General features: G+C 38.9%; 1 protein-coding gene across 1 annotated transcript; it reads left to right on the forward strand.

Annotated features, from left to right (window-relative positions):
- Positions 1–19,163: 19,163 nt before the first annotated feature.
- On the forward strand, positions 19,164–48,664 carry LOC119527240 (cytochrome P450 2J2-like). Its single transcript, XM_037827075.1, has 9 exons — positions 19,164–19,537; positions 26,242–26,404; positions 28,943–29,092; positions 29,488–29,648; positions 34,517–34,693; positions 36,413–36,551; positions 38,472–38,659; positions 41,575–41,713; positions 48,122–48,664. Exons 1-9 carry the CDS (start codon positions 19,169–19,171, stop codon positions 48,301–48,303), a joined length of 1,668 nt encoding a protein of 555 aa, XP_037683003.1. The 5' UTR covers positions 19,164–19,168; the 3' UTR covers positions 48,304–48,664.
- Positions 48,665–71,899: the final 23,235 nt, after the last annotated feature.

Raw genomic sequence — 71,899 nt, forward strand, 5'->3', positions numbered from 1 at the left:
CTGGAGGTATGAGAATATACATTTAACAGACAGACGACACAAATAGAAAGTTAGTGACAAGAAACAAAAACACAGAATACTTTTGAGAAGGACAAATAAAGGACTGAATATGCATTATCTTATCCCATTTCTGGTCTTTTGCAGAACAATTATAGAGCCAGTCTCAGACCATTTCTCCCCTAATCTTAAATCATATTGAGGCCAGATTGTTTTACAGAAATAAACCTTTTTCTCACAGGCTCATAACTAGAATCTTTCTAATTTTTCAAAATACCACCCAAAGGACAGTATTCAGGAATGCTATTGGAATTAGAATTTCCCATCGTAAAAGATTCTTTTGGAATCCGTAACCAATTAGGAACACTTGACAAATACAAATGCATCAAGACACCAACTAACAAATTTAAAAACTTAACAGGTACAATATATTTAAGTAACACACAATTAATAACTAGACCAAACACACCAATTAACAATTAAACAGGCATTATTATATCTAAGTAACACATCGATTAACAATTTTAACAAGCATTAAACACTTACTATACCTAAGTAACATACCGGTTAACAATTAAACAGGCCTACTTAATTTCATTAAATACCAATTAATTGCTGGATGACTTATTTTTCAAGAGTATACTCAAAAGATAAATTTGAGGCAGGTTCCCCAAACCCTGTTCAGAATGGTACCCAGAAAACAGAAAGTGTAGAGGTCAGAGCAGGGGGAATGTTCTGGAAGGGAGACCCAGGTCTGTATGTCAAGATCTAGGAAACTAACTTTTATAACTCCCTGATCCATTTTTACCTTGCTGACTCACTCACCCAGTCAGCTGTCTGGACGTGAAACTTTTTCTCTTTGAAGCTTTTCAAAGTGACCAGGCTCTGGAATGCCGGCAGGACAGAGAAAAACCCGGCTGCTTAACCTTTGGGCTAAATAACAGTCCAGCGGCAGCAAAAGGCTCCGTTGTCTTGCCTTCCTGTCCTGCTGGGACTCAAAAGACTCAGACATCGTCCCTTCATGGGGTCGCCAAATTGTTACTGGACAAGGTGGTGGATTCTTTTGCCTGATTCGCTCAAATGACCAATTCCTAAGACAACAGGGTTCCAAAGGGAAAGTTTTATTGCTAGGCACAAAGCAGGAGAACAGATGTCCTGTCAGTCCAAACTCTGTCTCCATTTCACATTCTTTTTAAGGGCCTAATACAGAAATAGGCCCAGTTTATAATAAGGAGATGGGGAGGGAGCCAGGGAAAGGAGCTACTTACTGTTAAAGACCTCAGGCAGACTGAGTAAATGTCATAGGCTTCACTAGGTCAGGTTCTACTCTGTAAATACTCCCTGAAAAGGCCCTTTTGCCTTTTTAAAATTTTAATTACCTTTCAAGTTTTAATTACTGTATTTAAAGGGTACACAAATTGAAAGGTACAAACAGCGATGCAATGAAAGCTGTTACCTGTCAAACATTTAGCCCTGAGACTATGACAGTGAATAAAATAGAAAAGAATAAATCTGTCGTCATGGAGTTTATGTCCTAGTGTTACTTTACAAGATTCAAATATCCCCACTTTAGAGATAATGAAATTGAGGCTTAGAAGGTTAAACTATGGAAACTAAAGTCATAAAACTTATACATAGCGGAGATAGGACTCAGTGCCAATCAACTGTCAAAAATTAAAGTCTGTGCTCTTTTCTAGCCCTATCTCCTAAAAATAACTAAATGCTACACAGAGCCCACAGTGTGGAATGCATGCCCCATGATTTTGTTCATTAATGATGCTTATCATTAACTTAAAATAAAATATATATCATATTATGAAACAGTTTTATTTTGCTGATGATGACTTGAAGGCTCAGAGAAAAAGAAAGGAACTGGAATTTGAACCCAAGTCAGTGTGAATCCAAAGACCATGCTTTCCCACTGTACCGCACTGCCCTAAGGGTATCTGGACTGATTCTGATTACATCCTATCCATCTTTCTTCATCCGGTAATGGGTCACTTTTGCTCATGTTTGACAAATCATTTCTTAATAGGAAAGCTGATGTGAGACTTAGGAATATCTTCCAGTCTTCCTGTCTGCAATAACTTAAAGTTTTGCATTGCAGTACAGAGTTTCAGCTGCACATATCAATTACGTAATTATTATTCTTCTTGGCCCTTGTACCAAATCCATGTAATTCTGAAATACTAAAAATATGAACCTTCATGCATTCCACAAAAATCTCCTGACTTAATGATTGTTACAACTGTGATGAGAGATATTTTGATAGATGGTCATGGCTTTAAGAAGAATGATCCTTCTAGTCTGAGTGATACCTGGAAAACTCTCCTTCATATTGCAGAAGCCTTTCCTTGTAGTTGCTTCATGTCTCCCCCATTAAAAAAAAATCTCTCATCTGCATTAGCTGGAGTATAAAATCTTTACAAACATTTCCTCACTGGAGCTTTGTTATTGAGAATTGTATCACTCCCTCTTAATTACAGATTTCATTGGAAAGCAAATAATCGCATTTAATCCTATAGCAACCAGTAATTAATAGTTAGGAAATGGATTGGTATTTCTTTTCTTAATATAAGAAAATTAAGGAAAAGAAATGTCAACACAACTGGCTGGTTTCATCCATCACATTTCCAGGTTTGCACACAGGTACTTTTCCTCACTCTTAGTCCAACACTTTCTAAAGACAGCCTCCCTGAGGAAATGAGGGGTGGACAGCTCTTTCCCTTCTCTTCTCTTGGAAAAGATGACCAGGTGTGAAATTACTACATATGCATTATTAGGGCAGATTGTTAAGCTATTATTGAAAATTCATATTTTCTTTTCCTCATTGAAGTCCTTCCTGTTTGATTCAACAAAGTAGCAGGCAGCTTCATGACATCCAAGAGTCTAGTGCCTGATTTTTCAAATAAAATCATTGGACCATAGGAGAATACAGTTGGAAATAACTTTGTCAAAAACCTAAGTCACCTCTCTCATTTTACTAATGAGGTAATTAATCTGGTTGGTTGTTGATAGCCAGTTAGTGGAAGCACCAGGAAGAAGGTTGTGACGGTTAGGTTCATGTGCCAACCTGGCCAGGTGATGGTGTCCAGGTGTCTGGTCACTGGCCTAACCATTACTGCATGGACATCTGTAGCTGGTTAATAAACCAGAAGGCTGGTTTATTAAATCATCAGTCAATTGGCTGCAGCTGTGACTGACTACATCAATGAAGGGCATATCTTCTCAAGAGAATTCAATCAGCTGGACTTAATCCAATCAGTTGAAGACTTTGAAGTCAGACAGACAGAGGACCCTCACTTCTTTGGCTAGCCAGCGAAGCATTTCCTGAGGAGTTCATCCAACACCTGCATCAGAGTTGCCAGTTTGCTGTCTGAACTATGGAATTTGAATTTCTGCATACCCACAATTGTGTGAGACACTTTTATAAAATCTTATATACATAGATATCTCTTGTTGATTCTGTTGCCCTAGAGAACCCTAACTAATACAAAGGTCCAAGTTACTTTTAATGTGGGCCAAAGGCTTGAAAATCAAACAGTGCTAGTTTTCATGCCTTTAAAAGGAAACGCATACCTGATTTCTCGCGGGGATCCTGGCCCAGCCATGTAAGATAATTAGGGGAGAGATTATTTCATTTATCTAACAAGTGCAAAGAGTTTAGGTCTGTGAGAATGCATGGTTTACTCATAGCCACACAGCTGGTTACCGATGGAGCCAGTACTCTAACCCAGTTCCTGACTCTCCAGGTCCAGTTTTGTCATAATTTATGGATTCTTCTAGGAGAACCTCGGCTATTAACATTATAGCTGGTTTGGTTCCATTTAAACGAATCATTATTTGTGATGGATAAAGAGAAAAAAATGTGGAGAACCCAGCTGAATTAGACACACCCTGGTGGGAAACAGGAATAAAATAATATAATAATGATGTAATTGTGAAGCACGCTTACATTTACTAAACACTTTTGCATGTATTATCTAATTTTATTCGTTGACGTCTCTTTATAGGTAAAAGACAAAATGGAGGCATTTTCCAAAAATACTTAATTACACAGGAAAATATAAAGTTGCAAAAGTAGAATATAGAATTCACTAAAGAGAATAATGCCAATTTTTAAGCATGGTGTATAGGGAAATGCCTGCAAAGACTGTGAGGAAATATGTTATGGGATTATAAATGTCTTTTAAATCTTTTATTTTCTTCTTCATACATTTTTTACAGTGAATATGTATTATGTAAGGGTAAAATAAGCTACTAAAAGGACATCCTAGAATTAGAATAAGCAAACTCTTAGAGTCAGAATCTAGAATTAGGTTACCAGGGGATTGGGGCATGGAGGTAGGGAATGGGAAATTAAGGCTTAAAATGTATAGGGTTCCTATTTGGAATGATGGAAATGTTTTGGTAATAGATAGTGGTGATGGTAGCACAGTGTTGTGAATGCAGTTATCAGCCCTGAAGTATATATCTGAATGTGATTAAAAGGGGAACTATTAGCCTCTATACATGGTAACCGAATAAAATTGTTTTTAAAAATCCATGGATCTACACTGCATAGTGAGCCCTAAGTTGAACCATGTATTTTTATTAATAGTAGAATTATAAATATGTGCTATCATCAATTGTAGCAGATATTTTGAATGAATGAAGGCGTTGGTGATGGGGTGGTATATGGGAATTCTGTATTCTATCCATGATTGTAAACCCACAGCTTCTCTAATAAAAGAAGAAAAATCATGAAAGCAAAAGCACACACTTGAGAGGTGGTGGTAGTAAGTGGTATGGGTGTTGTAGACTAAATAAGGGAGGGAACATTCACTTGCAGAGGAGGGTGCCACAGAGGCCTAGATCTGGCCGCAGAGCCCATCAAAATGAGAAGTTAGCATGGGGTAGCTGTGGCAGTGATGGGAGCTTCATTATCTACAGGGGAGATTGATCCAATAGCAAATACCTTGGGAGTGATGGTAGGAAGTTACAAATATGGAAAGGAAGGAAATTGGAATGAATGCTGTAGTGTTGGATTAGAATTGGAAGTTACTGATGTGAAGTCAGATTTTTCAATAGGTAGATATAGACATAAATATGGTGTGCCAGTTTGAATGTATTGTGTCCCCCAAATGCCATTATCTTTGTGCTCTTGTGGGACAGACGTTTTGGTGCTGGTTAGATTTGCTTGGAATGTGCCCCACCCAGCTGTGGGTGGTGACTTTGGTGGGATACTCCCATGAAGGTGTGACCCCACCCATTCAGGGTGGGCCTTGATCAGTGGAGCCACATAAATGAGCTGGCTCAAGGAGAGGAAACAGAGTGCAGCTGGGAGTGATGTTTTGAAGAGGAGCAAGCTTGCTAGAGAGGAACGTCCTGGGAGAAAGCCGTTTTGAGGCTGGAGCTTTGGAGCAGATGCCGGCTGCCTTCCCAGCTAACAGAGGTTTTCCGGACGCCATTGGCCATCCTCCAGTGAAGGTACCCGATTACTGATGTGTTATCTTGGACACTTTATGGCCTTAAGACTGTAACTGTGTAACCAAATAAACCCCCTTTTTTATAAAAGCCAATCCATCTCTGGTGTTTTGCATTCCGCAGCATTAGCAAACTAGAACATATGGTATGTATGTGCATGTATATGTATATGTGTGTGTGTGTATGTGTGTTAGTGCATTGCAATGCATGTGTTGAGTGTGTGTACTTTTTTACCAGTTAGCATCCATTCTCATACATTAACAGAACAATCAGTTCTCCTTTGGGAAGTTACAGCTCCTCCACTGTGTGACCTCTTGATGGATTTGTAAATTGGGGCACCTGAATCCTATTGCAGAGGAGCAAGCACTTAACCCAAGCCAGGCCTGCAGGATTCTTTCTCCTGGAAATTTCCTGTGGTAAAAGTTGGGAAAAAGAGTTCATTCTTTCCAGGTCAGACTGTGGTATGATTCCTCTGGTCTAGACACCTTAATCCAGTCCTGGAACTTCTTTTCTTTCTAAACCTGCTTTCGGAATTTCCAGGTTGTCATGCAACAATTTCTCTTTTTAAATTATCTAGAGAGAGATGTGGCCTCTCTCTTTCTGAGCCAACTCTGAAAATAAACTTGCTACCCTCCCCATTACGTGGGACATGATTCCCAGGGGTATAAGTTTCCCTGGCAATGTGGGGCATGACTCCCTGAGATGAGCCTGGCCCTGGCATCTGGGATTGAGAATGCATTCTTGACAAAAAGGAGGAAAAGAAATGGAACAAAATGAAGTTTTAGCGGCTGAGAGATCTCAAATAGAGTCAAGAAGTCAATCTGAAGGTTATTCTTATGCATTATATAAATAGTCCTTTAATTCCAAGTATGTATTAGAATAGATAGAAGGAAGTACCTGAATCTGTTGAACAGGAATCCAGTAGACTTGATTCTTGATGATAATCTTATAACTATATAGCCTTTATCGTGTGACTGTTTGATAATGAAAACTTGATGACCGTCACTCCCTTTAACCAGTGTGTGGGCAAATGAGTAATAAAATAATGTTAAAAATATACAAATAATGGAGGGGGGAGATAAAGGGGTATGAGATGCTTTGGGTGTTGTTTTCGTTTCTTTTTTATTTTTAAAAAATTTTTATATCTTTTTCTTTACTTAGGTGTAATGAAAATGCTCGAAAATTGATTCTGGCAATGAATGTACAACTATTTAATCATACTGTCTGCCACTCTTTTTATACTTTGGATGGTGTATGTGCCCGTTTGGATGTATTATGTCCCCCAAAATGCCATGTTATTTGATGCAATCTTATGGGGGAAGATTTATAGTGTTGATTAGGTTGGAATCCTTTGATTGAATGTTTCCATGGAGATGTGACTCAGTTAACTGCAGGTGAGATCTTTGGGTCTTAATTGAATCACTGGAGTCCTATAAAAAAAGTTGATAGGCAGAAGGAGGTGCTGCAGCCAAGAGAGACACTTTGAAGAATGCACAAGAGCTGAAAGTGGAGCTGGAGCACAACCTGGGATCAGACGACAGCCACATACCTTCCCAGCTAACAGAGGTTTTCCAGATGCCATTGGCCTTCCTTCTGTGAAGGTATACTTGTGTTGGTGCCTTCATTTGGACATATTCATGGCCTTTAGACTGCAACTTTGTAACCAAATAAACCCCTTGTGTGCCAGTTTGGATATATTATGTCCCCCAGAAAAAGCCATGTTTTTAATGTAATCTTGTGGGGCAGACATATTAGTGTTGATTAGGTTGGAACCTTTTGTTTGTTTCCATGGAGATGTGACTAGTAACACCTTTGATTAGGGTGTGACCTGTTGATGGGATTGTTTCCATGGAGGTGTGGCTCCACCCGTTCAGCTTGTGTCTTGATTTATTTACTGGAGCCCTATAAAAGCTTGGAAACAGAAGGACTTCAGAGAAGCTGCAGCTGAGGGACACATTTTGAAGACGGCCATTGGAGGCTGACACTGACATACTGGAGAACACCATTCTGAAACACAACCTGGAAGCAAGCAATGGCTAGCCATGTGCCTTCGCAGCTAACAGGTTTTCAGAATGCCAATGGCCTTTCTCCAGTGAAGGTACCCTATTGTTGATGCCTTACCTTGGACACTTTATGGACTTAAGACTGTAACTTTGTAACCAAATAAACCTCTTTTGTAAAAGCCAATCTATTTCTGGTGTTTTGCAAAATGACAGCATTAGCAAACCGTAACAACCTCTTTATAAAAGCCAACCCATTTCTGGTATTTTGCATAATGGCAGTGTTAGCAAACCAGAACAGGGTATTAGTCTGTGTTCTCTAGTGATACAGATATTTGGGGGATTATTAGACACTGGCTCAGAAGTGACATTAATTCTAGGAGACCCAAAATGTCACTTTGGTCCACCATTCAGAGTGGAGGCTTATGGAGGTCAGGTGATCAATGGAGTTTTAGCTCAGGTCCATCTCATAGTGGATTCAGTGGATCCCCAGACACATTCTGTGGGTATTTTCCCAGTTCCAGAATGCATAATTGGAATAGACATACTCAGCAACTGGCAGAATCCCCACATTGGTTCCCTGAGTCATGGAGTGAGGGCTATTATTGTAGGAGAAGCCAAATGGAAGCCACTAGAACTGCCCCTGCCTAACAAAATAGTAAATCAGAAGCAATACAGGATTCCTGGAGGGATTACAGAGATTAATACCACTCTTAAGGACTTGAAAGATGCAGGGGTTGTGAGGCCCACCATGTCCAAATTCAATTCTCCTATGTGGTTCATGCAAGAAAGAGATGGGTCTTAGAGGATGACAATGAATTATCATAAATTTAACCAGGTGGTGACTCCATTACAGCTACTGTTCCAGATGTGGTATGTGATGGTTAGGTTCCCATGCCAACTTGGACAGGTGATGGTGCCCAGTTATCTGGTCAAACAAGCACTGGCCTAACTGTTATTGCAAGGACATTTCATGGCTAGTTAGTAAACCAGAAGGCTGGTTTATTAAATCATCAGTCAATTGATTGCATCTGTGGCTGATTACATCTACAATCAACTAAGGGAGTGTATTCCACAATGAAAGAATACAATCGGGTTTAATCCAATCAATTGAAGACTTTTAAGGGAGAAGAGAGAACTTTCATTTCTTCTTCAGCCCATAAGCCTCTCCTGAGTAGTTCATCAACGACCTTCATTGGAGTTCCTATCTTGTGGCTTGCCCTACAGAATTTGGACTTGTGCATCCCCACAATTGTATGAAACTCTTTTATATATTACAGATATCTCCTATTGGTTTTGTATCCCTAAAGAACCCTGATTAACATGGATGGATTAAATATTGTGCGAGTATATCTCAATAAAATTGTATTAAAAATTATCTAAAGATGATATTTTTGCTTATGTGATTAAATCTTTATTCTTAGTAATCAAATATGTCATTCTATCTGTAGGTTTAACAATAATAATTTCTTATCACTTTTTAATTTATTATCTCTAAAAGCCACTGAAATAATGCCTTCACTTACTAGCACTTCCATCATTTTCACTGATTTTTCTATTCTTATAGCTATTTTCTGTTCTTATCAGATATGTTAGAAAAATAGTATTTTTAAATCATCCCAAAACTCTACAGAATGAAGCAAAAGAACTCTAAAATAATAAAAGCAAGGTAGGCAGGAATTTTAATGTGTATATAATGAATAATACCATATTATGTATGTGTATGGAAAGAGATGATACACTTGTTCTGAAGCATAGCAGTTTTTAATTTATTTAAGTTAAAAGTTTACAAATGGGGTAATTTTAGTATTATAGAATGTCAAATGAGTTAATGCTAAAAAGAGAGGGTCTTCATTAAAATATGTGATGTAATAAGAAAAGCACTTTCCAAATTATTTTCACATTCATTAGCCTATGGAAATTGCACTACAGTTTTGAAGGAGATAAATAAGAATTGTTGAACTCTATTTTATTGTGTCAACATCCATTGTTTGAACCTTCCCAGGAGGAGGTGGTGGAGACTTAAAGACACAGCGCTTCCTCAGGACTGTGGTCAACAGTTAGCTGAAGGGCTGCATTTGCTGGGCAGGCTAGGAAAGCTCAGCTTTAGGAATCCATAGGAGAAGCTCTTAGTGCCATTCCTGATACCCTCCCCAGGACAGTGTGGGGCCAGTCTGCACCAATTACATTGGTTCCTCTCCACGTTTTGGCTGGGAAAGACTGACTTGGGAAAGTCCTCTCTGGGGTGCCTCTCCTCGAAGAATTTGCCCTCCAGGCTAAAGCAGCTAGAGACAATAAAAGGGGCGTAAAAACTATAGAGGCAGAAAATCAGAGGTTAAGGACTACAGCTTCAAATACCCAGGAGACGGAGGTCCATCTCCTGGGATCCAGAGGGGACAACTAAACTCCAATAAAGAGAGAAGCTCAGAAACAACTAACAAGCAAAATCCAGGACAAGACATGGGCGCAGAAAGAAAGGGAAAAACATATACACTGCATTCACCTTGGGCAGACCTTCCTAATAGGAGGACTGAAGTTCAAAAACATCTCTGTCTTATCACCAGCTGGTTACAAAATCAAGAAAAAGACATCTTAAGAATAAACCTAAGTTAACATTTTAAAATATTATGTACAGTTTGACACAAAAGAGTACAAGACAAAAGGAAAAAAGAAACAGGAAATGATGGTCCATTCAAGGAGGAGGATAAAAACACAGAGAACACTAATGTAGAAGATGAGAATGTGGACATATCAAAAAAGGCTTTTAAAAAACATCTTTAAAATGTTCAAGGAGATGAAGGAAAATACAAAGAAAGAACTAAAGGATATCAGGAAAACAGTAATACGAGAATCTTAGTAATGAGCTAGAAATTTTAAAAAGGACCAAACAGAACTACTGGAGTTGAAGACCACAATAAATAAAATGAAAAATGTCCAGGATGATTTCAAGAGCAGTTAGAGCTGACAAAATAAAGAATCGGTAATTTTGAAGACAAGACACTTTAAATGAGTCAGGCTGAGGAGCAGAAAGATAAAAGAAATATTAAAAATGGAAATAGCCTAAGAAATCTCTGACACCGTCAAGTGAATAATATGTACATTATGGGAGTCCCAGAAGTAGAAGAAAGAGATAAAGGGGCAAAATGAATAGTCAAAGGAAAAATGACAGAGAACTTCCCAACCATAGCAAAAGACATGAATGTGCACAACCAAGAAGCTCAGAGAACACAAAAAAGGATAAACACGAAGAAAAATACACTCCATGCTATATTGATCACACTACTGAGTGAAAGGAAAAGGAGAGGTTTCTGAAAGCTTTGAGAGAAAAGCAATGTGTTACATACAAGGAATTCCCAATTAGATTGAGTGTCAGTTTCTCATTAGAATCCATAGAGGCAAGAAGGCAGTGGGTTGAAATTCTTAAAGTACTGAAAGAAAACAATTGCCAGACAAGAATTTTATATCTGGCAAGAATCTCTTTTAAAAATGAGGGGGAGATTAAGGCATTGCCAGATAAACAAAAGCTGAGGGTGTTCATCACCATTAACTTGCCCTATAAGCAATACTAAAAGAAGTTCTCCTCACTGGGTATCTGTGTTACACCTGAAACTCAGAGCTAGAGCTCGGCAGATATGAATATCAGTTTAAACGCATACAGCAACTGTTAGGAAAAAAAAAAAAAAAAAGCTGAAATAGAGCCCGGATGTCAATTAGAGATATGAATAAAGCAGATCTGGTTAAGATTAGAGCAAATCAGGCCAAAGGGTAAAGGTTGAAACTGATTGTGTTCAAACTTCAAATCCCATGTGAGACCGAGGGAAGAGATGTTTATTTAGTGTAGGATCTATCTTTTCTAAACAATGTAACTTCTATAGTCAGTTTGTTCAAACACTACAATTACATGGAACTTTGAATAGGAAGTAAGCTATGGTAGGTTTGTATAGATTAGAATGAAATAACAACCATCCTAAAGTAATTTGGGTGGAGAACAAAAATATGTATTTGGGGGCCCCCTGAAGAGCTGGGGGAGAATGCAGAGATGTTGGACTTCCTCACCTGGATTGTTGCTGATGTTCTCACAAACATTGGGGACTGACGGCTTGATGTGCTGAGCCCTCTGTCTTGGGGCTGGCCCCTGTGAAACTTGTTGCTGCAAGGAGAGGCTAAACCTGCTTACAATTGTGCCTAAGAGTCTCCCCCTGAATGCCTCTTTGTTGCTCAGATGTGGCCCTCTCTATATAACTAAGCCACCTTGGTGGGTGATCTTGCTGCCGTCCCCCCTACGTGGGACCTGACTCCCAGGGGTGTAAATCTCCCTGGCAAGGCATGATATGACTCCTGGGGATGAATCTGGACCCAGCATCGTGGGATTGAGAACATCTTCTCGACCAAAAGGCGGACGCGAAATGAAACGAAATAAATATTCGGTGGCAGAGAGATTTCAAATAGAGTCAAAAGATCAATCTGGTGAACATTCTTAAGCACTATATAGATAACACTTTTTAAGTTTTAATATATTGGAATAGCTAGAGGTAAATACCTAAAACTACCAAACTCCAACCCAGTAGCCTTGACTCTTGAAGACGACTGTATAACAATGTAGCTTACAAGGGGTGACAGTGTGATTGTGAAAACCCTATGGATCACACTCCCTTTATCCAGTGTATGGGTGGATGAGTAGAAAAATGGGGACAAAACCTGAATGAAACATAGGGTGGTCTGGGTGGGGGTGATTTACGTGTTCTTTTCTTGTTTTTATTTTTTATTCTGATTCTAATTCTTTCTGGTGTAAGGAAAATGTTCAAAAATAGATTGGGGTGATGAATGCAGAACTGTAAGATGGTACTGTGAACAGTTGATTGTACACCATGTATGACTGCATGGTATGTGAATATATCTCAATAAAACTTAACTAAAAAAAAAAGTTCTCCTAACTAAAATGAAAGAAAAAGAAATAAAAACCATTGGTAAATGTAACCATTTGGAAAGTATAAATGCCAGTGTTACTGTATTGTATTGTTTTATATGTAACTCCACTTCTTACTTCCTACAAGTGCTAAAATGCAAATATATAAAAAGTAATGATAAATCTAGGTTTTTGGACATACTGTGTACAAAGATGTGAGTTGTAACAAGTACAAAAAAAGTTAGAGGGACAGAAGGCTATAGGAAAAGTACATCAGTATGCTATTGAACTTAGGCTGGTATAACCAAATATGATTTTGATATATTTAGGATGTTAAATTTTAACCCCATGGTAACTACAAGTAAAACAGATAAAAATATATTTAGATAGAAAGGAGAAGGCATTCAGTATGATACAACACAAAAAAGGAAATAAATACAAAAGTGGGCAATAAGAGAAGTGAGGGACAAAAGGTGTATAAGACTTACAAAGGCAAAATAGCAAAATGGAAGAAGAAAGTCCCATATTATAAGTAGTGACTTTAAATGCAAATGGATTAAGCTCTTCAGTCAACAGGCAGAGACTGGCAGAATGGATAAAAAAGCATCACCCAACATATGTTGTCTGTAAGAGACACGTAAACTCAAAGATACATGTAGGTTGAAAGTGAAAGGATGGAAAAGAATATACCTTGCAAGTAGTAACCAAAGAGAGCTGGAGTAGCATACTAATATGAGATAAAATAGACTTTAAGTCAAAAACACTTTTGAGGGACAAAGATGGTCTTATATACTGATAATGGGGGCCATTCAACAGGAAGATGCAACAATTATAAACATATATACACCCAACAGCAGAGTAAGAAATTTATAGCACTAAATGCCTACATTAAAAAGGAAGAAAGAGGTAAAATCAAAGAACTAATGGAGCAACTGAAGAAGGTAGAAATTGAACAGCAAACTAATCCTAGACCAAGTAGAAGAAAAGAAATAAGGATTAAAGCAGAAATAAATGACATAGAGAACAAAAAAACAATAGAATAAATAACACCAAAAGTTGGTTCTTTGAGAAGATCAACAAGATTGATAAGCCCCTAGCTAGACTGACAAAATCAAAGAGAGAGAAGATCCAAATAAACAAAATAATGAATGAGAAAGGTCGAAAGCAACATTACTGCAGATCCCAAAGAAATTTTAAAAATTATAAGAGGATATCATGAACAACAAACTGGATAAGGTAGAGGAAATGGACAATTTCCTGGAAACATATAAACAATGTAGAATAACCAGAGAAGAAAGAGAAGACCTCAACCAACCAATCACAAGCAAAGAGATCCAATCAGTCATCAAAAAACTTCCCACAAATAAATGCCCAGGGCCAGATGGCTTCACAGGGGAATTCTACCAAACCTTCTAAAAAGAACTGACACCAATCTTACTGAAACTCAAAATATCGAAGAAAATGGAACACTACCTAACACATTTTATGAAGCTAACGTCAATCTAATACCAAAACCAGGCAAAGATGCTACAAAAAAAGGTAAACTACAGGCCAATCTCCCCAATGAATATAGATGCAAAAATTCTCAACAAAATACTTGCAAATCGAATCCAAAGACACATGAAAAACCCATACACCAAGACCAAGTGGGGTTCATTCCAGGCATGCAAGGATGGTTCAACATAAAAAACTCAATCAGTATATTATAACACATTAACAAATCAAAAAAGAAAAATCAAACGATCATCTCAATAGATGCTGAAAAAGCATTCGACAAAATCCAACATCCCTTTTTGATAAAAACACTTCAAAAAGTAGGAATTGAAGGAAACTTCCTCAATATGATAAAGAGCATGTATGAAAAACCCACAGCCAGCATGTACTCAATGGCGAGGGACTGTAAGCCTTCGCTCTAAGATCAGGAATGAGACAAGGATGCCCACTGTCACCACTGTTATTCAACGTTGTGCTAGACTTGCTAACCAGGGCAGTCTGGCAAGACAAAGAAATAAAAGGCATCCAAATTGGAAAGGAAGAAGTAAAACTGTCATTGTTTGCAGATGATATGATCTTATATCTGGAAAACCCTGAGAAATCGATGACACAGCCGCTCAAGCTAATAAATTTAGCAAAGTAGCGGAATTCGAGATTAATGTACATAAGTCAGAATGTTCCTATACACTACAAATCACCTAACTCAAGAAAAAGATTACATTTTCAATAGCAACTAAAAAAATCAAGTACCTAGGAATAAACGTAACCAAAAATGTAAAAAACCTATACAAAGAAAACTACATAACTCTACTAAAAGAAATAGAAAGAGACCTTAAAAGATGGAAAAATATTCCATGTTCATGGCTAGCAAGGCTAAATGTCATTAAGATGTCAATTCTACCCAAATTGATCTACAGATTCAACACAATCCCAATCAAATTCCAACAACCTACTTTGCAGACTTGGAAAAGCTAGTTATCAAATTTATTTGGAAAGGGAAGATGCCTCGAATTGCTAAAAACACTCTAAAAAAGAAAAACGAAGTGGGAGGACTTATTCTCCCTGACTTTGAAGCTTATTATAAAGCCACAGTTGTCAAAACAGCATGGTACTAGCACAAAGATAGACATATTGATCAATGGAATCTAACTGAGAATTCAGAGATTGACCCCCAGATCTATGGCCAACTGATCTTTGATAAGGCCCCCAAAGCCACTGAACTGGGACATAATGGTCTTTTCAAAAAATGGGGCTGGGAAAGTTGGATATCCATATCCAAAAGAATGAAGGAGGACCCCTATCTCACACCCTACACAAAAATTAACTCAAAGTGGATCAAAGACCTCAATATAAAAGAAAGTACCATAAAACTTCTAGAAGATAATGTAGGGAAACATCTTCAAGACCTTATATTAGGCGGCCACTTCCTAGACCTTACACCCAAAGCACAAGCAACAAAAGAGAAAATAGATAAATGGGAACTCTTCAAGCTTAGAAGTTTCTGCACCTCAAAGGAATTTCTCAAAAAGGTAAAGAGGCAGCCAACTCAACGGGAAAAAATTTTTAGAAACCATGTATCTGACAAAAGACTGATATCTTGCATATATAAAGAAATCCTACAACTCAATGACAATAGTACAGACAGCCCAATTATAAAATGGGCAAAAGATATGAAAAGACAGTTCTCTGAAGAGGAAATACAAATGGCCAAAAAAAACACCTGAAAAAATGTTCAGCTTCACTAGCTATTAGAGAGATGCAAATTAAGACAACAAGATAACATCTCACGCCAATTAGAATGACTGCCATTAAACAAACAGGAAACTACAAATGCTGGAGAGAATGTGGAAAAATTGGAACTGCTATTCATTGTTGGTGGGACTGCCACTCTGGTAGACAGTCCGGCAGTTCCTTAGAAAACTAGATACAGAGTTACCCTTCGATCCAGCGATTGCGCTTCTCGGTATATATCCGGATGATCTGAAAGCAGTGACATGAACAATGTTCATAGCAGGATTATTCACAATTGCCAAGAGATGGAAACAACCCAAATGTCCTTCAGCAGATGAGTGGATAAATACAATGTGGTATACACGCAGGATAGAATACTATGCAGCAGTAAGAAGGAATGATGTGGTGAAACATATGACAACATGGATGAACCTTGAAGGCATAATGCTGAGCAAAATAAGCCAGGCACAAAAAGAGAAGTATTATATGCTACCACTAATGTGAACACTGAAAAATGTAAAATAAATAGTTTATAATGTAAAAAAAAAAAGAAAAAAAAAATCAACCTGGCAGTTTTACTTTTAGGTATATACAAAGAATGTGAAAACTAGTCTCATATAGATTCTTATACACCAATGTTTATAACAGCATTATTCACAATAGCCAAAAGGTGGAAATAATCCTAGCAGTCATCAAAAAATGAATGGATAAACAAAATGTACTATGTATACACAAACACAATGAAATCCTATTCGGCCATAAGATAGAATGAAGTTCTGAGACATGCTACAACATGGAAGAATCTTAAAACATTATGTTCAGTGAAACAAACAAAGCACATGAGGACAACTACTGTACATGTCATTTATAAGAGATATCTCGAAATAGCAAATTCATAGTGATAGAAAATAGATTTGAAGTTACTAGTGAATGGTGGAGATGGGAGTGAGAATGTTGGCTTGGTAGGTGCAGAGTATTTTTAAATAAAAATGAATTTTTAGAAAATATAAAAAATTGGAGTGGGGCATATGGGCAGATCATGTGAGGGGTGAACATTGAACCTCTAAATTCTGCTGAGTTTTCTTTGCCAGGTAAACCTGTAGTGGCCTCCCCTGAGGAAGCAGCCTTTCCATTACTATCTGAGACAATTAACCCTGTTTTCACAGACAAACCAGTAATGGAATCCCCTAAGATAGTTGACTTGCAAGGTAGTACTACTAATTCCTCTCAGTACCCACCCCCACCACTCCTCTTTGCATCCAGACCATAACTAGACCGAAATCTCAGCAGGCCCCAAAAGGTGACATATACAGTGTAACACATGAAGAGATAGGCTACACTCAAAAGAACTTCATGAATTTCTTCCAATTTATAGAGACAGAAATCAGGGGAGTATGTGTGGGAATGGATATTTAAGGATGGAAGAAACATCAAGTTACACCTTGGAACCTTACGGCATTTACCCTGCTGGGCCTTGGACTTGCCCTCTTTTCCTTCCAATTTCTCCCTTCTGGAATGAGAATGTCTATCCTATCCCTGTCCCACCATTGTATAGACTTGGAGGCCAGTTCCAAAGCCAAGAGGGCTCTTCTTAGCTGTCTCTGGTGAACTTCTAACTAGTCTGTGCTACAGCTTATTGCTCTTGCGGAGGTACCAGTTTTCTTTTAATTGCTTACGACCCAAATCTCCACTGTTGTCAATATCTCCGTCAAGCTTAAACTTCCCCGTACTCTGTTGTGACTAAAGTTAGTTCCCTTGGTAAGAGCTTCAGTTTTCTCTTTTCTTATGGACTGCCTCTCCTCCTGGGAAAACCTCTGTGCCACTACTCCAGAGGTGAGGGTGGGGACAATGGTCCACTTCTCTTGGATCAGCATTCCTGCTTTATGAGCAGGGCACTGGGTAGAGACAATACTCTCTGGTCTTCATGGCTTTTTTCTCCTGGTGTAGGAATTCTGTCTTAAGAGTGCATGAAAGGGGAGGTTATCGGCAGCCACAAGCTGCCGGCCTGAGGTAACACACTTCCAACCTACAAGGGGGGCTTGTGTGGAGAAAGAGATCCCTGAACCTCTCAGCTTCTCCTGCATAGACTAGAGCTACTGCAGCATGGAGCTGGGGGCAGGGTGGGTAAGAAATGCTGGCAGCCTTTCACTTTCTTGGTAAGGACAATCTGTAGCCCTCAACAGGGAGTTGTGGGTACAGGGATCTCCATGTTCCTGGCTATGCTCCCAGAACATGTTCCTTCCATCACATGGAGCTGGGGGTTGGGAGAATAAGGGAATTTGTTATTGCTCAAATGCCACATATTTTACTGTTATTACTGAGATTCAGTAGATTTTCTTGAATAAAAGATTCTTCATTTATTGTATGCTTTAGGATAATTAGCAGATAATTCAAATGGTTGGATTTTTTAAAATAATTATCACTATTTATGGTTGTTTTGCTGGGAAGGAGGTCCACACAGCTCCTTATGCTGCCACTCCAGAAGCTGTCCCCATGCAACACTGTTTTAATGCAAAAATATTGAAAATGTAAGGAGAGAGATAACAAATATAAATGTCCATTAATATGCATATGGGTAAATAGTGCTGAGGTGAGAATTACACGGCTGTTAAAATGAATGAACTAGCCACCTGTATCAATCTGGAGAGATCTCAAATACGTAACACACAGTGAAAAAAAAAAAAAAGAAACGTAATAATTCAATGAAAATATTTATTTTTTAATAAAAGATTTTAAGCATAATATGTGTCTAGACCTTGAGTACATGAGTGTATGCTATAATATTCCAGAAATATTCTGGATGTTTTGAGTATTTCAAAATGGTAAGACACAGGTGGGCACAGGATGGCAGGAAAGGTTGGACACTGATGGACTAGCACTGTCTTGGGATTTCAAAGAAAGAGCCTCAAAAGGCAAACCAAAAAAGTAAGACACAACAACCTTCTGGATTAAGCTCATTCCTAGGAGTTTTGCTTTTTTAATCCTCAAAACACTTCTCAAGTAGAAGACCTGGCAACAACCACTGTGAGGTTTACCAGTCTGGGAGATTCGTTTTTTCACCCCTTACTTAGTCCTAAACTTCCTGTGTCTCAGTTTCCTCAACTGCAATGCCGACCAACAAGGGCATCTCCCGCACAATTTTGTAAGGATGAAATACTTTATGTAAAGAGACCAACTCGCTGGCTAGCTATATTAAGAGGCCAAGAAATGTTAGTTGCTGCTGTTATCGCACTGTTTACCAGGCACAGTTCCAATAACTGTGTGAGGAGATGACTGAGAAATAAGGAACCCAAGTGCTCTCTCTGAGATGCATTCAAACCGCAAACCCAGAAGCCCGAATAGTTTCAGAGAAAGACGAGCCTTCAAAATAGAAAAGAAAAACACTCCAAGCCTGGCAGTTTTCCAAGACCATGTCCCGGGATTCGATGCGGGTTCTCTTGGTAATCAGGCGCCTGGCGTCTGACCTGCTGCAACCAGTGCCTTGCATTTGGCAGGCGGCACAGCAGGGATGGGCGAAGCGTGGCAGGAGGCCGGACGCGGCGGGAGCGGGATTTGGTGGGACGCGAGGGACGAGATGTTATTGGAAGCGGGGCGCGGCAGTGGGCGGGGTACGACGAAATGGAAGTGCGCAGCCACGGCGGGGCTAGGCTGGGAAGCGAGCAGATCCGCGGGGATTTGCCTTGACAGTCTTGCTCCGACCGCGGATGAACAGGCTGGCATCCCAGGCATGCTCTCGGCCTTAGGCTCCCTGGCGGCCGCCCTCTGGGCAGGGTTCCATCTGCTTTCTCTCCTGCTGGGTGCCGTCGCCTTTCTGTTCATTGCTGATTTCCTCAAGAGGAACTTGAGGCGCCCAAGGAACTACCCGCCTGGGCCTCCGCGCCTGCCCTTCTTTGGCAACTTTTTCCAGTTGGGCTTTAAGCAGCCGCATGTGCAGCTTCAACAGGTAGGAGCGGGCAGAGGAGCCCAGACGTGCCTTGGCCTGAACCTGCAGGGCGAGGGGCATTCCAAGGGCGGGAGGGGAAGGATGTGGGTGGCTCTGCCGCTAAAGCTGGTAACCTGGGTAAACCCAGCTTTAAGTCACCACTTCCTCATCCAAAGGCATTATTCGACCCGTCCTTTACATGGATGAAATGCTATTACATGGTTACTACTTAAGTGTGCAAGGCGTATTACCCTCCTTAATTCATTTAATTATGTTATCTTGTTAAATATTATTGCATGTATCATTTATAATATGGTTGCTTTGTTACCTGTAACATTACTATACTGTAAAGCATCTTGAAAGATGCTGTATTTTCCTTCTTGGATGTTCCATTTCCCATGTACGAAATGGTGATATGCCTGAATCCTCACCACTTTTCAAGTGGAGTACTGCCCCCACAACACTACCTGAGCTTCTTGCCTTCAGCCTGTTCCCCCTTCAGTGCACTCTTACTAAAGTAATAATCTAAATCTGTCACTCCCTGCTTAACTATTCTCAGTGCCTCCCATTGTCTCGTTATCAAGGCACTTGAGACCCTTCTTGACCGATTTCTTTCCACTTTTTTATTCTCCTGTCCCACGAAGGCTCCCCAACTCTAACCACTTTGAATTCCTTAAAGTTCCCTCCAACATTCAACACTTTCTCAAGAATCCTCAGCTGATATCCCTGTCATTCAGCACAGGTACCAGCTGAGAGTCAACATTGTGGTACGTGATTAGGAGGATTAAATAAGACAGTTAATGAGCAACATCAATGTAGCTTATGAAAAGGGCTCAAAAAAATATTGGTTCCACTTTCCCTACAAATACCCAGCATAGTTGAAACATTAAATGTATTACTCAAGTTCAAACGGACAAGATTTATCAATTTCAGGGAAAAGTAACAATTGGCAACTTTGGGTGACAGAATTAGTCATAGAATTTTAAGGTTGGCCTCTAAACTCATGCCCTTGTTTTATTTATTTATTTAATTTATTCCTATTTTTTTTGCAGTTGTTTATTTTTTAATTCAATTTTATTGACACATATTCACAGACCATACAGTCATCCACAAAGTATAATCAGTTGTTCACACTACCGTTATATAATTATGCATTCATCACCAGATCAATTTTTGAACATTTTCATTACTACACCCAAAAAAGAATAAGAATAAAAGTTAAAGTAAAAAAGAACACCCAAAACATCCAGTATCCCCCAGCTTTCCCTATTATTTATTTACTTTTTGTCCTCATTTTTCTATTCATCTGTCCATACACTGTATAAAGGGAATGGGAGCCACAAAGTTTTCACAATCACACAGTCACACAATGTAAGCTATATCGTTATACGGTCATCTGCAAGAATAAAGGCTACTGGGTTATAGTTCAACAGTTTCAGGTATTTCCTTCTAGTTATTCCAATACACTAAAAACTAAAAAGGGATATCTATATAATGCATAAGAATAACCTCCAAAATGACCTCTGGACTCTATTTGAGATTTCTCAGCCACTGAAACTTTCTTTTGTTTCATTTCTCTTCCCCCTTTTGGTCCAAGAAGGCTTTCTCAATCCTGTGATGCCAGGGCTAACCTCATGGCGCATGTCATGTCCCATGTTGCTGGGGAGATTTAGACCCCTGGGAGCCATGTCCCACGTAGAGGGGAGGGCAGTGAGTTTATCTGCAGATTTGGCTTAGAGAGAGAGGTCACATGTGAACAACAAAAAAGGTTCTCTGGGGTGACTCAGGCACAATTTTAAGTAGACTTCGTCCCTCCTTTGCAGTAACAAACTTCATAAGGGGAAGCCCTGAGATTGAGTTCTTGTCCTAAATTGGTAGTCCCCAATGCTTGTGAGAATATCATTAATTCCCCAGGTGGAGAAATTTAATATTTCTGCCTTTTCACCCATGTCCCTCAAGGGGGCTTTTCAAATACATCTTTATTCTCTTTCCAGATTCCTCTGGGATGTATTGGGGCTTCACACTACCCTTTAGAAACCAACCAGATTTCACACCCTATTCAGCGTCCCATGTAATTCATGTTGTTTGAACACTGACCATAGAAGTTAAATTATATACTGTGTTACTAAAAATATTTATTTTCACCTAATAAACATCTCTTCTTTGGTCTTACACAGAAGTTGAAGTTTTAAAAACACTGTCAGTATCATTAAAATAAAATACAATAAAAAAGTCAGACGCCACCACCAATGCCAGGAATCCTATACCCCTCTCCTGCATCCCCATATTATAGACATTTAGCTTTGGTATATTGCCTTTGATACAATTAATGGAAGCATACTGCAGTGTTACTGTTAACTGTAGACTCTAGTTTGCATTGATTGTGTTGTTCAATTCTTCTGTATCCTTTGCTAATTTTTTGCCTATTGGTTCTATCAATTATTTAGTAAGAGGTGTTGAAGTCTCCGACCATAATTGTAGATTTATCTGTTTCTCCATGTACTATCAGGTTTTCCTTCATATATTTGGCAGCTCTGTTGTTTAGTTTTTGCACATTAAAGATTGTTATGCCTTTTTGGTTAATTGACCCTTTTATCATTATGTAATGTCTCCCTGACCCTTGTGATTTTCTTGGCTCTGAACTCTACATTGTGTGATATTTATATAACCCCTCAGGCTTTCTTTTGGTAAGTATTTGCATGGTATATTTTACCCATTCTTTTACTTTTAACTTATTTGTATCATTATATTTGAAATGGATTTCTTATAGACAATGTGTATTTCAGTCATTTTTGAAATTCATTCTGCCAATATGTCTTTTAACTGGTGTATTTAAACCATTGATATTTAATGTAATCACTGATACATTAGAATTTAAGCCTGCCATTATATTATTATATTATTTTTTCTCTTTGTTTTATTATTGTTCCTTTGTTTTTCATTCCTCTGTCTCTCTTTCCTGTCTTCCTGTGGGTTACTTGAACATTCATTTTAGAATTCCATTTTGTTTTATCTGTAGTGTCTTGGAATATATCACTTTGAACAGTTTTCTTTAGTGGTCACTAAAGATATTATAATATACATATTTACTTTATTTCAATCTACTAGTAAAAACATTTTACCACTGAAAGTTCAATATAGATACTCTACCACCAGGTAGGTTCCTTTACAATTATTCCTTTATGATATAATTGTCTTAAATATTGTCTCTAAATATATCAAGGATCACATCAGAATCATTATAATTTTTGTTTTTAACAGTCAAACATGACTTTCAGAAGTTAAGAGAAGAATAGTCTATTGCATTTACCAATTTATTTACCCTTTCTGTTCTTTCTTCATTCTTGAGACTCCAAGTTTCCTACCAGTATCATTTACTTCTTGTATGAAGAACACTCTTTGCTATTCTTTTAGTACAGGTCTTCTAGTGACAAGTTCTCTTAGCTTTCCTGCTCCCATTTGATTGTTGTTCACCATAGGTAAAGGTGACTGAGTTCAGGATTTTTTTCTGACTGCTTTCAAGATCTTCTTTCTCTAGTTTTCAGAACTTTGATTGGGAGGTATCCTGGTCAGGAATTCTTTGTGTTTATCCTGTTTTGGGTGGATTTCTTTGGGTTTATTTTCCTTGGTTTTACTCAGTTTCTTGAATCTCTAGGTTGATTTCTTTTGCCAAATTTGGGAAAATTTCAGTCATTATTTCTTCACATACTTTCCACCCCACATTATTTTCCCTCTCCTGGGAATTTTGGACTCGGATGGCATTAGTGCAATCTTCTGTTTTTGTGCCACAGTTCAATCCGTTTTCTCTGTTTTTCAGATTGGAAACTTTCTGTTGATTGACCTCAAGTTCACTGCTTCCCCTATCATTACCACTCTGCTATTGCACTTATCCCCTGAGTTTTTAATTTCAATTATTATCTTTTCTCAATACTAAAATTTCTACTTTTATTTATGTTCTGTATTTCTTTGCTGAGATTTTCTGTTTTTTCCTTTTGTCTCAAGAGTATCCATTATTGCATGATGGAACATGTTTATGATAGCTGCCTTATAATATTTATCCAGTAAAACCAACATCGTGCCATTTCAGTGGTATCTGTTGGTTGTGTTTTCTTATTGGAGTTGAGATTTTCTTGGGTTTTACTAAGATGAATAATTTTGAACTGCATCCTGGATATTTTGTATATTATGTTATAAGACTCTGGATACTATATTAATTTTCTGGTTTTTTTCAGGTAGTCAACCTGTTTAGATTCAAAATGCTCACTTCTTAGGCTGTGATTCAAATGTGATTGTAGGTTTAAAGCTTATACAATACTATCATAGAATACCTCACCTGCATGTTACCCAGATGATAGGGCTCTATCCCATAGTCTCTCCAGTGCAGGCCAGGGAGAAGGATGGTTGGGACAGAAGGCAGCGTACTGTCACTGACTTCTCCAGGTAGCGGAGCCTCCCCTTACTGCAGGAGGGATGGAAGTCAGAGTTGTGTTCACTGGCTTAATGGGGAAGAGGCACTTCTTTTTTACTTAGACGTCCTAAGTCTGCCCACTGACTCTTCCAGGTGTTGTCGTTACTGCAGTGCATGGGTGGAAGTCAGAGTTCACCAGACAGTGGTTCCTCCTCAATACTGCAGTGGTGTGTGAGAAGTCCGAGTCCACCCACAGACTCTTCAGTAGAGTACAGGAACTTGTGGCTGCAGCTCTGTGGTGGAAGATAACATTCCATCCATGGAAACCATTTTTTGTAGCACCCTTATGGTGAGGTAGCACCACATCTTTTTCATGGTTTTTGCTTCAAGAACAGGCAGATGAAAAGATTAAAAGCTTTCTGTCCTATTGTGCCACTGTTTTCCTGATCCTTCGCTAGAAAGAGAGAACAGGCTTTTCTTAGAGCTATTTTGGTCTGTCCCCATTGATGTTGTAATTAGTAGTAAGAGTAAAATTGAAGGCTTTTATTCAACCTTGTCCAGAATAAGAAGTTAAAAACTTGTAGTGCCCCCAGCATCTGCCCTTAACTTACCACAGGGGCTCCTTTAACTAATGAACCTTACATTCAACTCACACGGGGTAGCTCCTTTGTCCCAAATCCCTGATTTTCCTGCCTTTGCATGTGCATATGCTGTGCCACAACATTGTCAGTTGAGTCATTTAACTTAGCCTGAAGTTTTCAGCTGTTCAATGAACATCCTTATTGAATAGTCAAGATTAATCAAGAACATTAAGGCACCCAGGCATCAAGAAAGATTGAGAAAAGTCTGCCTGATTTCTGTGTACCCATTACTGCCATTTCCGAGAAGCAAAGACATGTACTTTGGAGGCAGGCCAACTTGAGATTGAATCTGGATCAAAGGAACAATAAAAGGATTAAATTGGAGCTAGGTCTTTAATGTTGGAGTAGGGTAGCGTGATGATACTGAATCCATTGTCGTTGTGCTGATGGGGGTTACATAGGTCAAGGGTTCTAAATGTGCCCTGGTGGAGTAAGGGCATGGGGATCAGGGAGGAGGAGCCACACCACCTGGAGAAAATGGAACCTTCTTTTTGATACCACTGCCTGTAGCTAGATACAGCCCAGGCAGATAAGAGGCAGAGGCAGTGTTGACTTAGAGACTTTGATTAATGAACAATCATTGCCATCCAAGCCACATTTATACACACCTACGCACATTTACACACACTCATGAACACCCACTCAGGTTTCCATCCACCGGCTCACTCTCTCAATCTCTCTGAATTCAAAGATGCGGGAGCCATCTCAGTTTCAGTGTTTGCTCTCAGATCTGAACCTGGTGCCTATTGAGTGTGGCTGTCTTTGACTCTAAGTGTTTTCTCCCACATATACTTGTGCTGTCATCCTCTCTGTTCCATGATTGTGCACCCACATCCCTTTCCACACAGAGCCCATTCATTCCTCAGAGACTCCGGAGCAGCAGTGCACCCAGCACCAGAAAACAAAGTGCCTTTCACACCTTGCTCTCAATCTTCCTCATACAGCCCTCTGAGGAAGGAATAATTCTCTCTCTTTTATAGCTGGGGTGCTGAGGGTCAGAAAAGTGAAACAATTTTCCCAAGAGCCCACAGCTAGTGAACTCTAGAGCCAAGGTTCACATGTAACTCCAGAGCTAGAGTGCTCTTCTCAGTACCTGGGCCCAGCCCTCTAATGAACTTTCTGTTTTCTGGCATGTGCTGGGGAATGGAGCATTCTCTTCTAATTAAACAGACATTATGATTTACTAAGAATTTTGTGTTTGCTACACCAGACTCACACTAACATAACTAAGCCTGTTTTGGTTGTTCAGATGTCCTGAATTCTCTCCCTTCACTAAAGTCTAGAATGCTTGAGATTAGAAACCTTTTTTATTTTATTTGCAGTTGTATCCTCAGTGTCCTGTTGTAGACAAAGATAGTGTGCACTGTACACTCACTCAATTTTTGGGTTTTGAATATATGAATAAATGTTTAGAATGTTTTAGAAAGAACTTCCAAATCCTGTGGTGAATTGAATTTGATTCTAGTTGAGAGGAAGAGAAAAGGAAACAGAGAGAAACATTCCCACTATACACAAGGTGTGTGTTCATGCACATACATATACACATGCACAGATTACCCTCAATCCAAGCCCCTCCACCTACACACACACACACACACACACACACACACACACACACTTTCCATTCCTAGACACACAGTCATGTTCATATTCAACTGTGACTATTTATTTTTCAGCTTGTAAAGAAATATGGGAACCTTGTGAGCCTGGAGATAGGTGATCAACCTTTAGTAATTGTAACAGGATTGCCCTTAATCAAAGAAGTCCTTGTCCACCAGGAGCAAAACTTCATGAACCGTCCCATGACTCCTATCCGAGAATATACCTTTAAGAAAGATGGTAAGTTTCTTGGCTGATGTTAGATTTATGTGTTCAATATTCTTATGTTCTGTGAAAGTGCCTCTATGATTATAATTCTTCAAATACAAGACAAGGCCCATTATAAAATTCCTTCCATTAATGGAGGCTGGTTGCCCACATTTCCCAAGGGAACCACCTCAAAGGAGTCTTCTTTTCTGCGGGAACTCACCCTGCATGCTTTGATAATCAAGGAACCTCATCATTCAGTGATAGGAGAGGAAGAGACAATGCATGCTTCCTTTCTGCATTCACAAAAATGGACAGAGATCTGCTTCCTTTTGCTGCTCATCTAATTTCTTCTTCTTGTCTCTAGTTCATTATGGTTGGTCATTAAGATCATGCCACAAAGGGCTTTGTAGGTGCTTACAGCCTATAACAGCTGGCATGAATATTCAAAACTTTTATTAAATAAGCATAATCACTGAAAAACTGAAATGAAAAACTCAAATCTATTAGTCTGAGTACCATTTTTCCAGATGTTTTGCAATTCCTCTTTGAAGTATTTCATCCATTCACTGTATATCCATTTCTCATAATTTTAAATTATCTGCCATGTAAAGCACACTGCTAGGCACAGTGAGTAGAGTAGATGAAATCCATGTCCTTAAATAACTTACATTCTATTCAGGGAGAGAGACAGTGTCGGTTAATTCTATTATATTTTAAAGTCTATGATACTATAGAGATAAGTGCAGGGTGCACTTATTAAGGGAAATTAATCTAGCCAGGAATTTAGAAAAAGTTAACTTAAGAAAATGGCAATTAATTTAATATAGTGAAGAGAAAGGAGGAGTAATCAGGCAGAAGGAATAACATATGAAAATCACTAAGATGGAACAAAGGGCAGTGAACATAATTAATGGAAAGGTGGCCAGTGAAGCAAGAGCACAGGAATTAAATGGAGATAATGGCAAGAGATAAAGCTGCTGATCTTGACCAGGAAGAGTTCATGCAAGTTCTTGTTAAGGATATTGGTTTTTATCCTAATAACAGTGGAACCTATTGAATAGTTTAAGCAGAGTAGGGAATCGTATTTACACTGAACATTTTAAAAACTCATTTAGGCTACAGAATAGAGAATGGAATAAAGGGAACAAGAGTAGATGCAAAGAAGTTCATTTAAGAGCCTAGAGAAGATGATGGCTTGAAATAGGGAGGTAGCAAGAAATGGGAGTAGGTTAGATCCAGCATGGAGGCAGTGAAGATACATGGATTCAAGATAATCAGGTAGTAAGTCCAATAAGACACAATGAGCTAGATGGAGAGAGGATGGAGGGAGAATGAGGTGTTGAAGTAGATGCCCAATTGGGTAGATGATTGAAAGAGGGAACACCAGGAGGAAGATAAGCTGTTTGGTTTAGTTTGCTTTGGTTGGGGAGTTGTATGGAGAAAACCCTTAATTCAGTCTTGGATGTGCTGAATTTGAAATGCTTTTAAGTTGGCAAAGTCAAACAGGCAGTTGTATGCATGGGTCTGGAAGTCAGTGTCAGGAATACATGGTCATTATCAATAGCTGCAATTTAAAATTTTAGGAGTTGGTGAGATTTCCCAGAAATGGAGTATAGAGTGAGGAGGCTTTGGAACTAATCTTGAAAAATTTAATTATTTCAAGATTTCAAAGAATATGAACCATTAAAAGAAATTGCAGGAAATTCTGGAGACTGTATGTCCTGGGTGCAACTGTAAGAGAATAGTTTTAAGAAAAAAGTGTCTAAGGCTGCTGAAAGATCAAGAAATTGAGGTTAAAAAGTATCACTGGAGTTTATAAATGGAGGACCATTTCATTGGATTGATTGAGGCTAAAGCTAGATCTTAAAAGAAGTTTAGTGAAGAAATAGAAAAGAATGCAGCATTACCTGATATAAAATAAATGATGCTATTGTGAACACATTGAGTTTTTTTTTAACCTTTTCCCCTTGCTGTTCTTCTTTGTTTATAGTGTATTCACTCCTCCTTGCTTTCTTGAGTCATTCCTTCATCCCTTAAGACCTAGCTTAGATAGGACTCCTCCTAAAAAGCCTTTCATGCCTCCTAAAATGTATGGACTTTGTCTTCTTGTCCATGCATTCATTCCTAATATTTAGAGAATATAAGTACTTAAATATACTTTTGTGAATCATATTCAAAGTGTGGGCTTTAGAATCAGGCAGACCTATATTTGAATGCCTGTTCAGCTACTTATAATGGTGTCATCTTTCGAAGTTTGCTTACATTGTGCCTCAGTTTTTTCATCAGTAAAGGGAGGCAATAATTGTAAATTATATAATAATTTACTCCATAGAGTTTTGTGCATACTAAATTGCATAATGCATGAAAAACCTTGGTAAAGTGCCTGGCATAGCAAACATTCGGTAAATGTTAGCTATTTTATCCATTGCTTTGGGGTTAATCTGTGAACTTCTTTCAAGTGCCTTAACACTCTTGACCTTTCCTCCCTCTGATACACATCCCCAAGCTCTTTGCCATACACTCATATTATACAATCAGAATAGCAACTGTTGGCTTCCTTTGTCCCAGGATTAATCATGTCCAGTGGCCAGACCTGGAAGGAGCAAAGAAGGTTTGCCCTGTCAACACTAAGGAACTTTGGCTTAGGAAAGAAGAGCTTAGAGGAATGCATCCAAGAGGAGGCCTACCACCTGACAGAGGCAATAAAAGAGGAGAAAGGTGAGTGTTTCTTGGGAAAGATGCAGGAGATTGTGGCTCATTTATTCATTGAGCAGATACTCATTAAGTGCCTAAATGCTGCCCTATGTCCAACACTATGCTTGGCACTGAGGATATAACAGGGAACAACTAATAGTCTCTGCCCTCATGTGGCTCTAGAATTAATCACAAGACAGGCATTTAAAATATTGCCAAATTAAACCCTGGTCATCAATTAGACTCTGCAAGCATTGACTGAGTACTTTCTGGCTGTCAGCCCCCGTGCAGGGTACTGTGGCTGGAGCCTCGTATGTGGTTCTGTACTATGTATGCCATGTGTCGTTTTGAGTGGACTTTCCATAGAAAGCAGAAACAAACCATCTGAAGGATCCATCTCTCCCTTCCTCCACCTCCAGGACAGGCTTTTGACCCTCACTTCAAGATCAACAATGCAGTTTCCAATATCATTTGTTCCATCACCTTTGGGGAGCGCTTTGAGTACCAGGATAGTCAATTCCAGGAGCTTCTGAAGTTGCTGGATGAGGTCACATACATAGAAGCTTCAATGCAGTGCCAAGTAAGACAGTTCTCTTTCCATATATGTTGGTTAGGGAGGTTGGGGCTGTTGTCAGACGCAGATGGGTCGTTCCTTTTCTTCCCCCAGCTAAAATATAATGTCTTTTAATTGACTTCAACAAAAATTAATTTGAAATCAATCTGTTGACTTTCACATATTTAATATTATGAAATATTTACTATGTGCAAAGAAAATTTTTAACAGTCATGTAAGGTAGAAAATTTCATATGGCATGCACTTACGCACCTGTATTGTTCTTTTCAAAAAAAAAACAATATTGCCTTTGAGTCCCTTCCAAATCCTATCCATTTCCATCTTCCCTCAGAAATACTCTTTTGCATCTGGCTTCTCACTCAGTAGATCCTTTTGAGAGCCATTTATGTTGATTGCTCTTTTTTTTAATGCTGAGTACTACTCCATTTTATGAATGTGTCACTGTTTGCTAATCTGTTTTCTAATGATGGACATTTGGGTTGTTTCCATTTGGAGGATGTTCTGAATAAAGCTGCTGTGGTCATTCTTGTACACTTTTTTTTTTTAATTTATCCATTCATTTCTCTTGAGTATATATGGAAGTAAAAGATGCCAAAACGTTTTCAAAGTGGTTACACTATTTGTACAACCACCGCCACTTGCTATTCTCAATCTTTTAGTTTAACAGGGTGCAGCCCTTTGTATCCAAACTTCACCCCTTTTTCCTAGGTCAGCCCTGAACTCCAAATTTTATCCTTCTATGCCTGGTTGTGTCTACCAAAAATTCTGCTCAGCTTCTTGGTCCCTCATCCATTTTTGAGGATTTGGAAGACAATTGTAGAGGAAAATAATCACCAAGTGTTGAGCTCACCTCCCTGGGTTTCCTTCTTTCCCTAGACCTTGTCCCTGAATGCCTCACTGACTTCGTAAGTGTGTGTGTGTGTGTATGTGTGCACACATGTGTGTATGCACACACGTGTATGTTTTAAATGTTATCCTAATATTCTCAATAGAAGGGTTAGCCTTGATTTACCTTGTCCACCATTGGAAAAATTTTAAAACTTGCCTCACTTTAAAACCGCTTTATTTTTTAAAGTTACAGACAAATATAAAAATAAAGAGAATACAATAATGAGTCACTATGTACCCATTAATCAGCTGCAACAATTATCAACACATGGCCAACCTCATTTGACCTGTACCCACACCCAATTATTGCTCCCCGCCCCTGGATAATTTTGGAGCAAATTACAGACCTTGATTATTTGATCCATTAATATTTTAGTATATATTTCTTGAAGACTCATTTTAACAAAAATACAGTGTTACTATACTTGAAAAGTATTGATAATAATTCTTTCTCATCAAATACTCAGCCAGTTTTCAGATTTCCCAAAATGTCTCTTAAGTATTTTTATGGGTTATGTGGGTTTTTTCTTTGAATCAGATTCCAAACTTGGCCCATATGTTGTATTTGGTTGCTATGTATCGCAAGACTCACTCAATCTATGGCTCACCATTTTTTTTTTTCTTTAAATTCATTTATTGACAAAACCGAGTCATTTGTCTGGTAAAATATTCTACATCCTTGATTTGCTGACTGCATTCCTTTACAATGCTCTTCTGTCCCTGTGTTTTATATATATTCATAGTTAAATATAGAAGATTGTTCATAATCAGGTTTGCTTTGTGGGGGAAGATTACTTTTTAGGAAGTACATAATATCTAGTTGTCTCTGTTATATTAGGATTGTTCAGTGAGTCATGTGTTATCAGCCTGATCTATCGATTATAATGTCCCCTATCAGCTTTCTACCTATTGGTTTTAAAAATCATTGATGATCATTGCCCACATCATTTCTTTGGACGATTCAAGTCAGTGACACTTTCATTCCCTCTTTGCAATTGACATTATAATTATTTGATAAACCCTTATTAACATTATAATTATTCTGTGCATACTTCATAGACAGTTGTCTTATGCAAATAATAATACCTTTGTTTCTTCCTTTCTGATCTTCATACCATTAATTTATTTTTCCTGCTTCATTGTGCTGGCCAGAGCCTCCAATGTGTTTGTTAAAAATTTCCTAATATACTGGTGTATTTATTTTTTTCTCTTTGTAGTTCTGTCAATTTTTGCTTTATATATTTTATGACTATGTTCTTAGTAGGTGCATAGAAGTTTAAAATTTTTATGACTTTCTAGTGAATTGACACTTCTATAGCTATTTAGTGATATTCTTTATGTCTATTAATATTTTCTTCCATAAAGGCTATTTTGTCTGATAGTAATATAGCTAATTATCATTCCTTTGTTTGCATTCAGTTAATCCTTTTCTGCCCCTTTTAATCTTTTTATCCCCTTATGTTTTAGAAATTTTTTTGACAGCATAAAGCTAGTTGTAAATTTTTTATCCATTCCAAAAATATTTGCCTTTTTATTGAAGCATGTAATTCCTTTTCATTTGTCATAATTATTGAAAAATTAGAACTTAATTCTAGTCATTTTGTGCTTTGTATCCGTTTCCTCTTTTCTCCTTTCCTGACTAGTTTCTAATTGGATGTTTTCTCCTCCCACCTTTCCCTGTATTAGTTTAAAAGATAAACATTCTTGTTCTATTATTTTAGTCTTTACCATAGAAATTTTAATGTGTGTATTTAAACTGTCAAAATCTAAAATTAGTATCTTTATCCTGTCCGCAAATAGTACAAGAACTTTAAAACGCTACTTCTAATCACTCCTCTAGGCTCCTAGAATCATGTGTTTTAGTTTTTTCTTTTTAACATGACTTTTATTGTTTTATTCAGTTGCTATTTATATCTACCTACATATTTACCACTTTTTGTTTTCATCATAACTTCTTGCCCTCCAGACTCTCCTCCTGGATTTCCTTCAGTTGGTTTCCGTTGGTGGCAAATTCTTTTCATTTCAGTTACTTGAAAATATTATTATTTTGCCCTCACTTAAAAAATTGTATCTTCATGTTGATTATTTTTTTTGTCTTTGAGCATGGAAAATGTTACTCCATTGCTTTCTGGGTTCCTTTGGTGCCATGGAGAGTCAGTAAAAGAATATATATTTTCCTCTCTCTCTGGCTTCATTCCAGACCTTGCTGTCTTCAGTGTTTATTAATGTCCATATGATGTACCTAAAAATGGATTTGTTTTCATTCACAGCTGAAAAGTACCTTTTCTTGGAGCTTTCTGGACATAACACACGAAAGTTGGTGAACCTGTTACTATGATTCTTCACATATAAAAAGGGGCATAATGACTGCTAGCTATTATTATTATTATTTTCAGAGTTATTTTGAATTCCTTGTTTTCACTTCTAGTCATGGTAGGTCTCTGTTAAATGCATTTTTTACCCCCTATTAGGACAGAGTCTAGAAAATTAGAGTTCAGTGGCTGCCCTGCTGACTTCTAAGTACATGTCTTAGGGATGAGAAATTCCTGGGAAAGGAAAAAGGGAAAGTACAGGGGAGGTAATTATCATTTCTTGGAGCCTCCAAATATACCAGGCACTTTGATGGAATATTGCACATACTGTACTCAGTTAATCTTCACAATAGTCATACGAAAATGAAATGAAACTATATGGATTTGCAAGCAGATATGGGAGTGTACAAAGAAATACAGGTAGTGTTTTACTGACTCGGGGTGAAATGTTCTATGTACCTCATGGCATTTGATCCCCCAGAATAACCCTGGGAGCCCACAGGCAACTAGTGAAATAATGATCAACAAATTGCATTTTATTATTATTATTATTATTATTATTATTATTATTATTATTACTACTACTACTACAGAAGTATTATTGGTAGAAAGAGGCAGAGCTAATAGTCAAACCCACATCTGTCTCATCTTAAGTCTAGGCAATTTGTTTTATGTTATGGTATCTGCTTCCAGCTATTAGAGAAAATTTATTCAATGTCTATTTTATTCAGGTAAAAAATGTGAAGTTTTGCCTACACAGAGATTGCATCATAGTGGAGAGACAGAGAAATACAAACACACATATACATAGATCTATGTGCATACGTACACGCATATATGTATGTGTATATGTATGATTTATAAATGTATGTATGTGTGTATGTGTGTGTATATATATATAATTGCCATGAAGGAAAATAGGGCAGGATAAGGGAATAAGGGAATAGATAAAGGGTGATCAGTCCTGCCACTTGCAAGTTTAGTTGGTAAGACTATTCCAAGGAAGAGACATTTGAGCAGCAACTTAATGAAGTGACAATGTGGGGTCATAACAGATTTATAAAGGAAGAGCATTCCAAGCAGAGGGAATGGCAAATGCAATGGCCTAAAATAGGAACACACTTGATATTATCATGGAGGCCACTGAGGCTGGAATGTAGACAGTAAAGTGGCAATAAGTGATAGGAAAAGAGTAACGGGGTAGGCAGGGATCAGCTTCTTTAAAGGCTTATAGACTCACGCAGAATTTAGAACTTTTTCTGATCATAAGGGAAAGCCAATGGGGGATTGAGAATAAAGGAGTGAAATGATCTGATTAAATTGTTGAATGATCACTCTGGCAGCTCTGTGGAAAATAGACTGGGAGTGGGGTTAAGAATGGAATCAGGAAAACTCTTGGGGACAATTACAGATAAAAAATGTTGGTGGTTTGTTCGTGGGTGGTAAGCAGTTGGGTGGTGAGAAGTGGCCCGAGGTGGACATACATTGGATGGAGAGCTGAAATGCTTTGCTAAATGGATGAGAAAGAGAGTGAGAGAGAAAAAGAGGCAGCAAGGATGCCTCCAAGGTTTAAGCCTAAGTAAATGAAAGAGGGAAGGAAAAAGAAGATTGCTTTTCTTAAAAAGTGGAAAAATGACAACATGTGGTCTCCATCATTTTGCTTTTATCATTTAGCTCTACAATTTATTTCCATGGATAATGAAATTCCTTCCTGGATCTCACCAAACGCTCTTTAGAAAATGGGAAAAACTGAAATTGTTTGTTTCTCGTATGATTGAAGAACACAACAGAGATTGGAATCCTGCTGAACCAAGAGACTTTATTGATGCTTATCTCAAGGAAATAGAAAAGGTAAAGAAACCAAAGTCATTTCCTGTGTTTTGTTCTTAAAGTGCAAATGGAGAGATTGCTGCTGTAGTAAATTGCCGTAAACTTAGTGTCATAAAACAAATTTATTCTGCTACAATTCTGGAGGTGAGAAGTCTGAAATCCATTCCACTGGACTAAAGTCAAGGCATCAGCAGGGCCGGTTCCCTCTAGAGGTTGTAGGGAAGATTTCTTTCCTTGCCTTTTCCAGCTTCTACAGGCTGCCAATATTGCTTGGTTTATGTTCCCTTCCTCTGTCTTCAAAACCACCAGCATAGCGTCTCTCTGAGCTCTGCTTCTGTCCTGACATCTTTTCTCTCTGACTTTGACCCTTTGCCTTCCCCTTATAAGGTTTCTTATGATTACAACCAGCCCACCTTGATAATCCAGGATAATTTAACTATCTCATGATCCTTAGCTTACCATAGGGGAGTAAAAATAGAGGCAGTCTTTCAGAGTGAGAGTAGGAGTAGCGTTAACTCAGGGTTGGTGAGGCAAATAGAAGTAAAGATGTGGGTTAAATGGTATTTGGCTTGAGGCCTTGGGGATGATTAAATATTGCCTGCTCACTCCCACCTCCTGTATCCACCCATAACGGAAGCAGGTATACACAAAGAGAAAACAAGCACTGTTTCATTATTAGTTGGGCCTGTGCCCAGCTGAAGTATCCCTTCTACCAGCCCCAGTGCAGAACAAAAGTAAAACTGAGTTGGAGCTAAGAGCTTAGTCGTTAAGTCCTGAGTGGGGCTTCCAAATACCCTTTCCCTCATATCGTCTACTTTCCAATTTATAGGCCAGAACAGGGAGAAAGCTAAAGGGGATGTTTGGCCTTTAACACAGTGGCCCCTATAGTTAATATGCATCACTGAATAGGTGACCTGACCTTTGACTCATCAGATTAGTGGTTCCAGTCGCTGGAGTAGGCAGAATGGTGGATTTATTTCCATTGCTTCTCTTATTTCATCTTATTGGCAAAATATTAATAGAAATGTTTTTTCCTCAAGGAGGAGACTTTCCTTGCTACATGGTGCTCAGGAATGGGCTCAGACATTAAGAGGAATGTTGACAAATTGAAACTCCTGGAGGAAGGTGATGAAGATGAGGAGGTGTCATGGGGAATGTTTGATGGAGTCAGAGAGGTTTAACCTAGAAATGAGTCCCTGGGGAAATATGAGAATTGCTATATAAGAGAGTAATTCAGTTTATTCTTTCTGTTATCGGTTCAAGCATGTGTTGAGTATTTGCTATGTTCCTTTTGCATCTCAGGTAATTCCCAATGTGGTCTTTAGAGGGGCATATTTTTATTTTCATTTTACAAAGTAGGAAACTGAGGTATAGAGAAGTTACAGAGCTGGCTCTAGATCACACAGCTGTTAATGATGTTTCCGATATTGGAACTCAAGTCTGTCTTACATCTCATTTTCTTTCTACTGTACTAAGACCTTCTCCCAAATGATAGGCATAAGAAAATGTTTGTCTTGATTTTCATCCCCCCAAGTCCCAGAAGCCCTAGGTATATTCCGGCTCTTGGGACAGGACAGGCTAATGATACTGGCATAACGGCTACTGTTTCCTTAGTGTACCAAAAGGAGAGTCATTTATCCTGGGGACCTTTCCTTCCATGTTCCCTCCCTAGGATGAAGTGCCTGTTTTGTGGGCAGGCACAAACACTAGGAACAAATTAATAAACATTGTCCTTTCCAGAATTCAGCCGGTACTACAAGTTTCCATGAAGAAACCCTCATCTGCAGCATGCTGGACCTATTCTTTGCTGGAACAGAGACAACTTCTACCACGCTGCGCTGGGCTCTACTTTACCTGGCCGTCAACCCAGAAATCCAAGGTGAGCCTGTCAGTGTTGTGCCTGGAACAAAACAGACTGCCTCCTGGAAACTACTCCCCTAAAATTGGGGCCAGGAGATAGCATGGTGGAGTGGAAAGATAGGTTGAACACTCATGAAGACATGTACTTGAGAACTGGCATATTCTTCAGTTTTTTGGTTGGGATAGTGATGAGTCCTGGTAATACACATATAACAGTGAGTCCTTGCCCTCAAGAAGGTCATAGACAAGTGAGGAAACAGTGAAGCCAATGGGCATTGTGATAATTTCCATGAAAGAGCTGCATTCTCATGAAAATCTGGTCATGCCCTTCTCTTTTTAACTTATGGGCTTTCCATTGCTCTCTGTATAATGTCAACAGTCCTTAGTCTGGTATATAGCACCCCCTGATGCACCTCTTTATGTCTGTCCAGCCTCAAGCTATCCACTCTGCATGGGGCCTCACTAAATTACATGTCACTTCCCCTTGCACCATCCTTGTTTATGCCTCTAGGCCATCATGTGTGATGTTCCCTCTGTAAAGGATATACTTCTCCCAATTTTCTAACATTGTAAACCAGTAGTCTTCTTGAAGAATTTTTTCAAACACTATCTCCCTATCATGTTTCCTGTTCTTTTAGGAAATTACCAGTGTTTCTTCTTCTAGACATGATACAAGATACCTCCATTTCTGGGCTGATCACACAATATTTACATATCTTCCACACAGACTGTGCGCCATTCAAGGACAGTAGCTGTTAGGTTCATTTTTTTTTTTTTTCTCTTTGGGGGCTGGGAACTGGTAGAGCACAGTTTATAAAAAACTGTGTGTAGCAATTTATTAATGGGACACGAAATCATTTTCACAGATCAAGACCAACTTCTTCTAAAATAAAAATAGAATAGAAAATATCAAAGAACTCCCCATGTACTAAGTATGTTTGTGAAACTTATTTCTTTCATATTTCATGAATGTCTATATAATATACATGTATGTGTGTATATGTGTCCTGGGACAGGATGTAAAATGCATTTCTGTTGTTGAATCACGTTTTAGAAAACATTAAAAACTACTGAGTTAAGAAATAGAATTTCTCTGTAATAGAGGCTCCAAAATAACAACGGCTAAATGATAGTTTATTTCTCTCTTAGTTGAAAAATCTGAGCTGGACTCTGTAGAGTTCTTAGATCTCCAAGCTCCTTCCAGTTTGTTGCTTTCTTGTATCTAGAATGATGCCCTGGCTGACACTATCTAAGATAGCTTTCCACTAGGGCTGCCTTTCCACCAGTAGGAAGGGGTAAAGGAGAAGGGAGCACACTGCCCTTCTTTTAAGGTCATGTTCTAGGCGTTAAACATCACGTCTGTGCACATTCTGTTGGTGTGATGGTCACATTTAGTATCAAGGAAGCCCGGGAATTATAATCAGTTGATGACAACAATATATCTGGTTAAATTCTGACTGTAGAAAAAAGAGCAAAACATACATTTGAGGAAAACTAGCAGTTTCTGTCATATATTGGTACTCACATATATCAGTTCATGCCATTTTAAAAAAGCTTTAAGATGAAGGTAGATTTGTCTCTACTACTCAGATGAGGAACCCGAGACTCAGAGAAATTTAAGTAACTTACAGCATTAATGTTGTGGAGTGAAAGTTTACATCCAGAATTTTCTTACATCATAGCTCCCTTTCCACTCATGTATGCCTCTTGAGAAACTAGAGTCTGTAGAGCTTACTATTAACTTAGCCATTTTGATCCTGGTTATTTCACTACCAACAGTTTTCTAAATCAGCCCTTTGAACAGTTAAAAGCCATTTCATTTATTTGCAATCTGGTCACTAATTGGAATATGGCAGGTGAGGTCTTGGAGACCACTTCTACATCTTTGACAGGAATCACAGAAGTTTACAAAATGATAGAACCTTCTCTTCTTTTCCAGAGAAAGTACAAGCTGAGATCGACAGAGTGATTGGCCATTTGCAGCAGCCGAGCACAGCTGACCGAGAGCACCTGCCCTACATCAATGCCGTCATCCACGAGGTGCAGAGAATGGGCAACATCATCCCCCTGAATGTGTCCAGGGAAGTGGTGACTGATACCACTGTGGCTGGGTACTGCCTGCCCAAGGTAATCAAGGACTCCGGAAACCATCAAATCCATCTTTTTAGATAGTTGGAACCCGAACTCGAAAAGTGACATGTATTCTTATCCTAAGAAATCACTTGAATGGGGAGAGAGAGTTATTATACCTAATATATTACTATTTTTGTTTGTCCAATTATGTACTTTAAAACATTAGTTCAACTAAGTATTAATAGGTATTGCGGGAGGTGGTTTCTTGTTCCAGTAAGTTTAGGGAAAGAAGCCCTGTGGGATTTCTCAGAGTTTTTACTAGGCTAACGTGTGTTGTGGTTCTTTGTGGGATACAGCTGGCGGTAGCACTTAATCCTCCTTTGATAGTGAACTCTTTATTTTCTTAAAGTAGAGCATCTCACAGGTTTATGAACTTTGGAAAATACTGGTTCATACAGGGCTGGGTTATGAAATGTTAACATGTGAAGGGATGTTTGAGACCACCTAGGCAACATGACTTGAATGCTGGTGTTTCTAACATGACAATCCCACAGGTATATTTCCAACTTTTACTTACAGTCCCAGGGATGGGTCGTTAACTTGTGCACCAGGGAAACCAACGCAGGTGTTAGTTGTTAGTGAATTAGATAACTAGTTAATTAGTTAGTTAGTATACTCTGAGTGTCTAACCCAGATTAGAAAGGGAGTGAAAGGAACCAGTGCTAATTAAGCATTGATTTTATGCCCTGGACTATCTCCCTTATTTCAACATGTCTCACTCAGTCCTCTAATAACTCTTTGTTATACCCACCTTATAGATTGGGAAATTGAGGTCCAGAGAAGTTAAGCAGGTTGTCCAAGTTCTCTCAGCTACTAATTAACTGAGTTGGGATTCAGAACCAGACCTGTTCTGATTCCAAGTTTCACATATACATGTATTTTACTATAACACGTTCTCTCTACAGATGTTCTTAGACTTTAAAAGAATCTCCCTCTAATTTTTCCCAATTGGTCCCTGTTAAGTTCTCCATATCCTCACAAGGAATTCTGATCATACTCCCCCACAACCACCACCACCACCACCACTCCTGAGCTCTGCCGACGGCTCTCTTGTGCCCCCTACTATCCTCTCTCCAGACTGCACACTCTCAGATCCTGCCCTTGCTTTTTTACCACCTTGGTCAGTCGCCCTAGATTCCATTCTAGTTTGTCAAAGTCCCTCTGAATATGTCTTACGCAGGGGTGATCTCAAGAGGCAGAACCAGAGGAGCTTCCACTTACAACTTGGTCACTGTCCTTGCAGAGCCAGGAAGCTCAGCTGTTGCTTTACTGATCTCTCAGTGAATAACCATCTTGCAGGTGAAAGCTGGGGTCTAAATTCCAGGTGCCCCATGCAATTTTCTAGCAATTTATTAGACTCCAAGGAACCAGCCCAGCTCAACAGACACCTTCTACCATTGATTTTAGCATCAACTTTAAATGTTAGTTTCTCAGTCTGGGAGCTGAGGAATCTAATTGACTGTAAAATATAGAAGTGAGGAACAGGGCTTTCGTATCACGAGGACCTGGTCCAAACACGGCTCTGCCTCCTCCCACTTTGCAACCTTAGGTATGTTATTTAACCTCTCAGAGTTTCAATTTCTTCATCAGTAATGTGCATGAGGAGGTGGAATGAGGTCACTTATGTAGAGCACTTAACCTACTGCTTAATGTTGAGAATGCTCAAAAATAATAGTTATGTTCCTATTAATTCAACAAATATTCATTAAGCAGTAATCTACTCAGATCTGGACAAACAATCCTGAGTAAAATGAGGGAAACAATCATGCAAGAACATAATTACAAAATGATAAGTTCCCAAAGGAGAGTCTCATGGGCCACAGGTAAACTGGAGCAGGAGTAGGGGCAGGAGTAGTCTGGGAAGGCTTCCCAATGGAAGTGAGGTTTGAGCTGAGGATTAAAGGGTGATCAAGAGTTAGCTTGGTGAGGAAAGAGAGAGGAAGAACTTTCCAGGCAGGCCCAGCAGTGTTTAAAAAGGCTTTGAAATGTGTGGGGACATGGTATGTTTGAGGAAGTGAAAGAAGACCAGTGTAGTGGGTTGCAGGGAGGAGAAGACAGTGGCCCTGACAGGGCTTGGATGGTGGGTCTTTAACCTAACAGACTGGAAGCTGTGGAAGGGTTTCAGTTCCTGGTGTTGGTGGGTGAGTGGATGTGACATGATAAAATCATTTTCAACGCTCACTCTGCTGTCAGGGTGCATATAAAATTGAAATGGGAAAGAGGGAATGTAGGGCAAAGAAGATTACTTGCCTAGAAGGCAGCACTGGACCTGGAATGGAGGTGACAGAATCAAGAGAAATTTAGGAAGTCAAATCGACCATTCTTGCTAATGAAGGCAGAGCAAGATAAAGAGAGGCATTAAGCCTATATCCCGAGTTTCTTGCTTGTGTAATTGGATGGATAGTGACCATTTTTCACTGCACTACCTGATTCTATTTTTAACCTGGGTAGTGGGGTGTCAATGTATGATTGGAGGCGATGGAAAGAGGAGGATGGGGAAAACAGGATGAATGAGACATTTTACCCTTGTAGAGCTGCCACACTCAGCAGCTGGGATGATTTTGGTACAGTGCTGGGTGGACACCCTGCTCCCTCTTCTGTATATACATCCCCTGCCAAGTCCTATGCAGACCTGTCCCTGTAGAGATAGATCCACTCCACACTCAAGTGTACCCAAACTTCCTGATAAAATTCCCAACAGGAAACTGTCCCATGGCAGTTATATGGCAATTCCATGGCAAAGAACAGGTCCTGAGGGTATGGGGGTTGGACTCATTAGATGGTGAGTTTGGGAGGGCGGGGAGTTCAGAGCGTGGTCAGCCAAGGCGTGGGGGCCCGAGGACCAGCACCCATTGCACAGGCACCTTGTGTGGGTCAAGCCTTGCCTGAGACTTCCCTGTCTTCTCTAGGGGACCACGATCCTGACCAATCTGACAGCGCTGCACAGGGACCCCGCAGAGTGGGCCACCCCCGACACGTTCAATCCGGAGCACTTTCTGGAGAATGGACAGTTTAAGAAAAGGGAATCCTTTCTGCCTTTCTCAGCTGGTGAGTTGTAATAAACGAGTGTGAGGGTTCAGAGTTCCTCTTTCAGCCCTCCCGGACTATTCTTCCTGAAGTCCTTGCTTTAGTTGGAATGTCTCCCTTTGGTCCCAGACAGCATGACTGTCCTGATGTTAATTGCAGCCTCAGGATTCCCTAGGTTGGGCTCCTCACTTCCTGAGCCTTCCCTTGCCTCTGGTGGAAATTTCAGCTTGGCTTTGTTCTACCCGCCACCCCAGAGCATGGGGAGGAGAGACCCATACCCTGCCTTTTGCTCACAAAGAAGTTGGTCAGTTGCAGTATTCCAGGGGTTTTCAAAAAATGTTTCACTTTTTTTTTAAGGACTAGCCAGCTTATGCAGATAGACCCAGTTTATAATAAGGAGATGGGGAGGGAGCCAGGGAAGGGAGCTACTTACTGTTAAAGGCCTCAGGAAGCAACTGAGTAAATGTCATAGGCTTAACTAGGTCAGTCAGGTTCTACTCTGTAAACACTCCATGAAAAGGCCCTTTGCCTTTTTAAAATTTTAATTACCTTTTTAACTTTTAGTTAATACATTTACAGGTTTCACAAATTGAAAGGTACAAAAAAGATGCAATGAAAACTGTTACCTGTCAAGCATTCAGCCCTGAGGATATGACAATGAATAAAATAAAAAAAAATAAATCTGTCATCATGGAGTTCATGTTCTAGTGTAACTTTACAAGATTCAAATTACTATCCCCACTTTAGAGATAATGAAACTGAGGCTTAGAAGATTAAGTATGACAACTGAAATCATAAAACTTGTACATGGCAGAGCTAGGACTCAGTGCCAATGAGCTTTGTCAATGTCTAAATTCTGTGCTCTTTTCTAGTTCTATCTTCCTAAAAATAACTAAATGCAACACAGAACCCACAGTGTGGAATGCATGCCCCATGATTTTTTTCATTAATGATGCTTATTATTAACTTAAAATATGTATCATATTATGAAACAGTTTCATTTTGCTGATAATGACATGAAGGCTCAAAGAGAAAGAAAGGAACTGGAATTTGAACCCAAGTCATTGTGAATCCAGACCATGCTTTCTCACTGTACTGCACTGCCCTAAGGGTATCTGGGCTGATTCTGATCACATCCACTCTGTCTTTCTTCATCTGGTAATGGGTCACTTTTGCTCACATTAGACAAATCATTTCTTAATAGGAAAGCTGATATGAGACTTAGGAATATCCTCCAGTCTTCCTGTCTGCAATAGCTTCAAGTTTTGTATTGCAGTACAGAGTTTCAGCTGCACATATCAATTGCGTAATTCTTCTTCTTCTTGGCCCTTGTACCAGATCCATGTAATTCTGAAATACTAACAATATGACCCTTTATGCATTCCACAAAAATCTCCTCACCTAATGATTGCTGCAACTGTGATGAGAGAAATTTCGTTAGATGGTCATGGCTTTAAGAAGAATGATCCTTCTAGTCTGAGTGATACCTGGAAAACTCTCCTTCATATTGCAGAAGCCTTTCCTTGTAGTTGCTTTATGTCTCCCCTGTTAAAAAAAAATCTCTCATCTACATTAGCTGGGGTTTCAAAAGCTCTATAAACATTTCCTCACTGGGGCTTTGTTATTGAGAATTGTATCACTCCCTCTTAATTACAGATTTCATTGGAAAGCAAATTATCTCACTTAATCCTATAGCAACCCAGTTATTAATAGTTAGGAAATGGATTGGTATTTCTTTTCTTAATATAAGGAAACTAAGTATAAGAAATGTCAACACAACTGGCTGGTTTCATCCATCACATTTCCAGGTTTGCACACAGGTACTTTTCCTCACTCTTGGTCCAACACTTTCTAAAGACAGCCTCCCTGAGGAAATGAGGGGTGGACAGCTCCTTCCCTTCTCTTCTCTTGGAAAAGATGACCAGGTGTGAAATTACTACAGATGCATTATTAGGGCGGATTCTTAAGCTATTATTGAAAATTCATATTTTCTTTTCCTCATTGAAGTCCTTCCTGTTTGATTCAACAAAGTAGCAGGCAGCTTCATGACATCCAAGAGTCTAGTGCCTTATTTTTCAATAAAGTTGTTGGACCATAGGATAATAGAGTTGGAAGTAACTTTGTCAAAAACCTAGGTCATCTCTCCCACTTTACTAATGAGTAATTGATCTGGTTGGTTGTTGATAGTCAGTTAGTGGAAGCACCAGGAAGAAGGTCCAAGTTACTTTTAATGCAGGCCAAAGGCTTGAAATCAAATAGTGCTAGATTTCATGCTTTTAAAAGGAAACTCATACCTGCCCTATCACTGGCATCCTCGCCCAGCCGTGAAAGATAATTAGGGGAGAGATTATTTCATGTATTTGAGAAGTGAGAAGAGTTTAGGTCCATGAGAATTCATGGTTTACTCACAGCCACAATCTGGTTACTGATGGAGCCAGTACTCTAACCCAGTTCCTGACTCTCCAGGTCCAATTTTGTCATGATTTATGGATTCCTCTAGGAGAGCCTCAGCTATTAACATTGTAGCTGATTTGGTACTGTTTAACAAGTTTGCTATTCATACTATTTGTGATGGATAAAGAAATAAAAATGTGGGAAACCGAGCTGATTAGACACACACTGGTAGGAAACAGGCATAAAATAATATAGTAATGATGTAATTGTGAAGCACATTTACATTTAGTAAACACTTTTGCATGTATTATCTAATTTTATTTCCTTGACATCTCTTTCTAGGTAAAAGACAAAATGGAGGCATTTTCCAAAAATATTTAATTACACAGGAAAACACGAAGTAAAGTTGCAAAAGTAGAATACAGAACTCACTAAAGAGAGTAATGCCAATTTTGAAAAAATGGTGTTTTGGGGAATGCCTGGAAAGACTGTGAGGAAATATGTTATAGGATCATAAACATCTTCTAAGTCTTTTATTTTCTTCTTTATATATTTTTTACATTGAATATGTATTATATAAGGGGAAAACAAGCTACTAAAGGACAGTCTAGAATTAGAATAAGCAAACAGAGTCAGAATCTAGAATATAGGTTACTAGGGCACGTGGCATGGAGGTAGGGAATGGGGAATTTAGGCTTAAAATGTACAGGGTTCCTATTTGGAATGATGGAAATGTTTTGGTAATGGATGCTGGTGATGTTAGCACAACATTATGAATGCAGTTATCAGCACAGAAATAAGTATCTGAATGTGATTAAAATGGGAACTGTTAGCCTCTATATATGGTAAAAATATTTTTTTTAACATTCCATGGGACTACACTCACAAACAGTGAACTATAAGTTAAACCATAGACTTTAATTAATAGTACAGTTATAAACATGTGCTATCATCCATTGTAACAAATGTTCCAAACCAGTGCAGGGTATTGGTGGTAGGGTAGTATTTGAGAATCCTGTATTCTATGCATGATTGTTCTGTAAACCCACAACTTCTCTACTAAAGAAAAAAAAATCAGGAAATAAAAGCACACACTAGAGAGGTGGTGGTTGTAAGTGGTGTGGGGTGTTTCAGACTGTAGAGGAGGGAACAGACACTCACAGGGGAGGGTGCAACAGAAGCCTGAATCAGGCGTCAAAGCCAAGCAAGACAGAAGTCTGCCTGGGCGGGTGAGGCAGTGATGGGAGATTCCTTATCTACAGGGGAGACTGAGCCAATACGAAATACCTTAGGGGTGATGGTAGGAAGTTAGTAATATGAAAGGGAGGAATTTAGTATGAATTTTGTGATGTTGGATTAGAATTGGAAATTATTAATGTGAAGTCAGATTTTCAATAGCTAGACATAAATGTGGTGTACATACACACATTTGTCTATGTGTATATATGTGCATGTGTGTGTGTGTATATATGTATTACTCACATTATATATATGTACATATATTCCCCAGCTCTGTCCACTGAAATGGCCTGGGAGTAGCAATACACCAAGAGCAATTAGCAAACTTATTGCCCAGATCTAGATATCTTTGTCCACTAAAAGGAACCCAGGTTTCTGGAAAGATGGCTGATGCCAGCTCTGGAGAAGCGAAAGTATAAGATGAGCCTGGAATATTTTGTTGTGACAGAAGTAAGGAAATACAAGCCAGATGAACATCTGGTGGCCAAATATGAAAGATCTTGAATATCGAAATAAATGATGATAGTAACAGAATGCTATAACCCTGTGAGTATAACCCTATGAATAAAAGTAGTAACCCTTGAATCCATACTTATATTTTAAAAAAAGGATTTCCTCATGGTGGAATGCCTACTAATACATAAGGAAAGCATGATGGCATTAGAAAATTACCATTCAGAAACCATCAGGGTAATAAATAATTCTGTCAGTAAATAACAATGGATGCTAAAACTAGTGGAAGAAATTTTGTGGTTAATTTACATAGTCTCAAAGTACGTATTAATTACAAAGGGAAAAAGAGCAATTTACAGGAGAGAATCTGGCAGGTACCATCTTAATCAAGTGATCAAAATTAATATCGCCAGTAATGTAACAAATCAAAATCCTCTGCCACCTGATAGGCTGTTCTCATTAGAAGAACACAGTGTCACTTTAGTGATAGTCCTATCAAAAATGTACAACCTCATACCTGAATCCAATCATAAGGAACTGCAAATGGCATTTCGGGTCCTCTGTCACATAGGAAGGCATGTGGTGATATCTGCTGATCTCCCGCCTTCTGGTTTCAGAATGACTCAGCTCCTGTGGGTCCTCCTTGCTTATCCCAGGGTCAAACTCCAGATTTCATCTCTTAGCTTCTCTCCTGGTTCTGGTTTCAATGTCTGTCTCCAAAATGTCTCTGGGCTTCTGTCTCTCTGAGCGTCTCTGAGCTCTCTCTCTGTGAGCTCTCTTAATGGACTCTAGTAAAGGATTAAGACCCACCTTGAATTGGGTGTATCACATCTTCAAGGAAACAACCTAACCAAAAGGTCCCACCCAGAATCGGTTGGATTAAAAGAACATAGGCTTATCTGGGTTACATAACATGTCCAAACCAGCACTTAATGCAGAGTACCACAGTAAAAATTATAATTTACAGAAAGCTGTTTTGGTAATGCTACCACCCAAAAAGTTTTATTTAAAGGTAGTCTTTTTAAAAATTATATTTTTCTATGTATGGAATGATAAAAAAAATCTATCATACTATTTTTTTCCACATCAGATTAATGAAAAGCTATTTTACAACTAGAATGTTTATTGCTATCCAAATGGCATTTTAAAATGCTTTGTTTTACTGTAAAAATTATTGATTTCTTGATCTATTTGGATTCAGTAAATAGCCCACACAATTTATAAAATCAAGTTTTCATCTGAAACACACACACACACACATACATGCACACCATATAATCATTTTCTCTAGTGCCTGGAGAGGTTACTTAATTCGCCCCAAATCACATGGCTAGAAAGGGGGAGAACTGAACTGAATCTCCGTCTTCCTGCCTCTATTTCTCCAGTCATGCAATGGAGTGGGATGTGGCCAGGGCAGTTTGAGCTATGGAGACAAGCATCTAGCCTTGGGATGGATTTTATTATAAGAAAAGAAAGAATGGTATTTGTTGGAAAGTAATTGTGAGAGTTAGGGAAGAAGTTAGAGCAGGTCCAATGGAGAGGGCCTCTTAAATTCTTGAGTCTATCCACGTCAGTGATGTCCCCAGTAATTGAGGAAAACCTGAAGAAATATGCCTTGTAATTTAGAAACTGTTCTGACATTTACTTGCTTATACCTTTGTACAATTTCCTTTTAAGGACTGAAAAAAATTAACACAGAATTTTATAGTGTTGATATCTGCTTTTTGTATTATTGTTTGTTAATTGATTTTTGAAAGCCTTCAGGCTAGGCATCCATTTTCTTGGTCAACCCAGGCCTCCTACTTTTATTGTCCTGTGCAGTGACCTTCACTCCTGTGATTCACCAGCCTAACCTCTGCAGGTATTTAAGTTTGTGATGCTGGACTTACGCTTTCTGTGATTCCGTTTACCTAGAAGGTTGTCACACTGCACGTAAAGCTCTGGGACCTAGCAAGCCCTTCCTTTGCAAGACTTTCTGTCAAAGTTGGAGAGAGCCTCATATCATCTTCCCCAACCCATTCCATACATAGAATGTTCTTCTGTAACTCAGAGATATCAGATAGCAGAGATATCAATGAGCTTTCCTGTTCTTTATAATATAAAATAGCAACTTAGATGCAACCAAGTTCTTGAATCCAATTTAAGGACCAAACACTAATGGATAGGACTTTAAAAGTCTTTGCTAAAATGGCTTTGTTAGCACTGGGAAAGTGTTTGCAGCTCACCTCTTCAGTATCTGAGGTCCACAGTCATGGCTGCTCCAGTTGTAAGCAGGATTTCAGTCCCTTCTGAGAACCTCCTCCACCTGGAAGATAACTCAGTCTTACCATTTCTGTCTTTCAGGAAAACGGGTGTGCCTTGGAGAACAGTTGGCCCGGTCTGAACTGTTCCTTTTCCTCACTTCCCTGATGCAAAAATTTACCTTCAGGCCTCCAAATGATGAGAAGCTGAGCTTGGAGTTCCGAATGGGACTCACCATTTCCCCAGTCAAACACCACCTCTGTGCCATTCCCAGGGGGCGATGATGTTGGGGAAGGAGAAGGGAAAGGAAAGCAAGAAGAAACATTGAGTATGTTCTGAAGACACTGGTGCCTGCTCAGAAGTGGGGGAACAGAATGAAAGTGACCCTGAAGAAAAGACACAGGAAGTGGAATTAGGAGAAACTGGATCCAAATACCAACTGCAACATCTCCTTCGATATAGACATAGACAAATCATTTACATTCTAAACGATTTTCCTTTTTCTCAAATGAAAGTGAAATGAAATCTCCTGGATGATGAGAGGATAATGATTGTTTCCCTGATGAAAGTTGCTATAAGAATCAAAGGAAATAATAGGCTTTAGATGATTTTTAAAACATAAAGCATATCATGAAATTACAGCTATTACCTGCCTCCTCCTTCCTTAGGCATGTACTTGCTGTGACCTGTTGATATGTCTCGGTTAGTTCAGCATGGTGCAAATGGTTGATAAGACCATTAATCTAATTCTAATTGATAAGAATTAGAAGTCAAATCCTGGGGCCAAGCCACAGAGGTTCACCTTAAAGACTCTCGTGTGTGGTAGCATGGTGCATGTTTCATCTTGCTTGTGACCCTGAATGGCCTTTTGGGGCGAGCCGGGCAGATATTGTTCCCAGTTTACAGGAAGGTCAAGTAGGGTGTGACCACAATTAACTAAACCTGGAAAGCAGGTTTAGGGTAAAAATGTGGAAATGTTTTCCATCTTTAAGAATGGCTAGTTTACTCAACCTCTTTGCCTTAATCCCAACATCAGGCATTTATTCCCACGTTGATTCACATCATGATTTAACTGGGTAGTGGGAGTGCATCTCAACCAGGCTATAAGCTTTTGAATGGCAAGTATTACCAGCCTACATTCACCTGGGCCCTCATAAGTATATTAAAACAAAAAGCCAGAAATGCCAGAATCCTGTTCCACATCTCAGTGTGTGATTGCTCAGGGCAGATGAAGGCCGTAAAGTGGAAGATCAACTAACATTGAGTGTTGGCCCCAACTCCTGTCATACAAGCAAGCAAACAAAAAACTTTGTGAAGTGGACTAAACCACAAGAAAATATCTTTTTCCCCAAGGTAGTTAGACTTAGGCAATTTAAAGAACTTGGAGCAAAACAATATGACTCAGTTTCCTTATCTGTAAAATGAAGCACTTTATTGAATTCCATTCCTGCTGCAAATTTCCCATACTTCTAGATGAGCAAGTACTCAGTCACTGCTTATGGGATCAATGTAAAACCAGTGGGGACTCATCCTGACCTGATGGGTGGAATTGGACCCAGGACCCAATAGAGCGTAACTGCCATTAACCAGAATCCTTGGGGAAATAGAAGACTGTAAATAATGGAATTTTTGGCCCCATAAAATGTCCCCCCTTTTTTTTCAAAGCTTGTTGAGACTATAAAATATGAACCTTCTTCCTGTTCAAGCATTATACAAAGTTTTTGTTATACTCATTTTTCTACCTCTCTTATATCCCCATCTATTTGGGATGTTGTAGGGCCCTTTACCCCCAAACAGTGTCTGGCAAATATTGTGCAAGCAAAGAAACATTTTCTGTCATATCACAGAGGAATCACACAGTATAAAGGAAATGTAGAATGTGAATCTTCTCTCCTCCACTATCCTACAAAGAGACAAAGATACACTGTGCTTTTAAATTTAAAACCAATTTGGAGGTCCAGGGGCTTATAAGCAGAACAGTAGCAGGGCACACACCTTGAGTTCTTACAGAAATGTGCTTGGTTCTGGCATAGCTATATTGCATGCATCAGAAAGAGGCTGACAGGAGAGGGACCCACCCTCAAATGCCCGATGTATTTATAGACACAGAGGAGGGGCTGGCTAGGTGACTAAGTAACAAGGTGTTTTAGTTTGCTAGGCTGTGCAAAGTAGTTGCCATGAAATGGGTTGACTTTAACTATGGGAATTTATTAGCTTACAAGCTTATACTTTTGAAGCCGTGAAGATGTCTAAATCTAGGCAGCATCATGACAATGCTTTCTTCCTGAAGACCAGCTCTCCCAAGACCTTGGACACATAGGAACATGGTGGTGTCTGCTGGTCTCTCCCTTTTCTTCCAGGTTTCCTTGCTTTCAACTTGTTTCTATGACTTTCTCTCTTTTTGTCTGAATTTCATTCTTTTATAAAGGACTCCACTAAGAAAATTAAAACTCATCCTGGGACATGCCCTAACTGAAATAACCTTATCAAAATGGTCCATACCTACAAGTATAGAATAGCTTTAAGAACCTGATTTTCATATACTTCCAAACCACTAGGAGAGGAGGTGGCTTTGTGGAACCGGGAACTCCAGAGCTGTCTCTGATGTCAAGCTGCTCTTCCTTTGAGCTAACTGAAGTCTGCTGAATAGTTTCGTAGGCTGCCAGCACCAATTTCTACAAACCAGCTGACTTAAAACAACAGAGATTTGTTGTCTCACAGTTCTGGAGGCTGTAAGTACAGGATCAAGGTGTCAGCTGGACCATGCTTCCTCTGAAGCCTGTGGAGAGAACTCTTCCTTGCCTCTCTCAGCTTCTGCAGTTAGCTGGCATTGGCGTTCCTTGACTTGTAGCTGCAGCACCTCAATCTCTGTCTTCATCGTCACATGGTGTTCTCCCCTGTGTCTGTGTGTCTGTCTCACCCCGTGTCAAAATTTCCTATTCTTTTAAATCCACCAGTCATATTGGATTAGAGCCCACCCTATTCCAGTTTGGCCTCATCTTTGCTGATATAGCACCTTCAAAGACCCTATTTCCAAATGGGGTCACATTCAGAAGATGGGAGATTAGGACTTGAACAGGTCTTTTGGGAGGACAAAAACCCATATCCCAGAGGAAGTGTGGGGCAGGGATAAGTGTCCAGGGACATTTGGATTTGACTTTCCTCAACCCCTTCCTGTGACCTTAAGCAAGATATTTAAATCTGCAAGCCCCAGTTCTCTTCTTCTGTAACATGGGTACATGAGTAGAAACCTCACTGCATGGTGGTGAGGATAAAACTCAAAATCATGAAATACTACCTGTATAACAATTAGACTGACAGCCTGGGACTCATAGGATGCAAGCTGAAAGCAAGTCTAGTCCTCCCCGACCCCTAAACACACCTGTGGGCTTCCTTTATTTGTCCCTTAATGAAATTTCGGGCAGAACCCATCACTTTTTTGGTCACTCTTAAATAATAAATGTTCTTCTTATTGCATTAAGTCTTAAGAAGAGTCATTTTAGTCATTAAGATGTGCAGCTAGTAAGTATATTATTACAAACCTCCATAAATTAGCTGATTTCACTCCCCCTGCTCAGCCCAGTTTTATGCCTGGCAGCCTGCCAGGTGGTGGGTGGGAGGCAAGGCCTACTCTTCTCTTTGTTCTGTTTCCCTTGCCCTTCCCCCCAAACCCACAAGAGGCTGCCTCTGGCTCTCCCCAGCTTGCAAGGAAGGGCAGCAGAAAGTCCTGCCATCTGGGTGGGGGATCGATTCCCAGAGCTGATTGCTGCCCTCCCGAGTCACCTCCAACCAGGGTCCTCTATCTGCAGTGCGCTAGACACCGACTCGCTTTTCCTTAGCTAAGTCCCTCCCCCACTCCTGGGCATCTGCCAGTTCAGCTTCTCTTTAAGCCACACTGTCCCTCCAGGCAGTGCTCTTGTGGGAGCCAAGTGACTTCAAGCTGGCACTGCCATGGGGTGCACATCAGGTCCCACACATTCGCCACATCGAGAGCGCAGTGCAGTTCTCTCCCAGAGAGCCCTCTCTCCTCCGCCCCTTGTCAGCCTCACTCAGTCTCTTACCTCAGTGTGGCCCTAGAGCTTGGTACCCCAGAAACTCGAGAAGTCACCTGAAGCCTCTCGACTGGTGAAGGGAAACCCTGCCTTCCCCTCATTCTTGGGGAGGGTGGGGCGGGGGGTAAGGACGGGCCTCCCAGCAACCTCCCCACAACACTCCTACTCACCACAGAAGTCCCTCTCTCCCTTTCCCCTTAACCCTCAGCTATTTTATACCCTACAACTATAAGGGTTGCAAAAACAGTTTTTGGATGCCCTCATGGCAAGTCCTACACAGGTTTCAAGTACCTGTTTTTGAGCATTAAGCATTGAGCTTAATGAGCATTTGGCACGTACTGTTTGACCCGCGGCAGTTGGAATGGAACTCCACCCGAAACTGAGAGAGGAAGAACCCCATTTTCACATCCTGTTACAAATATCCGGCCCACGGTAAGGGCCTAGTAAATGCTCTTTCTCTTTATGTGTTGAGTGACCCCAGGACACCGCAGAATCCTGCTGTGTCCCCAGGTCAGCACTGAGAGCAGCAAGGACAGGGCAGGACTGTGAATGGAGCAAGCACTGAGCTAAAGCTTTACTGACATATCTTATGAAGGGTCCTTCATGTTGCTTTATTTTTTACTCTATCACTCATACGTGCTTGATTTTCTGGCATTAAGCCCCTGAAAGTAGAGTTTCAAATATATTTGTAACAGAAGAGCTTCCTCGTTTTATTCTGAGGAGCTTTGGATGTATAGCAGCGTAATATGGCATGACTCAAAAAAGTTAACATTCTCTTATTTGGTCAAATTGCACTGCTTCCCCCAGTACCCACATGCTCCAGTGGTGTTTCCCAAAGTGTGGAAAAATCCAAACCTTAGGAATTATTACTTCTACATGGAAAGAGTGGATGGAGCTGTGCTTTGGAACCAATGCTCACATTAGTAGTATTTTCAAGTTAATTCAATAAATGTTTATTAAGTGCACAACATAAAGTAAATATGCAGTGATTAAGAAGCAGAGGTACAGGGCCATCCATTCTTAAAGCTTTCATTTTGGTGATGATGGGAGTGAGGATTGTAAACATCTGAACAAATTTACAATAGTGCCTCCCATTGAGGAATGAGGACCAAAGGAAAGTTTTCTCAAACACATGCAGCCCCATACATCTTTCGTCATGTTCATCACTGCATAGCAGTCTTCAGGGGGTGGGGTATGCGATGATTGAGTACCCCAGGCTCCCTCCCTCTTTTCTCCTCCCCCATCTTAAGAGCAGTACAATACATTATGACCTGAATTCGGTATTTTTTCCTCATTCTCATTCTTCATTTTTGAAGAATAATTTCACCATACACAGAATTCTAGATTACAGATTTCTTTTCTTTTAGCACTTTGGAGATGTCATTCCATTGTTTTCTGGATTACATTATTTCTAAGGAAAAGTCCACAGTAATTCCTATGTTTGCTCTCTGTTCCCTTTATAAAATTCTAGCACTTTTCCAGATAATGTTTTCTTTGTAATTTCCTTTCAACAATTTTTATTATAATGGACCATGGCATAGTTGTCTTTGTTTTTATTCTAATTGGAGTTCATGGGGCTTCTTGGGTATGAAAGTTTGTTATTTTTAGCAAATTTGAAAACCTCCTTGCCATTATAACTTCACAATTTTTTTCTAAAACCACTCCCAACTCTTCCGCCAAATTTCTGGATTACAGTCCAATATATATTAGACCACTTGGTATTGACCCACTGGTCACTAAGTTTCTTTCATTTTTTCAGTCTTTTTTTTTAAACTTTGCTTCAGTGTGGATAGTTCCTGTTGTCCTGTCTTCAAATTCACTTTCTTTTTCTTCTGCCCTATCTAATCTGCCATTAAGCACATCCATTAATTTTTTCCAGTTTACTAGGCTTTTATTAATTTTAAAGCAGTTTTACTGAGATGTATTCACATACCATACAATCCATCCAAAGTGTATATTCAATGGCTTTTAGTACCATAACAGAGTTATGCATTCATCCCCACAATCAATTTAAGAACATTTTCATTACTACAAAAAGTAAAAAACATATACCCCTTAGCAGTCAATTCTCAATCCCTCTATCCTTCCCCAGCCCTACTACACTAATCTAATTCTGTCTCTAAATTTATTTGTTTGCATTTTATATAAATGAAGTCATACAATATATAATACTTTGTGTCTAGTTTCTTTCACTTAGCATAATGTTTTTGTTTTTCTTTTAACTATTTTTTAATTTTTAGAGAGGTTCTAGGTTTCTAGAAAAGTCATTTAAAAAACAGCATGCCCATAAACCCCCTTAATGTTGACACTTTGCATTAGTGTGTTACCTTTGTCACCACTGATGAAAGAATATCAAAATATTACTTTTAACTATAGTCCATAGTTTACATTAGGTGTATTTTTTCCCTATACTATATTATTAACACCTTTAGTAGTGTAGTACATTTGTTATAATGCATGAGAGAATATTTTTATATTGGTACTATTAACCACAATCCTTCATCCACAACAGGGCCCACTGTGTTATACAGTCCCATGTTCTATCTTCTAACTTTCCTTCCAGTAACATACACAACCTTTCAACCACATTCACCAGCATAATTCAGCACTGTTAATTACACTCCCAGTAATCACTACTATCCATTTCCAAGCATTTACAATCAACCTAAATAGAAATTACGCACAAATTAAGCATCAGCTCCCCTTCATCTACCCCTGTTCTATCCCCTGCTAACATACCTTCTAGATTCTAACTCTGTGAGTTTGCTTTTTATAATTAGTTCATATCACTGAGGTCATACAGTATTTGTCCTTTTATGTTGGCTTATTTCACAACATAGTGTCTCCAAGGATCATCCATTTTGTCACATGCATCAGGACTTCATTCCTTCTTTCAGCTGAATAATATTCCAATGTATGTATATACCACATTTTGTTTAGGCATTCATTGGTTGATGGACACTTGGGTTGCTTCCATCTTTTGGTAATTGTGAATAATGCTGCTAGGAACATCGGTGTGCAAATATCAGGGTCTCTCCTTTCAGTTGTTCCAGGTATATACCTAGCAGTGAAATTGCTGGATCATATGGCAATTCTATTCTTAGCTTCCTGTGGAGCTGCGACACTGTCTTCCACAGTGGCTGTACCGTTCTACATCCCCAAAGCAGTGAATGAGTGCTCCTATTCCTTCACATCCTCTCCAACACTTTAGAGTTCTGCTGTTTTTTTAAATTGTGGCCATTCTGGAAGGTGTGATAAGATATCTCATTGTGGTTTGGATTTCCATTTCCCTAATATCTAGTGATGTTCAGCATCTTTTCATGTGATTTTAGCCATTGGTAATTTTTCTTTGAAAAAAAAATGTCTATTCAAGTTTTTTTGCCCATTTTTTGATTGGGTTGTTTGTCTTTCTGTTGTTAAGTTGAAGGATTTCTTTATATATTCTGGATATTAAACCCTTATCGGTTATGTGGTTTCCACATATTTTCTCCCATTAAGTAGGTTGCCTTTTCACTTTCTTGACAAAGTCCTTTGAAGACAAAAAGGTTTCAATTTTGAGGAGGTCTAGAATATCTATTTTTCCTTTTGTTGCTTATGCTTTGGGTGTAAGGTCTAATAAACCATTACATACCACAAGATCTTGAAAATGCTTCCCTACATTTTCTTCTAGAACTTTTATGGTTCTGGTTCTTGTATTTAGATCTTTGATTGATTTTGAGTTAATTTTTGTATAAGATGTGAGATAAGGGTCCTCTTTCATTTTTTGCATATTGATACCCAGTTCTCCCAGCACCATTTTTTGAAGAGACTGTTCTGTCACAGTTGAGTACACTTTGCAGCCTTATCAAATATCAATTGACCATAGATATGAGGGTCTATTTCTGAACTCTTAATTCAATTCCATTGTCAATATATCTATCTTTATGTCAGTACCACAATGTTTTGACCTCTTTGACTTTGTAATGATTTAACGTCAGAAAGTGTGAGTCCTCCAACTTCATTCTTTTTATGCTATTCATGATCCCTCACCCTTCCAAATAAATTTAATAACTGGCTTTTCCATTTCTGCAAAGTAGGTTATTGGAATTTTGATTGGAATTGCACTGAATCTGTAAATCAATTTGGATAGAATTGACATCTTAACAGTATTTCTGAATGTCCTTCCATTAATTTAGGTCTTCTTTGATTTCTTTTGCTTTCTTTTAGCAATGTTTTGTAGTTTACTGTTTACAAGTCCTTTACATTCTTTGTTATTTTTTTTCCTAGATATTTGATTCTTGTAGTTGCTATTGTAAATGGAATTTTTTTCTTTATTTTCTCCTCAGATTGCTCACCACTAGTGTATAGAAACACTGCTGATTTTTGAGGGTTAGTCTTGTATCTTGCCACTTTCCTCAACTCATTTATTAACTCTAGTAGCTTTGTTGTATATTTTTCAGGACTTTCTATATGTATATAAGATCTTGCCATCTTTTCATAAAAAGAGAGTTTTATTTCTTCCTTTCCAATTTGGATGCCTTTTACTTCTTTTTCTTAACTGCTCTAGCTAGACTTTCGTCCCCAATGTTGAATAATAATGGTTACAGTGGGTATCCTTGTCTTGTTCCAGATCTTAGAGGGAAAGATTTCAGTCTTTCACCATTGAGTATGATATTAGCTGTTGTTTTTTCATACATGTCCTTTATCATGCTGAGGAGATTTCCTTCTATTTCTACCTTTCTAAGGGTTTTTATCAAGAAAATATGATGTATTTTGCCAAATGCCTTTTCTACATCAATAGACATGATAATTTATTTTTTCCTTCAATTTGTTAATGTGGTATATTACAGTAATTGATTTCCTTGTGTTGAACTACCCTTGCATAACTGAGATAAAATCCACTTCATCATGGTGTATAATTCTTTTAATATGCTGTTGAATTCAGTTTACAAGGTTTTTGTTGAGGATTTTTGCATCTATATTCATTAGAGAAATTGGATTAATTTTCCTTTCTTGTACTATCATTATCTGGTTTTGGTATTAGGGTGATGCTGGCTTTATAGAATGATTTAGGAAGGGTTTACTCCTCTTCAGTTTTTGGAGGAGTTTGAGCAAGATTGGTATTCTTCTTGGAATGGTTGGTAGAATTCACCTATGAAGCCATCTGGTTTTGGGCTTTTCTTTGTTGGGAGGTTTTTGATGACTGATTGGATGTCTTATAATTGGTCTGTAAAGGTCTTCTGTTTCTTCCAGAGTCAGTGTGGGTTGTTCATGCATTTCTAAGAATTTTTCCTTTTCATCTAAGTTGTCTAATTTTTTGCATAATGTTGTTCATAGTGTCTTCTTATGATCCTTTTATATATGTGGAATCAGTAGTAATACCCTCTCCCCATTTTCTGATTTTGTTTATTTGAATCCTCTCTCTCTCTCTCTCTCTCTCTCTCTCTCTCTCTCTCTCTCTCTCTCTCTCTCTCTCTCAGTCTCTCTCTCACCAGTCCAGCTAAGGTTTTGTCAATTTTATTGAACTCTCAAAGAACTAACTTATGGTTTTGTTAATTCTCTTTATTATTTTTTTTTTATTCTCAATTCCATTTATTTCTACTCTAGTCTTTGTTATTTATTTCCTTCTGCTTACTTTGGGGATAGTTTTCTGTTCTTTTTCTAGTTCCTCTTTGCAGTTAGGTCTTTGATTTTAGCTCTTTCTTCTTTTTTTAGTGAAGACATTTAGGGCTATAAATTTCCTTCTCAGCACTGCCTTCATTATATCCCATAAGTTTTGATATGTTGTGTTCTTGTTTTCATTCATCTCAAGATATTTACTGATTTCTCTTGCAATTTTTTCTTTGATCTGTTGTTTAAGAGTGTGTTGTTTAACCTCCATATATTTGTGAGTTTTCCAATTCTCTGGCAGTTATTGATTTCTGGCTTCATTCCATTCTGGTCAGAGAAGATGCTTTGTTTAATTTCATTTTTAAATTTGTTGAGACATGTTTTTTTTTAATTAATTCAATTTTATTGAGATATATTCAAATACCATACAGCCATCCCCAGTGTACAATCAATTGCTCACAGCACTTTTATATAGTTGTGCATTGATTACCACATTCAATTTTTGAACATTTTCATTACCATATGAAAAAAGAATAGGAATAAAAGTTAAAGTGGAAAAGAGCACCCAAGACATCGCATCCCCCCTCCCTCCGTATTATTCATTTACTTTTTGTCCTCATTTTTCTGTTCATCTATCCATACACTGTATAAAAGGAGTGGGAGCCACAAAGTTTTCATAATCACATAGTCACACAGTATAGGCTACACACACACACACACACACACACACACACACACACAATCATCTTCAAGAGTCAAGGCTACTGGGTTGCAGTTCAACAGTTTCAGGTATTGCCTTCTAGCTATTCCAATACACTAAAAACTAAAAAGGGATATCTATACAATGCATAAGAGTAACGTCCAGAATAACCTCTCAACTCTATTTGAAATCTCTCAGCCACTCAAACTTTATTTTGTTTCACTTCACTTCCCCCTTTTGGCTCAAGAAGGTTTTCTCGATCCCTCAATGCTGGGGCCAAACTCATCACCATAAGTCATGTCCCACATTACCAGGGAGATTTACACCTCTGGGATTCACCTCCCATGTAGGGGGTAGGGCATTGAGTTTATCTGCAGAGTTAGCTTAGAGAGAGAGGCCACATCCGAGCAACAAAAGAGGTTCTCTGGGGGTAACTCATAGGCACCATTTTAAGTAGGATTAGTCTCTCCCTTGTGGTAACAAACTTCATAAGGGTAAGCCCCAAGGTTGAGGGCTCAGCCTTCTACTTTGGTAGCCCCCAATGCTTGTGAGAATATCATTAATTCCCCAGGTGGGTAAATTTAATATTTCCACATTTTCCCACAGTCCCTAAGAGGGCTTCGCAAGTACAGCTTCATTCTCTGCCAGAATTGTTCTGGGATGTATTGGGGCTTCACTCTAACCTGGGTAAACCAACCAGACCTTACCCCCCAATCAAAGCTCCATATAATTATGTTGTTTGAATAAACTGTCCATACAAGTTAAACTATATAATGGGTTACAAAAAATATAAATCTTGCACCTAATAAACATCTCTTCCTTTGGTCCCACACACAAGCTAAAGCTCCAAAAACACTGTCAATATCATCCTTTACCCTTCGGTCTGATTTACCTTAGTCCTAACCAAATCCATTTCATTCATGTCTCTAATTGAAGTCTAATCTCTTTTTTCAGACTCTTTAACATTTGTTTGGGGTAATGCTGACATTTATAGCTGCCAGTCTCTAGCTCTGAGTCTCAGGTGTCACACAGATACCCAAAGTTCCAGGGACCAACCAGGTTATACATGCAGCTCAGCATGTCAGAGTTTAGAAATAACCATTACAACTCAGGGATAGATGTAACTGCTATAAGAGCTTACAGTCTAAAAACCTTTACATTAAACCTTCCCTGATAACCTATGCTCTCAGACTCAATTCTCAGGGTTTGCACATTATATTTAGTTCATATTAATGAAGCATTATAATATTTTTCTTTTCATTTCTTGTTTATTTCACTCAACATACTGTCCTCAATGTCCATTCACCTCACAACTTCACTCCTTGTAGCAGTTCAATATTCCATTCACAGATCACCGGTTCATTCATCAGTTGATTTACCCTTAAGTCACCTCCATCTACTGCAAATCTTGAATACTGACACCATAAACCCCACTGTGCAAATGTCCTTTTGTGTCCCTCTTTTCAGTTCTTCCACATATATACCCAATAACCAAATTGCAGGACCATATGGAAACCCCATGCTTAGCTTCCTGTGGAACCACCACACTGCCCTTCATATGGGCTACTTCCCCACCAGCAATGATTAAGTGCATCACTTTCTCTACATTTTCTCCAGTATTTGTATCCCTCTGTTTTTTAGATGGTTTTATTCACATACCATACATTCCATCCTAAGTAAACAATCAGTGGTTCCCTGTATAATCACATTGTTATACATTCACCAACACTATCCATACAAGAACATTTCCATTTCTTCCACAGAGAAAGAGGAAGGGGTAAAAAAAAAGTAAAAAGAAGAGAAAAAAAAAAAAGACAAAAGGGGACAACTACAAAGCAATAATTAAAATAAAATACAATACCACCAACACCAAGAATCCAATACCCCTCCTTTATATTCCCCTCTTATAAACATTTAGCTTTGGTGTATTGCCTTTGTTACAATTAGTGGAAGCATATTATAATGTTACTATTAACTGTAAACTCTGGTTTTCATTGGTTGTATTTTTTTTCTCCAATACTACCCCATTTTTAACACCTAGCAAAGCTGACATTCTTTTGTTCTCCCTCATGTAAGAACATATTGACATTGACCACTCTAGGTTTCACTGAGTTATACAGCCCCAGTCATTATTTTCTCTCCTTCCCCATCACTCTACCTACCCCAAACTTTCTCCCTCAACCTTATTCACAGCCGTCTTTGTTCAGTGTACTTACATTATTGTGTTACTGTCACTCAATATTGTGCTCCAGACCTCTCTTTCCTGTCTTTTCCTATCAGTATTTCCTGTATAGAAGGTATCTTGTTCACAAACTCTCAGTGTCTGTCTGCTGAGAATATTTTAAATTCTCCTTCATTTTTGAAAGATAGCTTTGCCAGATATAGAATTATTGGTTGGTAGTTCCTCTCCATCAGTATCTTAAATATATCATACTCTTGACTTCTTGCCTCCATGGTTTCTGCTGAGACATCTGCACATAGTTTTATCAAGCTTCCCTTGTATGTGATGGATCGCCTTCCTCTTGCTGCTTTCAGAATTCTCTCTTTGTCTTTGACATTTGGTAATCTGATTATTACGTTTCTTGGTGCAGATCTATTTGGATCTATTCTGTTTGGGGCACATTGTGCTTCTTGGATCTGTAATTTTATGTCTTTCATTAGAGATGGGAAATTTTCAGTGATTATTTCCTCCACTGTTGTTTGTGCCCCTTTTCCCTCCTCTTCTCCTTCTGGGACACCTATGACATGTACATTCATGCACTTCATGTTGTCATTCAATTCCCTAAGATACTGCTCATATTTTTCCATTCTTTTCGCTGTCTGCTCTTTTGAGTGTAGGATTTCAGATGTCCTGGCCTCCAGCTCATGAATCTTTTCTTCTGTCTCTTTAAATCTGAAATTGTATGCCTTCATTGTGTTTTTTATCTCTTGTATTGTGCCTTTTACCCCCACAAGTTCTGCTAATTGTTTTTTCACACTTTCAATTTCTTCCTTATGTTCACCCAATGTCTTCTTTATATCTTCCATCTCTTTTGCCATATCTTCCCTCAACTTGTTGATTTGATTTTTGGATTGATTTAGGAGATTTGTTTGATTAATATTACTTGTTTCAATTCATGCATCTCAATTGAAGTGTAAATTTGTTCCTTTGACTGGGCCATATCTTTGTTTTTCCTAAGGTGACTCAAAATCTTTTGTTGTCTAGGCATCTGGTTTCCTTGAATACCCCAATCAGATTTTCCCAGACCAGACGGGCCCAGGTCTCAGGAGGGAGGTGTAATCAGTTTCAGGTTTCCCTGAGCAGCAGGTTGTCAGACTTTCCCTTGAAGCCTCTAGACTGGGGGCTTTCCTTATCCAGCCCAGCAGGTGGCACTTGTCAGCCCACAGCTCCCCACCAGCATAAAGAGGTGTAGTCCCTTTACTTGACAGTGGACCAGTCCCAGCCAGGGGCTTAGGGTGTCAGAAGCTAAGCTTAAATTGTTTCTGGTTTGTTTGTTTTCCCCCAGGCCCTGGGGTCTGAGATCCCTGAGGGAGGGCAGACACTTGAGCTGGGCACTGCCCCCCTTTTCTTAAGGAAGATATACACCCTAAGGAGTTATCTACTACACTTGAATTCCTCCTTTGTCTCTCTGACTCTCTTAACTCCACCCTTGCCTGGGTCAGCCACTGCCAATTGAAAATGCCTGAGGCTTTCTCTAATGAGCTGCTTAGAATGAGAGAAAAAAATGGAAAAAAAGCAAAAGCCCCTTTTCAGAGCTTATCTCCAGCCCCTCAGTTTCACTGGTCAACCAGAGTTTGTACCCAGTTCTCTGTGCCCCTTTTTGGGGGCAGCTCTCTAAGCTCAGCCATCTCTAAAAGCCTCTGTTTTTATTTAGTTTTGATTCCTCTCTGTTGGGAGGAACCACAGATTCCTGTTTGTTCAGGGCCTGTCTGTGCTTGTATGTTGTGTTCAATAGTCCAGATTTGTTACATTAAAACCACAATTGGAGCTTGGCTGAGCTACCCCTCCCTGCTCTGACAGGGACTGCTTCTTTCTCAGACAGCAGTTTTGCAGATTGGCCTGCCGTGCTGAGGGGAAGGGTGACAGTCCACAGTTTTTACTTAGTTTATGCTACAATCTCAGCTGTTCCACCCATTCCTGACTGGTGTATGAAGTGTGAGCAGTCATGGATGTCCCCCAACAATTGTTCCAGAGTATTTTCTAGTTGTTCCTGGCTATTTACTAGCTGTTCTAGAGGACTAACTAAATTCCATATCTCTCTATGCCACCATCTTGCCCACCTCAAGACATGTGTTTTGGCCCAACATGTTTATCCTGGAGAATGATCCATGAACACTTGAGAAAACTGTATATCCTGTTGTTTTGGGGTGCAATATTCTGTATATGCCTGTTAGATTTCATTCATTTATCATAGTATTCAAGTGCTCTATTTCCTTATTGATCCTCTGTCTAGATATTCTGTCTATTGATAAGAGTGGTATATTGAGTTCTGCAACTATTATTGTAGAAATGTCTGTTTATCCCTTTAGTTTTGCCGGTGTTTGCCTCACGTATTTAAGGCACCCTGGTTAGGGCATAAATATTTATGATTGTTGTTTTTTCTTGGTAAATTGCCACTTTTATTAAGATACAGTGTCCTTATTTGTCTCTTATAACAGTTTTGCATTTAACATCTACTTTGTCTGATGTTAGCATAGCTATCCCAGTTCTTTTGTAGTTACTGTTTGCATGGAATCTCTTTTTCCCACCTTTCACTTTCAACCTATTTATGCCTTTGGGTCCAAGGTAAGTCTCTTACAGACAGCAGATATCAGATACTTTTTTAATCCATTCTGCCAATCTGTGTCTTTTGATTGAGGAGTTTAATCCATTAGCATTCAGTGTTATTACTGTAAAGGCAGTCCTTATTTCAAACAATTTATCCTTTGAGTTTTATATGTCATATCTAATTTTTGTCTCTCTTTTTTACCCTGTTAGTTACCCTTAGATAATCTTCATTTCCAAACTCTCCTCCAAGTCTCACTCTCCTATCTTTTACAGCCTGCAGATATCACTTTAGTATTTCTTGTAGGGCAGACCTCTTGTTGATGAACGTGCCAGTTTGAATGTATTTTGTCCCCCAGAAAAAGCCATACTCTTTGAGGCAATCTTGTGGGGCAGACATAATAGTGGGGATTAAGTTGCAACATTTGAATTAGGTTGTTTGCATCAAGATGTGCCCCACCCAACTGTAGATGATAACTGATGGGATATTTCCGTGGAGGTGTTGCCCCACCGATTCAGGGTGGGCCTTGATCAATGGAGCCATACAAATGTGCTGACTGAAAGAGACTGAACTCAGTGCAGCTGTGAGTGACATTTTGAAGAGGAGCAAGCTTGCTAGAGAGGAGTGTCCTGGGAGAAAGCCATTTTGAAACCAGAACTTTGGAGCAGACGCCAGCCACGTGCCTCCCCAGCTGACAGAGGTTTCCCGGACGCCATTTGCCATCCTCCAGTGAAGGTACCTGATTACTGATGTGTTACCTTGGACACTTTATGGCCTTAAGACTGTAACTGTATAGCCAAATAAACCCCCTTTTTATAAAAGCCAATCCATCTCTGGTGTTTTGCATTCCGCAGCATTAGCAAACTAGAACAATGAACTCTCTAATTTTCTGTTTATCAGTGAATAAACTCATCCTCATTTTTGAAGATCAGTTTTGCTGGATAAAGAATTATTGGCTTGCCTTTTTTTCTCTGTAACTACCTTAGATATGTCATACCACTGCCTTTCACCTTCATGGTTTCTTAAGAGAAATCATAACAATCTTATTGTGGTTCCTAATATGTGATGAATAGATTTTCTCTTGCTGCTTTCAGTCTTTGGCATTTAACATTCTGATTAGTATGTGTCTTGGAGTAGGTCTATTAGGATTTATTCTGTTTGGAGTGTGTTGAGCTTCTATGACATATATTTATGTCTTTCATAAGAGCTGGAAAATTTTCAGCCATTATTTCCTCAAAAACTCTTTCTGCCCCTTTTCTGTTCTCTTCTCCATCAGGGAAACCTGTGACACATGTTTGTCCACTTTGTGCATTTAATTCCCTGAGATCCTGTCCAATTTTTTTCATTATTTTCTCAATCTGATTTGTGAAGAGAAGCATTTCCAAAATTGCAGAGTAGTGATTTCTAAAAATCCATTCCTCCTTAAAAGTATCAAGCACACTGGCAAAAAATGTCAACATAAAATTTTCTAGAATTCTGGAAAATAACCAAAGGCTTGAAAAATATGAGCATCTATTTTTTTAAAAATGAAGCAGTTGAATCTCAGTAAGATCAAAGAGTTTTGTGACATTTTAACTTGCCCTATTTTCTTCCTACTACCCCCAGCTCTGTAGTATCGTTAAAAAGCCACAGTCTTGTAGCTATAGTAGCTTGAAAAACAATAGGCAAGCAGCTACTGGAAGGGACAGAGTAGGTTTGGAGCATACCAAAAGCCTGTCTTCAGAAAATTGTCACTGTTCGACATGCCTGGCACCTCCCTGAAAAGCTCCATTCTCAGGACTTGTCTTTATGTATCTTAACTCAAAGCCCACTATGTGCAAGCAAAACAACCCTATTCATAGGGCATTTGTTGAAAAACTCAGCAGTGATTGTAAAATATTGCAATAGCCTGAGATAGCAATGCCAGTTGTTCCCAATAGAATTGAAAGGAAAAACTGGGGAAGGAGACGACTATTGGGTATCTAGAAGGCCATGATACTTGAGGGCCATGTGCAACCCCAGGGAAGACCAGAGAAGCCCTGAATCTCCCACCTCTGAATGACCCTGAGGATATGCAGAGGCAGGAAGTGAAGGCTATGAAGACAGAGTAGAAAACTTCCTGCTTGAGTGTTTAAGGCATGCCCCCAAACAAGCTGAGTCCCTTAGCAAAGGCTAGGAGACTTATTGGTTCAAGGCATTTAAGGAAACCTCTGTACAAACATTACCTGAACACTACAATAACAGAGCATAGAATTCAGTGGCCATACATGGTAAATATTACCAATTTTACAGAATAAGTCCTAGACAGTCACTAAACAATATATAACTAAAACAAGACAAAAAGTAACAGCAAACCTGGGAGAGAGGATCTGATTTCCAGAGTTGCCACATTATACTATTTAAAATGTCAAATTTTCAACAAAAATTTACTGAACATGCAAAATTTTAAAACTGGGAAAGTTTGGCCCATATACAGGATAAAATAAAATGTCACCAGAAGCTGTCCTTGAGCAATTCCAGACATTGGACATACGAGACAAAAACTTTAAATCACCTACCATAAATATGTTCAAAGAACTAAAAGAACCTTCATCAAAATAAAGATTTTCTAAATAACTAAAGTAAGTATGATTTTATTTGTAGATAAAACAATGATGAGAAATTATAAAAACAGCCAATTTGGAACTCTAGTTTTGTACTGAAAAGCACAATAGCTGAAATCAAATTTCACTGGAGTAGTTCAGAGGCATATTTGAGCTGGCAGAAGAGGGAATCAATGAGCTTGAAGGTAACTTCATTTACATTATGTAGTAATCTGTTTCCTTCTGCTGAAGGAAGAATGATTGAAGAAAAATTAAGAGAGTCTCAGAAACCTGTGGGACACCACTATATATGTATAATAGGAGCACCAGAATAACAGGATAGAGGGGAAATGGTAATAAAGTATACTGAAAGGAATAATGGCCCCCAAATTCCCAAATTAGATGATAAACAGTAATCTGCAGACCCCAAAACATAATTTACTCCAAATAGTATAAATTTATAGAGATTTACCTCTAGATACAACATGGTGAAACTGTTGAAAACCTAAGACAATAAGAGAGTCTTGAAAGCAACAAAAGAAAAGTGATTCATCATGTACAATATCTGCAATAAGATTAAGTTAGCTTCTCACCTGAAACTATAGAAGCTAGAAAGCTGTGGGGTGATATATTCAAAGTGCTAAAAGACTATCAAGCAAGAAATATATTGAGCAAAAATATCCTACAAGATCAAAGAAGAAATTAAACATGCTTAGTTAGACAAAACTGAGAGAATTTGTTGGCAGCAAATCTGCCCTTAAAGAAATACTTAAGGGTTTCTTTCTAGCTGAAAGGAAAGGACAGTAGATAATAACTTGAAACTAAGCAAGACACTCCCGAATGACCAACAGATCAAAGAAGAAGAAATCACAAGAGAAATTAGAAAATACATTGAGATAAATGTAAGCAAAAACACAATATAGCAATCATAAATCAACTAGACATAAGAGACATGTAAAGAACATTCCACCCAACAATATACACATTCTTCTCAAGTGTACGAGGGTTATGCTCCAGAATAGATCACAGGTTAGGCCACGGGATGTCTCAACAAATTTAAAAAGATTGAAATACAAAACATCTTCTCCTATCACAATGGAATAAAACTAGGAATCAATAACAGAAGGAAAAATGGAGAATTCACAAATATTTGGAAATTAAACAAGATACTCAGGCAACCCAGGGGTCATAGAAGAAATCACAAGGAAAATAAGAAACTTCTTAAAGACGAAGGAAAACAAAAGCACAAAATAACAGAACTTATGGGAGGCAGCAAAGACAATGCTCAGAAGAAAAGTTGTATCTGTAAATGCCTACGTTGAAAAAGAAGAAAGATCTAAAAGCAGTAACCTAACTTCACACATTGAGGAACTAGTAAAAGAAAAGCAAACTAAATCCAAAATTAGCTGAAGGAAGGAAATAATAAAGATTAAAGTGAAGATAAATGAACTAGAGAATTGAAAGCAATAGGGAATCACTTTTGGATAGACGAACCAGAACAGAGGGAAGACACAAGTAACTAAAGTCAGAAATGAACGTGGGACATTACTGCTTATGTTATAGAATAAAAAGGATTATAACAGGAAACTATGGACAATAGAATGTGAACAGTTTAGATAACCTAGGTAAAATATATAAATCCTAGAAATGGGCAAATTACCTAAACTCTCTTAAGAAGAAATAGAGGAGGCGGGGCAAGATGGCGGACAGGTGAGCTGTATGTTTTAGTTACTCCTCCAGGAAAGTAGGCAGAAAGCCAGGAACTGCGTGGACTGGACACCACAGAGCAATCTGACTTTGGGCATACTTCACACAACACTCATGAAAACATCGAACTGCGGAGATCAGCAAAATCTGTAAGTTTTTGCGGCCAGGGGACCCGCGCCCCTCCCTGCCAGGCTCAGTCCCGTGGGAGGAGCGGCTGTCAGCTCCGGGAAGGAGAAGGGAGAACTGCAGTGGCAGCCCTTATCGGAAACTCATTCTACTGATCCAAACTCCAACCATAGATAGACTGAGACCAGACACCAGAGAATCTGAGAGCAGCCAGCCCAGCAGAGAGGAGACAGGCATAGAAAAAAAACAACACGAAAAACTCCAAAATAAAAGCGGAGGATTTTTGGAGTTCTGGTGAACATAGAAAGGGGAAGGGCAGAGCTCAGGCTCCGAGGTGCATATGCAAATCCTGAAGAAAAGCTGATCTCTCTGCCCTGTGGACCTTTCCTTAATGGCCCTGGTTGCTTTCTCTCTTAGCATTTCAATAACCCATTAGATCTCTGAGGAGGGCCCTTTTTTTTTTTTTTTTTTTTTTTTAATCCTTTTTTCTTTTTCTAAAACAATTACTCTAAGAAGCCCAATACAGAAAGCTTCAAAGACTTGTAATTTGGGCAGGTCAACTCAAGTGCAGAACTAAGAGAGCTCTGAGACAAAAGGCAATAATCCAGTGGCTGAGAAAATTCACTAAACACCACAACTTCCCAAGAAAAGGGGGGTGTCCGCTCACAGCCATCATCCTGGTGGACAGGAAACACTCCTGCCCATCGTCAGCCCCATAGCCCAGAGCTGCCCCAGACAACCCAGTGTGACGGAAGTGCTTCAAATAACAGGCACATACCACAAAACTGGGTGTGGACATTAGCCTTCCCTGCAACCTCAGCTGATTGCCCCAGAGTTGGGAAGGTGGAGCAGTGTGAATTAACAAAGCCCCATTCAGCCATCATTTCAGCAGACTGGGAGCCTCCCTACACAGACCAGCAGCCCAGAACTGCCCTGGGGGGACAGCACTCACCTGTGACATAGCACAGTCATCCCTCAACAGAGGACCCGGGGTGCACAGCCTGGAAGAGGGGCCCACTTGTAAGTCTCAGGAGCCATACGCCAATACCAAGGACTTGTGGGTCAGTGGCAGAGACAAACTGTGGCAGGACTGAACTGAAGGATTAGACTATTGCAGCAGCTTTAAAACTCTAGGATCACCAGGGAGATTTGATTGTTAGGACCACCCCTCCTTCCTGACTGCCCAGAAACACGCCCCATGTACAGGGCAGGCAACACCAACTACACACGCAAGCTTGGTACACCAATTGGACCCCACAAGACTCACTCCCCCACTCACCACAAAGGCAAAGCAGGGGAGAACTGGCTTGTGGAGAACAGGTGGCTCGTGGACGCCACCTACTGGTTAGTTAGAGAAAGTGTACTCCACAAAGCTGTAGATCTGATAAATTAGAGATAAGGACTTCAATTGGTCTACAAATCCTAAAGGAACCCTATCAAGTTCAGCAAATGCCACAAGGCCAAAAACAACAGAAAATTATAAAGCATATGAAAAAACCAGACGATATCGATAACCCAAGCCCAAGCACCCAAATCAAAAGATCCAAAAAGACACAGCACCTAGAGCAGCTACTCAAAGAACTAAAGATGAACAATGAGACCATAGTACGGGAGACAAAGGAAATCAAGAAGACCCTAGAAGAGCATAAAGAAGACATTGCAAGACTAAATAAAAAAATGGATGATCTTATGGAAATTAAAGAAACTGTTGACCAAATTAAAAAGATTCTGGACACTCATAGTACAAGACTAGAGGAAGGTGAACAACGAATCAGTGACCTCGAAGATGACAGAATGGAAAATGAAAGCATAAAAGAAAGAATGGGGAAAAAAATTGAAAAAATCGAAATGGACCTCAGGGATATGATAGATAATATGAAACGTCTGAATATAAGACTCACTGGTGTCCCAGAAGGGGAAGAAAGGGGTACAGGTCTAGGAAGAGTATTCAAAGAAATTGTTGGGGAAAACTTCCCAAATCTTCTAAACAACATAAATACACAAATCATAAATGCTCAGCGAACTCCAAATAGAATAAATCCAAATAAACCCACTCCGAGTCATATACTGATCACACTGTCAAACACAGAAGAGAAGGAGCAAGTTCTGAAAGCAGCAAGAGAAAAGCAATTCACCACATACAAAGGAAACAGCATAAGACTAAGTAGTGACTACTCAGCAGCCACCATGGAGGCAAGAAGGCAGTGGCACGATATATTTAGAATTCTGAGTGAGAAAAATTTCCAGCCAAGAATACTTTATCCAGCAAAGCTCTCCTTCAAATTTGAGGGAGAGCTTAAATTTTTCACAGACAAACAAATACTGAGACAATTTGCTAACAAGAGACCTGCCTTACTGGAGATACTAAAGGAGCCCTACAGACAGAGAAACAAAGAAAGGACAGAGAGACTTGGAGAAAGGTTCAGTACTAAAGAGATTCGGTATCGGTACAATAAAGGATATTAATAGAGAGAGGGAAAAATATGACAAACATAAACCAAAGGATAAGATGGCTGATTCAAGAAATGCCTTCATGGTTATAACGTTGAATGTAAATGGATTAAACTCCCCAATTAAAAGATATAGATTCGCAGAATGGATCAAAAAAAATGAACCATCAATATGTTGCATACGAGAGACTCATCTTAGACACAGGGACACAAAGAAACTGAAAGTGAAAGGATGGAAAAAAATATTTCATGCAAGCTACAGCCAAAAGAAAGCAGGTGTAGCAATATTAATCTCAGATAAAATAGACTTCAAATGCAGGGATGTTTTGAGAGACAAAGAAGGCCACTACATACTAATAAAAGGGGCAATTCAGCAAGAAGAAATAACAATCGTAAATGTCTATGCACCCAATCAAGGTGCCACAAAATACATGAGAGAAACACTGGCAAAACTAAAGGAAGCAATTGATGTTTCCACAATAATTGTGGGAGACTTCAACACATCAGTCTCTCCTATAGATAGATCAACCAGACAGAAGACCAATAAGGAAATTGAAAACCTACACAATCTGATAAATGAATTAGATTTAACAGACATATACAGGACATTACATCCCAAATCACCAGGATACTTTTCTAGTGCTCACGGAACTTTCTCCAGAATAGATCATATGCTGGGACATAAAACAAGCCTCAATAAATTTAAAAAGATTGAAATTATTCAAAGCACATTCTCTGACCACAATGGAATACAATTAGAAGTCAATAACCATCAGAGACTTAGAAAATTCACAAATACCTGGAGGTTAAACAACACACTCCTAAACAATCAGTGGGTTAAAGAAGAAATAGCAAGAGAAATTGCTAAATATATAGAGACGAATGAAAATGAGAACACAACATACCAAAACCTATGGGATGCAGCAAAAGCAGTGCTAAGGGGGAAATTTATAGCACTAAACGCATATATTAAAAAGGAAGAAAGAGCCAAAATCAAAGAACTAATGGATCAACTGAAGAAGCTAGAAAATGAACAGCAAACCAATCCTAAACCAAGTAGAAGAAAAGAAATAACAAGGATTAAAGCAGAAATAAATGACATAGAGAACAAAAAAACAATGGAGAGGATAAATATCACCAAAAGTTGGTTCTTTGAGAAGATCAACAAGATTGACAAGCCCCTAGCTAGACTGACAAAATCAAAAAGAGAGAAGACCCATATAAACAAAATAATGAATGAAAAAGGTGACATAACTGCAGATCCTGAAGAAATTAAAAAAATTATAAGAGGATATTATGAACAACTGTATGGCAACAATCTGGATAATGTAGAAGAAATGGACAATTTCCTGGAAACATATGAACAACCTAGACTGACCAGAGAAGAAATAGAAGACCTCAACCAACCCATCACAAGCAAAGAGATCCAATCAGTCATCAAAAATCTTCCCACAAATAAATGCCCAGGGCCAGATGGCTTCACAGGGGAATTCTACCAAACTTTCCAGAAAGAACTGACACCAATCTTACTCAAACTCTTTCAAAACATTGAAGAAAATGGAACACTACCTAACTCATTTTATGAAGCTAACATCAATCTAATACCAAAACCAGGCAAAGATGCTACAAAAAAGGAAAACTACCGGCCAATCCCCCTAATGAATATAGATGCAAAAATCCTCAACAAAATACTTGCAAATCGAATCCAAAGACACATTAAAAAAATCATACACCATGACCAAGTGGGGTTCATTCCAGGCATGCAAGGATGGTTCAACATAAGAAAATCAATCAATGTATTACAACACATTAACAAGTCAAAAGGGAAAAATCAATTGATCATCTCAATAGATGCTGAAAAAGCATTTGACAAAATCCAACGTCCGTTTTTGATAAAAACACTTCAAAAGGTAGGAATTGAAGGAAACT

This window comes from Choloepus didactylus, chromosome 2, assembly GCF_015220235.1.
Source record: "Choloepus didactylus isolate mChoDid1 chromosome 2, mChoDid1.pri, whole genome shotgun sequence".
NCBI classification, from domain to species: domain Eukaryota; kingdom Metazoa; phylum Chordata; class Mammalia; order Pilosa; family Megalonychidae; genus Choloepus; species Choloepus didactylus.

Bases quoted from the DNA above. Each gene is read 5' to 3' on its own strand.
- LOC119527240 (XM_037827075.1), top strand. From the start codon at position 19,169: ATGTTATTGGAAGCGGGGCGCGGCAGTGGGCGGGGTACGACGAAATGG. The intron at 26,405-28,942 runs GTAAGTTTCTTG...CCTTTGTCCCAG, and splicing joins ATATACCTTTAAGAAAGATG to GATTAATCATGTCCAGTGGC. The intron at 34,694-36,412 runs GTAAAGAAACCA...TGTCCTTTCCAG, and splicing joins ATCTCAAGGAAATAGAAAAG to AATTCAGCCGGTACTACAAG.